Source organism: Triplophysa dalaica, chromosome 2 (genome assembly GCF_015846415.1).
Source record: "Triplophysa dalaica isolate WHDGS20190420 chromosome 2, ASM1584641v1, whole genome shotgun sequence".
Taxonomy (NCBI): domain Eukaryota; kingdom Metazoa; phylum Chordata; class Actinopteri; order Cypriniformes; family Nemacheilidae; genus Triplophysa; species Triplophysa dalaica.
The window spans coordinates 11505828-11559030 of record NC_079543.1 but is presented as its reverse complement, the minus strand read 5'-3'; the positions used below and the strand labels follow the sequence as shown (position 1 = coordinate 11559030).

Genomic DNA, 53203 nt, shown 5'->3' with positions numbered 1-53203 from the left:
GATAGAATTTAAGAAATGTGTTGAATTTGCATAAACCAATCAAAATGACTGCACCGCATACGAAGGGAAAACACAGTAACATCAACTTTGAAACTGTACAAAAAGTTGTTTTCAAATGGTTTCCAAGAGAATAGTTTTTATTGTGGTCTGCGAAGTTACTGCCTGTTTAAATACTGATTTGTTTACAAATTGTCTTGTACTATGCTAGTTTTTCCCTTGCATGACAATATAGTGGTATGCAAAATATGAATTGTTGTTAACTGTGAACTACTCTAGATTATCAACATGTCTTTGGTTCCCACAGTCTCGACTTTGTAAATCCTTTTTTCTCTCTCTCTCTCACTTTCTCTATTCCTAGACGCCTTAGAGCCAAACAATGCTGAGACAAAGTCCTCAGTGGAGCCAGACTGATAAAGCTATCCGCAACTGTCAATCAAATCACTAACAGAGTGATAATGAACACTCTGACTCTACCACACCAACTCCAGAAAACCTCCATCATTCTCCACCAACACTCTCCTACCTCATATTTCTTGTCATCCATCCCATTAATTGCATCATGATATGTCACAGGTAATAAGCAATACCATTCTTAGAATGCAAAATGGATATGGAGGACCTGAATAAAAGTAAAAAAAAATAACTCCTAACACGCTTGATGTAAATTATTGAAATCACAATCATCTTTTGGTTCTGTGTGCCTGGAAAATTTACAGTAGGCTATGCAAATGTTCACAGAAATAATACTCCTACCAGAACAGCCGCCCAAGCCGCCCAAGCCGCCAGTGAGTCAGGTCATGGCCTAAATTGGCTAACAAAAATCCAGGTCTAATCCAGGGCTGAAAAACACTAGCCTAATAGCTGAAAGCTGCTGTTACTTTGACTTCAGACAAACACACACTCTGAAGAACACACATTCTTCAGAATGGGTCCGGAAGTTACCATTAGGGATAATTGCACCCACACAATCACTCGAACTGCCATCTTCTTTACATATCACCAACCGACAACCTGCTCAATCTTCACAGACAAGAGCATATTTTGAAAGCAATTAAAGATAGGGAAAATACCAGGGGGTTTGTCTTTGCGAACTTGCTGATTCAACCTTTTTTTGCGAGGCCCACACGTTGGTCAAACTCAATTCAGTTCTCTTGGAGTACAAAACTTACTTATAAAAGTAACAATGCAGCTAAAAGGCATTATTCACCCAAAAATAAGCTTTCATTTCTTTGTGAAATACAAGCAGATTGTCCAAACTGCTTTTTCATAGTAATACATTATAAGGAACTGTTTGAAAGCTTTAGGTCCATTTGTGGTTCGTTAGATAGACATCTTTGCAGATAGCAGAAGAATGTTTCTCTGGTCCTCCTTTCTCGCCAGCACACTCATTTACAGCTGCTGTGTCGATAAGATTCTCTTATAAAAATCTAACAAATTATATCTAATACCCATGAGTCTCTAATGAGTTCATGTAAAAAGAATGACCCGTGGAGGCAAATGCCTTTACGTTGGTTGAAAGCCCACTGATAATGTTTGGAGGAGGCTGTTGAAAGGATTAGCAAACTTTTCAACTTTGAGACCAATTAGTGAAGAACAAAAAACAGAACAAACAAGCTCAACATGTTCTGCAAAACTAATTAAGAAACCTTCACACCAGAATAATGAGAGCGTGCGTTCCTACATCTCAGTTCACTTATCATATCTCACTCCTCCGGGGGAAGAACCTTGGTGATTTCTCATGACGTTGTCATAGACAATGAATCTGAATGTTTACTTCTTTCAATTTTAAAATATATATGTCAAATATGAAAGAGCATAGAATTTTGTAGCATGCCGTGAGTAGTAACACCATCATTTTAACCAATTAAAAATGAGCTACAGTGTAATATATCATTCTATAAATCCTTGAGTGATTTACAAATTCAATAATCAAAATAGGAAAAATTCCAAACCATGTCATGGCTGCAAGCCTTGAAACACTTCTTGTCAAAGTAGATGACACAGAAATAATCTAATTTGCTAACAATTTTCAAAATATATTTCTTTGTGTTCAACAGAACAAAGCAAAACGTTTAAAACTGACGGTGAGTAATGATTATGACGGAATTTTAATATTAGGACGTCCCAAAAAAACGAAATCTGTCATTGGTGCAATAACCCTACCTAAAATATTTTGTAAGATTATATCAAAACATTATATTTAGTGTGGCCTTGAGTTTGTGCGACTAAAACGGTGATGGGCGTAGATGAGAGAGATGGCTGTTTTACCGAGTAATAGACTAAGTGGCAGTCATTTTAGGGCTACATTACACCATTTCCTGTCCTTTCTGTCTCTTTTTCCGTGGAAATGAAATTTCAGAAGGTGACTGATCAGAGTTCAGTGAGAGCCTTAAAGAAAACCCATAAAACTGTTTTTATGGAGACTTCCCGACCTCATTCCTTCATCTCTCTATTAGAGGAGACAGTGCTCTGATTCAAGGCCGCAGTTTTCATTTTACTCCGCAGTTTAATGGACCCAACAGCAGCAATAACTGTGCTGTAAAAACAAGACCGTGTAGCTTTAGGACACATCACACTTGTTGTGGAAATGCACACTTAGATATAACTACATAACATTGTATTATGTTTACAAAAGTATTATATCCAAATGACTCTAATGGGTAATATGAACCATCACAATAATAATTTAAGCATTATGGCATACTTTTGAAATGAACTAATGAATTAAAAAACAGGTCTTATCTGTACATGTTTCTCTGCCAGTCTTACTGGAACCGTGTGAAGCATGAAATCATGTGTTTGTTTGGGCATGTGAGGTCAATGACGAAAGTTCTAAACCTGTGATGTGGGGTAGTAAATTGGATTTCTTATATTATTAAACATTATTCCAGACTGCGCATCATTTTTTTAAGTGCATTATCAAAAACTAGAATTAGCATCTGATAGTGAAGTGAAACATTACCCCAATGGTTGCGTTATATTATCTGTTCTAAATAAAGAGAGATTAAAGATATTCATTTGATTATTTAATTTACTCATTAATTCACCTCTCTCCCCCCCTCGCACACCCCGACACTCCCACAAAAAATGCCCTATTCATTGTTTCCAGTCTTTGGGAAACAAGGGTGATCTTTAGAGCAAATTATATGGATGCATTCCACCTCATATATTTGTCAGGCGTTTCAGCAGCGGAGCACTCATTAGGAGAGGCAATAAGGAGCTCTGACAGTCCACCTCAAAGCACAGTCCATTTACGGCGGCCCTCAGGAGCGCACATATACACTGCCTCTTTAGAAAACACACTCGTTACACTCTCCTCGCTGTGCAGTGTGTGTATTGTGACACATTTGACACAGATGTGTGATTTAGATGAGGTGAGTTTAGGGAAGTGATTGGTATAGTTTGACAAAGGTCAGCAAAGTTGTCTCCGGTGTGTGTTGGTGATTTATTTCGGGAGTACTGCGGTTTGGGCGAGTCGGTCGGAGCTGTGTGAGAGACACATATTTTTGTGGATAGGAAACTGGTTTTATTGGTTGACGAAACCTCAGAGTTCCAGCTGTTTCCGAGCTTTAACTAAAGGCGGACAATCTAACTTTGACTCAAGAGAGATTTAGGAGACAGAGAAAAGTTAAGGAATGGAAAATTATTTGGCAAATCTACCTCAAGATAAACACTTTCAGCACATCTTCCTACAAATTACAGATTTATCTTATCACGTGATTTATTTACAGCTGCCATAATATTTTCATCGTACTGTCAGGTTTTTTTTTTACTTTGACGTAAACATTTTAGATTGTGTAACAGAAAATGTCCCTTATTGCATTGCGCTCTCTCAAAGTCAATGAGCTACATTGCCATTCAAAGGTTTTGTCAGTATCATTGAATAAATAAGTCTGAAACAACAGATAGCATTGATAAACCAGGATCTCTCAGTATTTCCACTGGTAAACATGTTCACATCACCAGGCTTTGCTCAACACACGGATATGTCATGGGAAAAACTGAGTCAGGCTTTGTTTGAGCGTGTTCTGCTATCTCTATCCGGTTGGTATACAGCGGTCATGTCTATATTCAGTTTGGCTCCACACTGCCGTCATACAGAAATTGTTAAAGTATGTTATCAGGATGAATTCTGGAAAAATTGTCCCATTTTTATGTTTGACATTATTATAAATTATACGTGACCCAGTCTGTGAAAACCAGGGTAACGTCTTAAAATCTAATTGGATAATGTGCATCAAACTAGATTTCAACCATTAATTTCAATATATTTTCTATCTTTGACATGATGTCATTAAGTCAGTGTTAAAGATATTAAAACATTTTTATGTTAAATTGTTCATTGCATAATGTATGACAATTTCATATAGAAAACTGTTAATCAGAAAAAAGACCTTACCTGTGTTTTCACAGATTGGGTCACATATAATCTGCTCATTTGTGAATAGATGATATTACCCAATGTTTGCAAGGGTCATTACTGGATATAAATGAAGTCCTGGCTTAGCCTATTAAAACAAAGTTTAACTTTGAAGACTATATTTTACTACACAAAGCAGCGCAACATTGCAATCATTATTAAAATGACATTGGTACAGCTTTTGTTACAGAGAAATGAAGCTTCTTATCATTGGGGTGGTTAAGGATTTATTTCATCTTGTGATTTTTGTATTGTGTTAAATATGGAAAAGGAGATTCTCTAGAAAAGTTACCCGCTAAGTAATAATTAATTGCAATGAGATCAGCTAGCACAGCAGATTATTGAAGATTGTTGTATTTCAGCATTTGTATGACGGAAAAATAATATTTAGCCTCTTTACCTTTATATATGTTTTTAGACATGCCTGATAGTATAATGACAATTTTACATCTGTAGAGGCCAGTCTTTGATTTTCCCTCAACTTGGTAGTCAGAGGCCCCGGAATTCTGGCCTCAGCGGTCTGACCTATAATACATACTCGCAACAGCCTCTGTGTTAAATGATGTCTCTCATGTTTACAAAACATTTTCTGTCATTTATGCATGTAAATAAAATAAGTAACACCTGTCCGGTTGTTCAATTATTTGAAGCCAACCTGCTCACCAGGTGTCTGTGAGTGTTTGTGTGGGCACACATACAGGTTTGTTGTGTTTCTGAGATCCCTTCCGTCCCCAGGCAGTGTGTCAGGGTGAAAGTGCTGCTGGTCATCGAGGCTAATGCTGACATCTGCCCCCAGCCAGCTGACTGCCCTCTGGGACAGAGATCTTAACATGCACAAGCCACACACAGTCTCTCTATCTTAATTTGTAGCTTTTGGTCTGTGGTTTAGAGCAACAGGTGCTCCTGCAAATCTAATTGAATATAATGAGACTATCTACGAACCTGTCCTCAATCTTTGTCAGTCTATCTGCTGTCAAGAGACCTGCTCTCTTATCTTTGTATCTTAGACCAGAAACAAATAATTTACAGTAATTTAAAAGTTGTTTGGATCATTTTCTCGATCATTACGGTAACAAAGTTTCAAGGAGGACCGTCTGTGCGGTAGACGCGTGCCGAATCAGAGGGCAGAGAGTCCTGGAGCCGACCGTTCTTTGAGCATCCCACGGCCCCTGGGGCCTTTCTAGGAGTGGTGGCCTCTAAGCCAAATTAACTTATCTTGTCCATTTGTTTCTCCTAAAACAGATTACAGCGAGGGAGTCCATGCTGGATGCACTTGGGCCCCTCACTCGCTCTCTAACCCAAGCCCAGTGGGCGCTTGAGGAGCTTTTGTTCATGGTGCATTAACTCTGTCACACATTAGCTCTGACCACAGCTAATTGACTACACTTGAGTCAATTGCTGTATAGAGTCCATATTATTAGCTTTAAATGGTCTTTATGTGCACTCCCTGTCAGATTGCCGTTGTCCGACAGAGTTGCTTTAGTAAATCTCTGTGGAAGTTGAACTGAATATTCTTTTTTTGGTGCATTAAGACATTATGTTAAATTGATTTTAGCCACAGACAAATCAGCACGGAAATGCAAAATGTCGACGATTTCAGGGTGCTCAGTTTTCTTGGATGCAGCTTTCCAGGAAGCAATAGTTTGGAACATTGCTGGCAGAGAATCAGAAGAGGCCCAGGCAAAATTAATGAGTGTCAGGGAGCCGAGCTTCGGCACACAGACTAAATGGCCATATTTATTAGAGCTTACAACAACAACTGGATTGCTTATTGCTCTAATGGCCCTGTGTGAAGAGCAGATGCACAGTGCCATTAATAGTCATCTGACCTTAGCTTTACATACACTCAAAACAGGCGCACGTGCACATAGACTAATGCACACAAACGGTTAAATGTGAATCACTCACAGAAAAACTTGTGCTTGTTTAATGAAAATGTAGAATTACATAAAACACACATTTCTTTGAAATGGCCAGTTTTGGTCCTTTGGCTACTGTATAGACAAGGCAAATCAGTGGTGCATGTAGCTAGAAATAGCTCATTCTGAGGTAATAAAAACATAACGCTTCCTTCATCTTTGTACACCTCTGAAGACACAGTTATGTATATTATATTGCATTTATGTCAATAAATCCTCCAAAAAATTACACACAGCACCGATAAGTTTCAGTGTGACCTTCATAGACTAAATAATAACAGCTGGTAATAATAATAATAATAAGAAAAAGAGCTGATATAAAAAGTAGCATAAAAGTGGGGGTAGTTAAAGAAACACACAACATCGCTGCCCTTCTTAAACCTTGGATCTCCAAATTCGCTGAGAATGGAAAAAACTGTTTTTTTTAAATATTATATACTGTGTTGTCAAAGTTGAAAGGTACTAATACTTTTTATTCACTAGATATTTGCAAAACCTAGTGATAAACATAAAGGGTTACTCATAATTATGATTCAGGGCAAAAAATAACGAAACATGGAGATACAAGGTTTCAGAAAGACAGCAGCGATATATCACGGTTATTTGTGCATATCAATACCTCACACACACAATATAAGGTTATTTTGAAATAGATGTGTGTGTGTAAGTGTGCAGGTATGTGTTTGCAGATAATGCATATTAGCCTCTTGTGAGTCTCTCAGTGTTCTATAAACAGCTCTATGCTATTTAAATCTGGGTGTGACGGCAAAAGCCTTGCAGCACGTTAAAATAGAGGCCTCTCAGTGCAGTAATTACTCCCCACAGGAGGGATTGTTTGACAAGGCACAAGGCAGGGGTCAAAGGTCACGCCCTGTCTGCCTCCCTTGTTTGCCAACATGGACACGAGATCACAGTCTGCCGAGATGCTGCACGTTCTGTCGCATTTTGCCTCCTTGCACACAACAAGCAAACAACAGCAACCAGGAAAAATACACTTGTCATTTGGAAACAAGCATACAGAAATATACGTTTTTGTTTGATTATGTGACACGATTATGCATATAAAGTGACTTCAATGTTTCTCATCCTTCTTTCTCTGTCTCACTGAACGTGGCTGATTAGTAATTATGATAAAGCGCTTCTTGCCGCAAGCAAATTGAGTCCTAGGAGTCGGCCGTCCAGTCCGTGATTGATCATTAGTCTGAAACTTGCTGTGTCTCAGACCAGGGGAGTATTTTTAAAGTCGAACACTGGTAAAGAGAAATGTGGCGTGAGGCACGGCGCCTGAGGCATCAGTTGAAGAGGAGACTACCTCCATCTGAAGGTATGCTGACTAATGAAATATTAAAGTACATTCATGGTCAAACAGATAGCAAATGACTAAATGAATGCTAATGGCATTTAGCGCATTAATTGAAGTAGTTTAAAAGTGTAGGATCATTTAAACTTACAAACTGAAATGTTTCTTGTCTTCTGAAAAAAATATTACAATCTGAAGATCTATATTACATACTGCATTTGAAGGTACTCTTGTTGACAAAAATGTAATAGTACTAAACTCAGCCAATAAGAATCCAGAAGAGACAGGAATTCCTTCCATACTCCACCAGGGTAATACCCAAAGAAAATACTAAATAATATATAAATAGTCAATGTGTATGTATAGTATAATGTATACTATAAATAATATAATATCATATCATATATGAATAATGTATTACTATGAACTGAATTTAGAATGCCTTTTCAATTCAAAATTATTTCCTGAATATATGTTAAATTTAAATTGAGCAGCAAGTTAGTATTTTAATTCAAATGCAATACATATTAAATACAGTAATGATACTAAAAATAATAATACAAATAACAATATGGATAATAGTCATATTAATAATCATAATCATAAACTTTTAAAATTGACCTGACAAAACCAATCGTTTTAAATGTTTAAAAAGTCTTAAAAATTACAGGTTTTCTAGACAGATATTTAAAGTGCCGCCTATAAAGATTTGTATTAGGACATTTTTTATCAACCAGCGGATAGAATATTAACATTGCAAAATGTAATACATTTTTAATCTTAATAAAGTGAATTTCCTCTCCTGTCGTCTTATTTCAAATTTCCATTTCAATAAATAAGTAAGAAATATTTTTGAGAATATACCAAACTCATTAAAACTATAGAATAGCACAGATATAACTATATAAAGAAAGTTGTGACTACAGAAGATCTTAAATAAATAAAAACGTTTGATACTTTAGTACATCCAGTCTAGTCACCTTGGTCTAGAATTTGTGAAAATATACCAGTTAAGCAGCCAACTTCTTTAGGCCACACCCTGAATGTTTTTTAACAATATTGAAAGCCTTCACATTTCTACTGGCCTCTATTGGCTGCTTTTGCTTCATTATTTAGTGAAAGATAAATAAAAAAAACTTTATTTCGTTTTAAACTCTTTTTTTCATTTACTGTTTTAAGTTTTAAAAGAATTTTTACTCACAATTTTTTTGTCTGCAAAGAAAATTTCAGACTTTTAAGGACATGTATTCAGATTAAAAGGTCAAGTGGCACATTTCACTCAAATGTCCTCAAAGTTTTGTATTATACATGTTATCTCATATATACAGTAGGATCTAAGACCACTTACATTACAATCTTTCCTGGTCTTCTTTGACCCTAATGTAATGCAATATGTCACAGATCTTTGCGTGAAAACAAACTGTCCAATCTACAGCCAAAGTTTTGAGGTGCTTTTGCCTTTAAATCAAGGATAAATTCACTCATTAGAAACAAATAATGACTTTGATTTTGGGGAAAAGCAGGAAGCAAAAAATATTAATCAATATACTGTAATAAGTTGCCCGACCTGTACTGACCTCTCTTTTTTATACCACACCATCCATTACCCAAAATGCTGTAAAGGTTCTGCTGACCTCTGCCTTCGGATCAGTTTGTGTGTGCAGAAAGGGTCAGTGCAGCATTGCACTACAGGTGAGAAAGCTCTTGCCTGTCAGTGGTGCTAGATTCTTCTCTGCTCTCTTCAGGGCGCCAGAGCACATGTGAGTTTGAACTGAGGAATGTTAACAGTCGTCATTAGTATCTGGGCTTCTGAGGGGGAGAGGGGCCCAGCGGTCCTGCTGCGAGTATGTCACAGGCTCACGCCGCTATCTCTGTTTGGATTTTCCCACGTTATGTCATGCATAGACACGCATGTATGCACGCACGCTAAGTCATGAAAAGCAGGTAGAGGTTTTTTTATGTTTAGGTTCCGTGACTCCAGCGGAGATTTATGATAGCTGGAATGTGTAGATTTCACAGGGGTTATATAGTTGATGTTTTGTGTATCTTCCATAGATATTCACCTTTTCTTTTGAATTGTGTTTTTTCTTTCTTTTCTCTCCAATATTTTTAGTGTGTCAGGCACTAGTATAATGTAGTCCGTGCTATTCTTATATATACACTTCTGTCAGCAAGCCTAACAAAGTGTAATAGTTACATTGCATTTAGGGTTACGTTCTACATTATAATTAATTTAAGCATTTGGCAGACACTTTTATCCAAAGCCACTTACATTGCTTTATCCTATTCATTTTACATAGGTATTTGCTTTCCCCTAGGATAGAACCCACAACCTTGCGTTGTTAATGCAATGCTCTTACCACTGAGCTACAGTAAAACTGGTTACAGGTTACAGCACATAGAAATCACAAAGCTCTCAGTTTTCTTGACTTGTGAAGAGCAAATTAAAATAGCAAAAATAAGAAATTGGCACAAATATTCTGAACATTTTTCAGAAAATGTCTGATAGTCTGTAGTTTACAGTATATAATGATTCAGACTATGATGTAGAGCTATATAATGATTATGACCAACATACTAGGGCTTTTAAAAAATTAATCTTGATTAATCGCATCCAGAATTAGTTTGTGTTTACATAAAATATGTCTGTGTACTGTACATATTAAATTAGTTTTTATAAACACATACTGTACACATACATGTATATTTAAAGAAAAATATAAAAATCAATAAACGTTTACATATAATTTAAATGATATTTATCTATGCATATATTTCCTAAATAGATACAAATATGCAAATATGAAACCTTATAACTGGTATATGTGGTAGAGCAAAGCCAATATCAAGATTCATCTTGATTCAGTTCAGTTAGGATCACACATCCTTAATTAATATGGCATAAATATGCAATAAAATGCTCAGATTGTTGCACCTGCAAAATACATAATTCAGCATTAATACATGAATATTAAAATCATCCTATTTCTTTCCTATTGCACATTTTAAACAGAAACCAATTCCAACTCCATTGTTTGTTTTTAGAGGCGTATAAATGCTTATGTAAACACTAATAGGCATGAAATGTTCTCAATTTCTGCCTCTTTATAGGGATCATATCACCCAATTACCCTGTGCTACCACCTTTATAAACAGCAACATCTTGATTAGCCAAAAACATTTCTTTGGACACTTTATGGACACTGGTTGCCAGAGTCTGAAACCTAGCAACGTTAACGGCGTGCAGAGTGAATTTATGGTGCAGCGCACTGGAGGGTGAGGTGAGCCATCCTGGAGGTCAGGCTGACCAGGGCAGATAACACAAGCTGATCCAGGGCACTCCGGGCCACTGTCCCCCCCCCCTCAACCCATTCCATGGATCTTCAGCACCATCCCTGACTCTTTGAAGTAACTGTGATTTAAGGTTATGAGAGGACTCCTCTGGCAAGTCTTCATTGATCTCGAGGCGTATCGACGGCCGCGACTAGGCCGTGCTTGCGCTGTGAGGAGATTGACCCTATTTTCATCTCTTTGTCAATGTCTGATGACCGGACGGTGGATCCTGCTTCTGCCATCTGGCCTCTCTGAAGTGATGCTACAGAATGAAATACTGAGTGAGTGGGATAAACATGTGCTTTTATGCCTGAGGTGCCGGAATTCGGCAGGCAGGTCTGAGACATCGAGGAAAGCACATGTGCGCTGAGATGATTATGTGTTTATGCGATGAATGCGAACACTTCTACAATCCTTATCAGACCACTTGCCACATGGTGGCAGATCCAGTTAATCCAATCAGATTGTAATTTTGATAAACTCATATTTGGAGTCAAACAGTAAAGTGCTTGCTTGCAAACACCCCTGGCTCATTGTTCGAGCATCATGTGAGGATGAGAGAAAAACGAATGGGGCAGTTGTCCTTGTCTAATCCATATAGCTGAGTTACTTTGAAACTTAACAACCAAAAGAATTACAGCTCCCGCATGTCAGATGGTTTGTTATGTTTAAATGCTACAGAAAGCAGCTGCCACCTACTGTATGTATACGCAGAGGGAAAAATCCACTAAAGTCTGTATTAAATTAAGACTCGGTTACAATGTAGCAAAGCAAGGAGACATGATGCGCTGTCTGAACTGTGGTCACAGTAAATCATTTTTCCAAGAAATAGCATCATTGTATGTTATGTTTTAATGTAATGGTGATTTTGCTTAATGGGCCTTTATGGCATAAACATTGTAGGAGGGTTTGTTGATTGTTAGCACTTAATGCATCAAGCAAGATGTTTCGCAAGCACTTGAATTTCGGAGGGTTGTTTAAAAAGAAACAAAGCGCACTGAAGCATTTGCTAACAACTCGGTTAGCAACACCAGGAAGCAATCTCTAGTTACATTTGTGACTGGATGCATTAGACTTTCAAGCGTCACAACAATATTCACAGGTAATAGCTTCTTCATAAAATAATTCAATTATGGAGTCACTTACCACACAGTTCTCAGATAATTCCCCTTGAACTCGGAAACAGTTTACCGCACAGCGGCCTGTCACTGCCGTTGAGAAGCTCCTATTAATAAAATTAGTTATAATTGTGGGAAAACATAAACTCTTCATGACCAGATGATCACAGATTGGGTGTCCATAGCAATATCTCCAAGGAGATGGAAAATTGTTTTTGTATTCTTTCCTCGGGCAGGAAACGGCAATTTGAAGGGATTTTCACACCGGTGTCCTTGATGTCATATTGCTGTAGAACTCCCACTTCTCTATTGTGAAAATAATAGCTGCCCTAAAATGATTGCTTCCAATTGTAATATGACTTTCCAGGACAAACATTTTGTTTATACATCCTTCAAGGCCACTGTTACAAAGCTTATAACACTTATTATTAATTAAATATGTCTGTGGTTAAATTCTGTCACTGTCCAGCAGAGCCCTGATCACTCTAATGCCTGATTTAACTGTCACTAGCACTTTGCAAATCTTGGCCCAGGTTCACTAGATCCTTCCTAGCAAATGTTCTGTTCAGTAACATCCCTTCTTAAATCACAGCTGTTTAGTAGAGAGAAGAAACGGGAAAGAACTCATGACCAACCCCCTGTGTAGCTCTCAGTCTGAGATCAAGGCCTGTGATGTTGTTTGAGCTTCTCAAAATTAAGTGTGATTTATAAGTCATGGGGAAAAACTGTCGGTTTTTGCAATTTTGACAATGATGATCTTATGAGTGGGGAATGATGGGCTCCGAAGGGCCTTTTGGGAGACAAGCTGCTGCTTCAGCCCAAACAATGGAGCACTGTAGTCCATTTCCTTTCATTGGCTCGGATCGTTTTTAAACGTATTAGATCACTGTGATGCGATCGTTACATATTGCTGCTCTATAGATGACCCTGGTAGGATTCAAGCGAGCGAGACCATAGGATAATCGGCTTTTCAGATTGAGTTCTCATACAAACAGCGATGTATAAAATATTATCAAATATGTAAAGATTTAAAATCAGTGGAGTTGAATGAGTTCTGATCCTGTTCCTCTTCTGTCTTCAGCTTTGGATGTTTCGGTATTATTTTTCTTCTGCTTCTGCGTATCTCAGACGTATCTCTCTTCCAACCGTTACCAATCACAGGTCTGAAATAGAATGAATTTGGAACAGATTGCAGATTAAACGTGAGGAGGTAATTAGAGCTAAAGAGGAGATAATTTTGCTCCAGCCAGGCTCCTGTTGTTTTAAGTCCTTCTGGAAAATGTGGATTTTCCAATGATGGCCATTTAAAGGTGTCACTGTGGAGCCACAGCGAATTAAAGGGAGTCACTACATAGTCTAAACAAGCAATCTTCTCCATTATCAACAGTCTGACAGGATAATAGAGTACAACTGGTCATGTGACGCAGGCTGCGGTGACAAAAGACCGACATCTTTCATTTCGGCGACTGAGAAGGTTCCCCGATATTTATCAGCACAGTTTTATTTAAATGAGGAACAAGAAGAGCAAAGGAGTGTGAGGAGGATCAAACATCTAGATTAAAAAAGGAAATGGTTTAAATTGAATATAAAAATCTGAATTTGAACATTTGCAAAGGCAAAAAAACATATATTTATTAGATTTATTTATAGTGTGATCACATAAATAATTATTTATTTATAAGATCTGCTCAAAGTATTCTTACTATTTATTTATAAGTCTTTATTACTTATTATTATTGTTATATTATGTTCTTTAATAGTCGCAACCTAATTCTAGCCGAACATAAATGTAGCATCAAAGGTACCGTAACAAACAAAGCAAAAACTACCGTAAAAGTTCAAGAGGTTATAAAGGTAAATGATTTCATCTGCCTGGCCCAAGCTACGGCAATGAGCTCGGGCCAATAGCAATGCAATGAGCCGGTCCATTCTCCTCCGAGGTGGAAACTGCTAGTTAGATTCCGTAATCTCCAGAGACGCCTCCAGTTCGCTCAAACCCCAAACCCCCTCACAAGGGTCTTTTAAGTGGAACCTTCTGAACATCGAGCCAGACTTTGCTGGCAGCTGGACTTTGTCATGCATGACCAGGGACATTCTTGTTAGTGTAGTGTAACCTTTTCTGCACTAACACAGATAACACTGGCACCTAGCTGGGTCCTAATCTGTGTGCAGTGCCCAAGCAAGGGGAGGGAGTCCAGGGCAGTAGGGAGGTGGGGGAGTTGAAATTATTCAAAAACAGCAGGCCAGCGGTGGCTAGGGACCCTGGCAGGAATAAGTCAGAATCCCCCCCAGCATTGGCGGTGACCTTATCATATTCAGAAAACAGAATCCCTGCAAGGGATATTTATTGGGTATCTAAGATACTAACATCATGATTCCAAACTTCTACTGTCGATTTTTATTTGCATCTGCAGTGTACTGTCACAAAACATCTTAAATGCTGATTGCATTTGGTTTTCAAAAGCTGCCTGGCAGCATGATATGAAAAAGTTTCATAATACGTTGCCGTAGTGTGCCTGCTTCTGCCAGGATCACATTGCAAATATGTTCAATCTAATCTCAATAGTGCTCCTAGGGATTCACTGTTGGTGTGGAGAGCTTAGCTGCTTCATGGAGTGGAGCTTTCAGACAGAGAAAGCCAACATGTGTACTCCAGATGCCCAAAAGTGGAGGTGGGTGTGAGCCACGCTAGTGCTGACAATAATTCGGGGACAGCGGGTGTCAGGCCGAGAGAGGCCTACACCTCATCACCCCGCCGGCTAATTGATTTCCAAATGAGCCGCGGTATTTCTGCACAGTAATCTTGAAAGGGGGCCATAAAAATGTCCAGGGATACAGGGTGTGCCGCGCTTTTATCTGAAAACCTAAAATCTCTCCCTCTTTCCTCTTCTCTCTTACTTTTGTAACCACTAACCTTTCTCTCTTTCTTTTCCACATTTTTTTCTTCTGTTTTTCTCCTGTTTTTCTATTTCTGGCTCAAAGGTTGCACACCTGAATGTTTGAGAACAGAACAATCTAACTAGTAACTTTCCACAAATCAAGCCCTTTTTCTTTGAGAGGAAAACTCTAAGAACATCCAAATCAGAACCATACTGGTGTTCTTAAAACACTTTCTTAAAAAACTTAGAGCATGTGCGTGAGAGAGCGTGATGTATGTAAGAATCACAAACAATGGTGTTTAAAACAATGATAAACTGTATGGCCCATATAGATCCTGATAGGGTGAAAAATCTATATGATATTTGTTGAAGGTTTATTGTAGATCAACAGTTGCCTCTTTAGTGTGTCTCACTATTATTATGATGATGATTATTGTTATTATTAACAATTAAAAAAATGGTGACATTAGTAATAAGGTAACACTTTAGAACACCTATCCATTATTAATAAATAACTACACAGGAACAAATAAGTAATAAAAAATCAAGAATCTAGTACTTACTGTTTATTAACAAGAAACTCTGATTAACAAACTAGTAAGTAAGAGCAAACAGCTTAATGTTTAACGGTAGTTCACTTATAACTATTCAATAACTACTATTTTTTCATACATCCCAGAGAACTAAGGAGACCATTTCATAATTTATGCAAAACTAAGCAATAACTAATGTTGGACAAATCACTGGCACTACAAGAAAATTTGAACTGCTACTGTAAACTAATACACAAATATGCAGACTTGATCTCCCAGTACTGCGTATCTAGTCAAGTTTGTTTCAAATTGTCCTGCTATGGGCTACATACGCAGAAATTAATATTTAGAAGATAATATTAATAATATATAAATAATATTAGAAGATTTTAGTAACACTTGAATCATTACTAGTGGGTTACCATAATACATATTAGTGGATCATGTAAAGTTGATTATGAAAAGTTAATCTTAAAGTGTGGAGTCTTCTAATCATTCACAAGATATCCACATATACTGTATAAGCTAGGAGACATACAAAAATATTATTTGACAGGTAGGTTAAGTAATAAAATCAATGTATCAGCAGCATTTGGATGGCTTATGACTTTATATGTTCCAGTAGTCTATCTTTGGTGATTCTGAGAAGCGTGGACCTAAACTATCTTCCTTTTATTCACACAAGTAGTAAAAATGTGGATCTTGTGACCCTGTGTGTTTTAAGGTACATATGATGTGCACATGCTTGTCATGCATATAATACACGATTTTGGAGTCCTTGTGATATACAAGTAGCTTTGCCTACATTTAGGAAGTCCCTTTCCACACTACTAATCCTACCCATTTTGTATCCTACACATGAAAATATTAATTTCTGCATATGTAGCCCATAGAACGACAAATTGAAACAAACTTGTGTAGATACGCAGATAGTAATAATAATAATAGTACAACGAATAAGATATTTTATTTACTATGTGCTTTTCTTGAGTGGTTTCAGGGTAAATGAAAACCAGGACCCATGATAAACATGCCTCAGGACATCTTCATATCTGCCTCTCATGATAGTGTGTTATAATAAAAGGACTATTGAATCCTTACTTTAAAAATATGTCCCTGATTTCTGGAGATGCTTTAACGTATGTTTTAGATACCCGCTATACCATATTAGAGGTACTTTTGTGTGCTCATACAGCTGTGGACTATAATGATAAATGCAAGTGTAGTGAAAATGGGGTAACAATTAAGAAATTCAGATTTGGGACCTCTCAAGCAAAAACCTTCTTGTGTGATTTACTGTATCTCTCCTTTCCACTATTTCTTTAAGTGTTTGAAAGGGTTAATGGGATACTTCACCCAAAAATGAAAATTCTGTCATCATTTACTCTTGACTTTTAACATTGTATTTTTTTACTATGGTGGTCAATAGGGGGCAAAATCTGTGTAGTTTTAAGCATTCTTCAAAATATCTTTCTATTTGTTCATCAACAACTTGAAGGTCAGGATTGTTGACAGAAATTTTATTTTTGTGTGAAATATGTTTTGTTTTATGTGTTTGAGTTCTGTAGTTATCAGACATAGTTTTATATAAAAATGTACCCTTGTACACAGTTAAACCTGTTAGTTTTCATAAATTTCAGTTAAACATGGGAGATACTTATATTTTAGCTTTGTCCTATAGATTTGTACAAATTTCAAGTTAATAATAAGGAAGTTGAAGTAGGTATGATTTAGAATAAAAAATATTACAAAAAATCATTGTAAATACAAACCTAAAAATTTTATTCTACTCATCAATTACAAATTTTTATTTCATGTAAATCATAATAACACTTGTTCGCCCAAATACAGCTGAACAAGCTTTGAAATGATCCCTGATGATCTGTCATAGCACATGATTTCAGAGCAGATGTTTCCACAGATTACTCAGAGCTACTGTCCACACCACTTGTCAGACTGGCACATTTCAAACTCTTCGGTCTCTTCGGGTAACACAGAGGCTGGGCAAGGGCATTATAACTGGCAGTTCTGCTGGCATTTTGCCCCTCTCCCTATTAGACCCATCCAAAATGTAAATATTTCCTTAGTTACCCCGCTTGTTGATCTGTGGAGTATTTCCATATTTATATTGCACTCAAAACATTTGTTGAAGACAATGTGAATGGACTGAGGTGCTCTTCCATTAACAATAACACAATTATTTGCACGCAACTTTTTATAATTTCGTTTCAACAGGGAGCTAGATTCCCATTTAGAAAAGTGCATTAGTATGGAAACAAAATACTAAAATAAATGTACTATTCATGAGATGAAGATTAAAGTGTCAGCACATACTGCTATTGTGCAGTTGCACCCGTGTGAGCATATGAAGCATTTTTGTATTCAAATATTTTAATTTCTCTGTTTAAACACATTTGTTCTGTTTTACTCTAAATATTTGGTTGGCAAAAAAAATCGATTTCTACATTTTATTTTTGAAAAGGGTATGTTTTACTTTGAAAGATGAAGCAAAAATAAAACCTAAAGCGCTCAGCCTGTATGCAATGGTCCATTTTTGTTGTTTGTGATACTTTGTAACAGATTTCAGACTTGCAGTTTATTGAGCTATCCAAATAAATCTCAAAATATGTCAAAAACAAGTTCAAAATTATAATTAGTTGTATGGATTAAATCAAATAAAAAGAAATGACAAATAAAAGAAAATCATAACTTTTAAATATCATAAATGTGTGTGTATGTTGATTCCGTACCATAAAGAAAGTTGATCTAATGCAATATATAGAAATATTTTTTAATTATGACCCTAAAAGAAAAATAATTGCCTGGTAAGGTAAATCAAAGCATATTTAAAAATCTAATTGCCCAAGTGTAAATTTTCTTTATCTCTGGACTGATGGTTCCAGAATACACAGAGCTTGGTGGCTCCTTCTTATCAGAGCCTTTCTGAGCCTATCATCACTTTTAGGCACTACAAGGCGAACTCTGACCTATGATCTCTCACTTCACTAAGATATGGATAAGAAACCTAGTTCTCCTGAAACGTCTGATAAATGCAAATTTTCAAAAGCTCACCAGAAAAATGGGGTCGGGAAATGAGGACCTATGTCTCCTCCATAAAAGTCCAAATATGCATTAGACTAAATTAGACATATCCATCCGATATTAATATTTAAACATTTAAAAAGCGAATTGAAATGTCTATGAGACTAGCCAAATGAAAAACTTGCAGGGCAAAAAAGAACATTATGAGATTGGTAAAGGCAATATTTTGCTATTAATTCAATAAATTACAGGCAGAGCACATCACATGATGGAGAATGGATAAATAACAAAGTCAGCTTTGACATTGTGTCTGCTTCACATTACGATTAATCGTCATATATACGACATAACCACGTTATCAACTCTTTCCCCTCTCCTGTTCCAAGAACAACCGTATACACTGGCATCAATTACCCATCCCAAAATTCGGTTAAATCTTCTTTTCACAAAGCCGAAACAAAAGCCGATGGCTACACAGAACCACACTGAGGCTGAGGCTAAATGGATTAGCTCCGGGACTTCTGGGTATCTGGTGTGTGTCAGTGGCTGGCTGGCCACAGTTTGAGTATGCAAGCGTGCGTTCGCTGGACCGGCTACGATCTGCCCTCTCTCAGTCCAGACCCTTCGTCTTTTTTTTTTGGAGCTGGTTTTAAAATCGGGTTAGGGTGACAGGGAGAGAATTCAAGCATTTGCTCGCTGATTTGATTTAGCCGGGCAATCAGTCGGGCAGTTGCTCTGATTTATAGCTTCCTGCTTCCCTTATGCTCCTCATGTTGCCCTCTCACATACTGTATCATGCCGCTGGGGGAAGAGGGCACTCTTACTGACCATAACACACACTAATACACACACAGACTACTTATCAGTGGTCACTGGGTCAGTGCTAACTGTATTTATTTAAACATGAAAAAATGCTTCCCTCAAAGTAATTAGGGAAATCCTCAATGGCTTTCTGGCTCAAGTCCTCTACAGACATCTGGGAAGAAAAAAATGCAGTATGAGAGGCTTCTCGGCACAACAATATCATTAATTTCTGGCCAGGCCGTCGGCAGGCCACATAATGGGGCCTTTTGAGCAGTGCCACCCGCAGACTTCGGGACAGTGGAGATGAAAGCTGGCACGCGGCTAACCTTTGTGTTTCAGAGAGATGATTCTCATAATTGCTTGTGACTGCACGAATAGTCATGAAGATGGCTGCAGTCACGACCAATATTGGGATGTGCCCAATGCCTGTGTGCCCACACACAGTCTCACACAAAAGTCCTTCAGAGCAGAAGTAACCAGGGTGGCCATTGTGTAGGCTCAGATTTACACATGGAATCATGGAGCCCCTAAAGAGCTTCCAAGAACGATTTTCAATAATTGCGTTTAATTCCTACAGATACCACGCCATAGCCAAAAAACGGAGCACTGAGTCGGCGCTGTGTTCTAAGTATTTTTGTAGTCCTGAGGTAGGTAGGATTTATACCTTCTACATATTAAAAAGAAATCTTAACGATTGGATTTGCGTTATATTAAATAAATGTTAATAAAAATGACGTGCTCTATGCAGCATGTGTCATGTTAATCATTTTGCATGTTTTGGGCCTATTCGCTTTATGAACAATCCTTATGGGACAGATTCCCGGACAGGGCTAGTATAGACTACTCATAGACTAAAAATCGTTATCAGTGATATTATCTTAAAATACTTCAGTACAATAATTTTATCTCAAAATGCACAAAAGTAATGTTTGTAAGATGTGTTTGTAAAAAATACTTAAATGTACTAATTTAACAGTCATGCCTTAAACTAATCTCTGTCTGGGAAACTGCCCCTAAATGGCAATGCATGCTTTTTTTGGTGCACTTTGTTTACTCTTAACATGATGTGAAGCACTAGATATTAAATACATTATTATAAATGATACTTGTAATATTAAAAGTAACATTTTTAAAGTAAGATATAATTGATAATTAAGTGTAGATTAAAGATGTTTGACAGCTGTTATTTCATACTTGACAAAAGCTGTTAGGTAATTTTATACAGTAAATACAAATGTTTTTTTCACATATTTATTAAGTTGATTACAAATGAATTATATAATAGGAATTTGCTTTTAACTAACATATTGCAAATTATTTATACTGTAAAATGTTGTTACATTGTTATACTGTTAGAACCAAATTCGGCATTCCATTCCATTCCATTTTCTACCGCTTTATCCGAACTACCTCGGGTCACGGGGAGCCTGTGCCTATCTCAGGAGTCATCGGGCATCAAGGCCCAAATTCGGCATTATAAATGTAATGTTATTTATTATAAAATAATTTACTTTATGGTTGTATAAATATTGACCAGTAAAATATTATTTTGCATTCAAATATATGTTATAAAAAAACACAGACACACTGTTTATGGGTAATTGGCTGATCAAAGCACTTTTAGACCATTGTGTTCTGTTGTGTTCTTTTGCATTTACACTTAGCCATTTAGCAAATACTTTGATATAAAGAGACTTACAAAACTGAGAAAATAATGAAACAATATATCATAAGGAGGCATAAATAACACATGTTTTTTATTGACAATAAGAGAAGAGCAGTAACCGTGTTCCTGTCCACAGAAAATAAAGTTGTGAGAGAGTTGTAAAAATTGATTTTAGACCGCTTTCAATTTAACTAAATTATTATTTTTGGTACAAAGCATCACTATTTAATACAAACATTACCTGTTTAATGTTACATATATAAGCAACAGAGCAATGGGTGGTCCAGTTATGGGCCTTTAAGAGCCCTCTTATTTCCACCTACAGCTGTCCTCACCCCAGCCTGCTGTCCATAATCAAGCCACCTATGCACCAGCTGGCCTTCACTGCCACTAAAGTCTCTGGTTTTAGGGTACGTGACATCAAGGCAGTGCCACAAAGGCCTAATCATGTCAATGTCCGCAACCAGACGCTGCACTCATCTGACTAATCAAAGAGAAGAGCTCGTTCAGAGAGCACTGAATGATCTACTTTCTATCTGCTATTCTTATCTGATCATCCTAGTACAGCACCTATGCGACGTGCACTTAATGTGGCCTGGACTTACTCATTTGCTTTTGCATGTTACCTGGGATGCACTGGGAGCTGGGGGAAGGCTTGTTTGGTTTAAGATGATGATGATGGTTTATTCAATTTAAATGTATTTCTATAGTGCTGCTATTGGATTATTGCAAAGCAGCTTCACAGTAAACACATATTAATACAGACAGTAGTAACAGAAGTAAATGGAATATGAAATTACAAAACATACCTTTATCAAATAAAATAGAAATTAATGCTACATACCAGATAGTATGAATACTATCAATAGTAAATATTATAAATATTTGTTAATTCAATTCTGTCACATTTAACGTTTATTTCAATGCTCCAATGAAAGAAAATATAAATTTAATGTTTTGAATAAAAAATAATAGCGATACGTAAAACAGTAAAATATACTGTATAGTATACTATAAGTGCATACTTAATAGCATTTAAAGTTTTTCCCCTAAACTTTGTCCTGCAGACAGCATTCCAACATCAACAGTTATCAGAAACTTTTCACCAGGACCCATTTCTGCACAGAAAGAAGATTGGCCCTCTCCAAGTGCTGAACGATGTCTGTAATGTTAAGCACAACAAATGACAAAACCTTCCAAGCGCGTACATCAGCACAGAGGTCAGGGAAGGTAAGAAAAAAGAGGCCCTCTGTGACATATCTACTGTGGGAAACGGGCCGCGGAGATAACCGAGATTCAGTGTTTCATCTCTGCTTCATCCTATACACATTATCATTGACCTTTCACCCTGCAATAAGAAAGGCTCTGTAACCCAGCGAAACAGACATGCCGTAAATCTATTTACTCTAAACTATAAAAGTGCAGGATATTTAGGTGATGGGAAAAGTGTAGGAAAGAAACCCTTTGCGTTTGACAAAAAAAAATTCACCATTTGTTACTTCTAAAGTCACACAAAATAGTGAAACCAGATGAAACCAGATTTTGAGTTTTGTTTCTTTTCATCCATGTGTGAATATTCTTAATTTTCCCATTTTAATTTATTCCTAGTTGGTGGCATTTATTTGAACTAAAATGCAAATTTAATTCTTACCTCTCTCTTCTGGAAATGCAAATAAGAACTCTAAAAAAAAAACTGCACTGATTTATTTTGTCCTGTAAAATATAGAATGAAAATATCTCCCCGTCTAATAGCTGCTACCGCTGACAACATTACGATGGAATAAACAAAAAAAAAATGCATTTATCTTTTGATTGCTTCGATAGAAGATACACCAAAGAAGGAAAACAGTGCTCTTTATTCCAGTTCGCAGGGACTTAAATGTTGTCTGTCTCTCTTTTCCTCCAGCTGATGGAAAAGAATCTAGAGACAGAGGAACGTGATTAACTTTAATCAGACGGCACAACAACACAGTAAAAACTGAGAAAACACGCAGTTACAGGAAATCACAAACTCAGTCCTTGCACATACGCACATACCCCACACTGATAAAGAAAAAATGTGATAGCTGGATTGTTTTGGACATTGGCCTAATGAGACAGATTTTCATGAGAAATTAGGTCATTGGTTCACAATAGCTGTAGCTAAAATGACCTGCGAATATTTTACTATTTACAGATATTTACACAAATGCCAGTCAATATCATAGGCCTGTAAACTAATATGCATTGGCCATAGGACATATTTTTGGGGCTTGATTCAACTTCTTCATTCAACTTCACTCAAAATTGAAAATTCTGTCATCCATTACTCACCTTTTTGTCATTTCAAACCTTTATGACTTTCTTTCTTATGCAGAACACAAAAGATCTTTTTAACAATTTTTTTTTTTTACCGAACAACGGCACTACCCATTGACTTGCATTGGTTTTGTGTCCAGAAAATAGAAGTGAGTGGGTACCGCCATTGTTCGGTTACCAACATTCTTTAAAATATTTTATTTTTTGTTCTGCAGAGAAAAGAAAGTCATACAGGTTTGAAAATGTAAATGATGACAGAATTTTCATTTTTTGGGTAAACTATTCCTTTAATTTACCTTAATGTGTAAGTATGAATCTTTAAAGTAGTTCCTATAAACATTAATACAGCTTTTTATTTTATCTTTTAAAGCACAAAACAAAACCAGAATAATAAATATCTAATTTCTCTAAAAGTTCTAAAAACAAACTTTAAATTAATTTAATTGAAATGTCAAAGTCGCTTACACAGGTAAAAAGTAGACCATGGCCTCACTCATTGAAATGCTTGGATGGATTTTATTTAAGCTAATTAGGTGTGAAGCGTTACCCTCAGTGTGTGTGTGTGTGGTGCTGCTCATAAACCAAAAGTGAGAAACAGCTTGTTTGGTAAGAACTAGGGGTTTATGTTTCCCTTTTTCCACTCACTGGCTGTCCGTGTCCCCGGCCTCTGTACGAGTCAATGTGACATGCTAATAGTTTTTGCTTAGATAGAAACATTGCAGTTTAGCATATGTTTCAAGCATGCCATCCCACGAGTGTATCAAGTAAGCAAAATACGGCAAATATCTCCAAGTATTTCCTCAAACTTTTATTTACCATGTCTATTTTGAGAGTGTATTAGTCTAAGTGGCTGATTAGTTGCTGGGGCCCCTGGACTCTTATTGTCATCTCATGCCTGTCTGTGTCTTTCAGACATGGGGCCCCTTCGCACTGCAGCCATTAAGGTCATTACAGAGAGAGGATTTGTCATTAAGACCACATGGCTTCTCTACGAGTCATGTTAATAACTTTTTCATTTTACATTTGATTTGTACCTTGATTCTTCATATCCTTTTCACTATCGAGATCTCTTGAGACATTTGTGAGTTTTGAAAAATATGAGTGTCACCTTCAAGTGTCTAGAGAGGTGTCTGGGTTGATGTCATCCACTCAGACAAACATCCTTTTAGCAGCTCTTTGAATAAAGCATGGCTATTGTTCTGCAGTGACAGCACATACTTGGAACTGTCAGTCAAGGTGTCATGAAGCTTTGCGTCGACGCACGCAGAGGCTGCGTTATCGGCGCTCGTAATAAATCCGTTGCAATTCATGCAGTGCATTTAAAGTATTTTTACAGCTATGTAATCGGTGTGACAGAAACTGCCAAAGCTGTTATGACATGGGAAAGTTGCTCTACCACCCAGGTACTAACACCCTTTTGAGCAGCTCTGCTTAGCATTGGCGTCTCCTCCGCAGCTTTCAACAGAGAGGCTCGCAAAGACTTGTGGGAAATGTAGTTTTGCACAACCTTTCAGAAACTAATGAATTTACATTACATGAATGCTAAATTATTACGCAGAGCTCCCCCTTGAAGTTCATTCACTACTCGGTTTCCTGTCATAACATTGACAACCATCAGACGCAAAAAATCCCTTTACCTCATTGTAGCCAACCTGGTAAATGAAAGCAGGCGTCTGTTTTTTTTCATTGTATGCCAAAAGTAACCCAAGGGGATGGACAGAGCCTGTGAATGGGTCGGCACCCTGTTGTTTCAGAGGCCTGGTCTCTGTATCAAACAACGGCATCCTGGAGGACAGACCCATGGCATAGGGGAGATACTATCATGGAAGTTTTGACCTGGATGTGTGTTTTTAGGGAGTGCATTTTATCTCCTCTATTTATCATCTGTTATTTTCCTTTTTCTATCACTCCTCCACCATTTTAGAGAGGTAGTTTGACTTCCCTCCTCACGCTCTTCTTGTTGTCCATCTGTTTTTCCATGAAATCACTCTTCCGTCACCAGCCGGCGTGCAGTTTCGGTTGTCTCAGAGGACACACAATGGAGAGCTTGAGATATGCCCTCACTGAGCTCCTTGTACCCTTTGATGCTTTTGTCCATGCGAGAGGTCAGAAATTACAGCAATAGTGCTTTTAAACATGTCTGAGATTCCGTTTAATCTCTGTCTTTTATTTTAGTGGTAAATGAAAATTGACCCGTGTTATATTCATATTGCTGTACACTATAAAAAGACTCCTGGATTTACTACTCGTGTTGTTCCCCCAGGCCATAAGAGCCCATATTATACCTGTCTGAAGTGATCCCCCTACACCTCCCCTAGCCAAAAAAACGTAGGATTCCAAACCACTAGGCGGTCAAGGCCCATAAAAAGTCTAACAGTCTCTGCTGTGGCTGTTGGTGGTCTGCTGTGTTCATTGGCCTTTAGATGGCAGAAGGGCCTATGTACAAGTGTATGTGTGTGTGCATAAGTACGTTGTCCAGGGACATCTGAGAGAGAAACATCAAAAGGCAACATAATCCAGGTACAGGAGTTCACTTTTAACTTTTCAACAGCTAGTGTATGAAGCTGCAATAAAACTACGGCCAATGGTACGAGAAAAGCAATTGATACTGAGCAAGGCATTTAGCTACATGTTCATAATATGCTGAAAAGTTTTTGTTGAGCATGTTTATGTTGAGCACGTAAAGACAAAAAAGAAGATTGTTTTAAAGGTGAAAATATGTTCTTGCATTAGAGGGCAGAATTTTGTTCTTTAAATTTAGGGCGCCATATTTAAATCGGGAAGTCTGGATTTTGTTCTCATCCATGGCAACTGTACAGTTCAAAGAGGTGAGGTGATGAGAGAATTGGCTGGGCTGATCAAAGAACTTTCATGTGCCACCAGGGTCCTTCTCAAGTCCTGCTTACTTACAAGACAGAGAGCTGGGTGAGTGAGAGGACTCCCTGGAACAGCTGTGCTCTTCCGGCAAAAGTATAGGAAAGGTAAGATTGTGCCATCATGATGCATAGTCTTGGATCATTTAAAATTTAATTCCAGGTGAACCGCTTACAATTGTGAATGACTGAAGGAGGCTGGTAAAAATCCAGATTCATTTTCTCTTTTTATATCATTCTCATGCATGTGGTTTTATAGTGACTTGTTTTTATTTTAATCTAGTCTAGTCTAGAAGGATGTTAAAGACTGAAAGCCCTCCCCCAAACCACACGTTTGAAGGGGTTTTTATCTCCACCTAGTGGTTTGAAGGCCCTAATGATGCCGGTTAACCTTCTTCGTGAACCTTCTCATTTTGAAAATGCATGTGCATGAAATGTTATAATGCCATATTTACATTGCACCAATATATTGAAGATAATAGCTCAGTTATATTATATAAATTATATTTTTAATAAAATGTATATATTAAAAGTAAATAATAATGAAAAAATGAAAGAAAAAAAAATGTTTCTGCTAAATATACAAAGCCCACGTATATTGATAATATATAATACAAAATAAATAACAAATGAAATGGTTAACGTTCCTTCATTATTATCAGACATTCATCTAAATTCCACATTCAAATAATGACTACATTTAAGAAGACACACGTTTTAATCAAGCAAAATCTAAAGTGACAAGAACATACCCAAAAAGGGGTTTAAAATACCACGTTGTAATAAAAACGTAATATAGCGTAATTTACGATTTGGAAACATTTACAGTCATACATACAGTTTCAAAATGTAAAAAGACATGGAATCGACAAATTACCTTTGAATTTTGACCCGAAGTACGGTAAGGGTATATGTTATATAATTTCCAATGATGATTTGCCTCTCATTTTCAGTTTTTATTATTTACAAGACAATTTTGAGTGGGAAAAAACAGTTTAAGAAAACATTAATTAATATATTTTGCATGAAAATTAAAAAAGACCTTGTTTTTTTAAGATAATTTTGAAGATTGTCCTTATCTCTTGCCGAGGTTAAACAACTGTCATTTTGTTTTGATTTTATAAGATTTAGTCATCTGTGTAATGTTACATATGTTAACAATAAACTGTTCGCACGATTGACAACACGGTTTGTATATTCCTTGTATAGCAACACTTTTTAATAGAGAAGTAAAAAAACGGTTTTGTATACGGTTTCACTCCCGGAACGCATTTCTTTTAGTCACTTAAATATAATACTGTGACAGTGTGTGCTATCACTTGCGATTATACAGAAAGATCTTGCAGTCTTCATCCCTGGTGATAAATCTTTTAGACAAGCCACTCCTGACATTCTTACTCAATATCCTCGATGAAGCCATAAAGGAGAGAGCTGCATAAGACCCTGTTCTTTCTCATTGCTGAATGATAACCATCCACCCCAAATGTTTCTTAACACTGTGGCCAAAATATAATTCTGTAAAATTATTTACAAAAAGAAAACTTTTATTGGTTCATGTTCATAGAATGGCAGATTGTAAATTGTATTTGGTATTGCAGGTATATGCAGTTCAATTTACAAATCTGCCTTATGTTAAACAAATTAAATATGTAAGTGTTAAATGTGATTGTACAACAGACTAACTGTAAGTACACAATTAAAACATGTTTATAAGTGTTTTAAATTTTATAGCTATTCTTTTATTTTAAGAGGTAGCCAACTAAATATTGTATTTGTTTATTGTTACATATTTTTATTTTATACATATTTACATTAGATTTTATTACAGATCTTGTTTTGTTTTGTTTTTATTTATTCATTTATATTTCAATAAGGAGTGAGCCGCTAACAGAAAGAAATGGACAGTTATTTTTGAGGTAGTTAAAAATATATTATGTATATTTTGCCTCCATATACACAAACCTCTTTTTTACAAGGTAATTATGTATGAAATTAAGGAGAACTTGAAGTCAATCAAGAAAAATCGACGTTACTGACACAGAAAACACATCTAGAAACATTGAAGAACACGGAAAGCCAGTGAATCGAAAAAATGTGCATTGTTAAACAATGCAGCAGATTTTAGGTAATGAAATCAGTGATCTGATCGTGACAAATGAGATAAGCGTAATTGAAGAATGATAATCAACGTGACGTAAAAGGCTGTTAATCTGCATATTTATTAGAATAACAAAGCGAAAGTCTGAAAGATTGATCAGAAAAATAGCAATCTATCTCGAGAAACTGTCAAATTTGTGCAACCTTCACGTTTAGAAATAGATTTATTGAATGCAATTCAACGAGCATGAGAATCGCTGTTTTCCAAACGGTGAATTTACTGTAGTTGTTTCTTCTGCACGTTTGCATTCAGAGATCAAACTGTTTGACACTGGCTCAATGAGCGCAGCTTATGAAGGGGATCCGAGTGAGGTGCTGGGTGCTGGCTGGGGAAATGTTATGATCTTGTAATTACGGGTCTTGGACAGATGCATTATCCAGGCTCAAGCGTTGGAGCCACTGGATATTATTGTAGCCAGAGAGCCGGAGGGCCAGACACCTAGCATCGGAGAGAGGGGCTGACCCTGCTGGCCCTGCGCTCTCGCACGCCATATTGTGTGCATTCAAGCGCCAGGATTTGCCAAGTTTACCAGCGCTGTTGAAGAACATAACTTTTAGAGCAGAGGATGTCCGCATTCTTTATACGAGTTCCCTACATATCGGCATTCAGTGATATCATGCTGATATAGGACATAGGTGACAAATGCCAAGATGTTTGTGAGACAGACAACACATTCACAAGTCAATTGTAAATAGGTCAATGTATAGGCTACTTAACATTGCAAGTTATTTTCATGGTTGCCAACCATGATCTTCTGGGGTAGAACAGAAAGAGAAAACATCTTTCGGTCATGATCACCACCACCCGAGATGACAGAAGCTATGATTCTCTTTCTAAAATAGGACAAACAATTTTGAGCCAAGAAAGAAGGAGCTTAGGCTATATAGTTTTTTTTACTAATTTATGTTTTTTCATTTGGTATGCTATACGTTCTACAGTAGGCTGTTAATAAAATAAACTAAATATTATAGATGAGAAACAAAGATTGTAATACTAGTCTGTTTTTGAATTGAACTCAATCGCACATATTAAAGAAATGTTAGAAATTGGGGTGAGGTATAGATGGGAGATGCCAGAATTAGGCTATTTAAAACAAGTCGCAAATACCGCATAAACAACGTCGTTGAGCAAAACATGTACCCTAACTTAATTTGTATCGAAATTATGTCATAATTTTTTTATAGCTTATTTTTTCTATGGCTGTAAATCTTTTCTGTTTGATGGAGAAAAAAAGATTAAATATGTGAAGCTATTTATTTAAATCCACTAACTTCATTCAGCTCAACAGTCAGTATTGGTTGGTGCATGATCGTGAATGTCTTCCATCGGATCTCCTGAAATAACTATTTTAATCCCACAAGTGTCAGACACTAGGAAACGTCAAGCGTTCTGTATGGCACGATGTGACAGTGGACAGCCCCTGTCAAAGTGAGACGGTCTCGTGCATAAACAAACCATAAAACATACTCTGCGATCACGGCCTCGGTAATGTTGAAGATTATTTTCAATAACTGCTGATTTAAACAGGGCGTTTGGAGAGTGGTGTCTCACATGAAAAGCTCACCTCAGACAGGTAAAGAATCAGCTGCACTTGGACCGGATTGGGAGGAAGCTCACAGCTGTGACACATCTGTGGAGAGCTGTAAAATGGTCAAGGGCTTTTATAGTGTGAATGACAGAAGACTCTTATCCTCGCATCACAGTCTGGCACCCAGGCATCATGCTTAGCTCATATCCAAACCACTGTAACTTGATCTGATCATGTGATGTGTGCTCGTAAAAATTTGATCAATAGAGGGCATTACTTTAATAACCATCTGAGATAAAAGGCTACGGTTTGATAAAATAAATTGACGAGCTTTGTCTTTAGTTTTGCCAACAACGATATTCATTACTAGGCCAACATCCAGATAAGCAGAAGGTAAATATTACACACTGTTTCATAGCTTTTATAAAACGATCATACTTTTCAAGCGAGAAAACACTTTGCTTTTTTAAATGCAAATTGGAAGTCAGGAGTGCGTATGCAAATATATAATATATATATATAATAAGTTTCAATTCACCACAGATATTACGGACTTTAAGTATTTGCTATTTATGCAATCGGAAATGCTGCAGTTACAAAAGTTTATGTCATCAACAGCGCTTATTTCATGAGACTAAACCGCAATAATTCCAGCATCCAAAGTACCGTATAACTATAAAAACATAACTTGAAGCATAACAAGCAAAAGAAACGCATTGGAATCTTTCTTTGTGCAAATTTCAAGGGCGTCATCTTGAACAGTTAGGGACAGGAAAATTAATTCATCGCATTTTCTCAACGATGATATATGACTAAGGAAGTCAATCAACCTAAATAGTCACTCACTCAGAAATTCTTGATTATTTAGTAGAGAAACCTACATCGCGGTAGAGGCGGTGGTCGCTGGGGGGAGTGCAGGAAACAATTACAGAAACAGGGGCACTCCCGTCCTCAAGCGCAGGGTCTGGGTTATACCCACGTTATAGAGGAGGACACCTGGAGAGAGGACCAGCCTAAACAACCTGCCGTCATCACACTGAGCAGCTATTCCTGACGTTACTGCACCGATTACCCATCAGCTGGCCTTAGTAATCTTAAACCCCTTTTTATATTCACATGCACTACATTCATAGGTCTATACTTAAACTTAGGTGCGCTGGTAAGTTATTGTGAGATTTGATGCAACGCAGTATGTTTAAGGCATAAAAGGCTTTACCAAGCTTCTAAATCAGATTCAGTTACTCGTAACAAATTTAGACGATAACCAGAGAAAAGGCCAAAAAAACAGACAAAACTCATCATGACCTTCCAGATTCGCCCTGTCCAACAAAATACCGAAAACATTGAATGTATTGACTTCAAAGACTGCAGAGCGAGTCAATAGCCTTTTCCATGGCTCCACCATAAACGATAATAAAAAACTAAAACCAAAATTCCAATTACTCAAGGCATTTGCTATAAAAGCGAAGACTTTGGTCGGCAGTCGTGGTTCTATGTTTTGAGCATCATGAAGTTTGGCATCGGCTGGACATTGATGTCGACTGACGAATTGCGTGAGAGAAACACTATTCAAATACCAAAGCAGTTATGGGAAGGAACATTATTGGTGATTCTTTTCTAAAATATTAATATGAGAGCTCTCATTCTCATTCTCGTTATTCGTGATGTCTTGTAGAGGTCAGCTTTAAAGTCAGCTTCTGATTTTAAGAAATATAGTAATTTCACAACTCACGACGCTCCTAGAACTTTATACTCTCATACCGTTATTTTACTTCCAAATGAATGATAATAGAATATAGAGTAGGCTACATAATTGAAGTTCTTACATTTTCAGAATGGGACGATTTTAACCCAAGAATTATAAACGTTGTTATCCATTTATATTTTTAAAGCAGTTTACAAGCTAAAATATCTTTAACATCGTAATATTTTCAAAATCCCAAGGTCTTCTCATTTTATGTCGGGTGTCAGGTAGACCAGACGCAATTTTAGGCGTCAGAGAGGCTCGCTATGTCGTTCAGCCAGTTGTATTGATGAAATGCAGTCATAGCGAACGCAAGGACTTCATCAATCATGCCAAATTATAGCCAAAACTCTGCCATTAGACCTGAGAAACATAACGTCACCTCAGATAAACAAGCTTTAAGTGACAAGCCTTTGATAAATTCATGCGCAAAGAGAAAATATAGAGTTGCATTTTATTTATCCAGCATAACTGAATTCCTTGTCACATAAAAATGTCCTGTTATAATTAACTTGCTATTTTAATAAACAACCTCCGCTTTGTTTGTACTCGATTAAAATTACATATTTTATTTTCATAATTTAACCTAATCCATTAATTTGTTCATGACATTAGACAACGTAATTAAATTAACTAAACTCTATTACAAGAAACAAATCTTCTGCTTTATAAGCCATCTGATATTGGTTAGACTACTTTACAGACACATCTATAACTCTCGTATAAATTAATTATTTATACATAAAGACAACTAAAATCGCCTTTCCGAATATTTTTCAAAGCAAATAAAAAACGGTCCCAAATTAAATGTACTACAGAAAAGTCACGCGATGTTTACGGTCACATTTTTCTGAGTGCGGTTTGCATTTTGAGATAATAAATTGTGTCGTATGAAATCGATTGATTTATGTTCAAATTATTGTCCTTTCAAGAATTTAGGTAGATGATAACATGTAAAGATGTTTTCCTTAAATTGTAATTGGGGCATAATTTAATTTCAGTCTCATGATATTAATATAATAAACATTTTCCAGCAATGATCAACTGTTTAGATATATGCATTTCTCCTTTTTTATTAAAAAGAATAGCCTACCCAGTAAACAAAAACACTTGGCTATGCAAATATTAATGCCAGATTAATTGTTTAAGTTTTATTTATAAATATTATTTTTGATACAATCTAGAAGTGTTATCGTTATGAAATCTATATTAAAAAAATACAGATTTGTTGAAATAGAGTTGCATTAGCGAGGTAAATATGTAATGTATGCTTAATATTGTAAAATGAAAAACAAGAATCAGGGTGATATCAGTTGTAATGTGTTGTTACAATCACAGTAAATTGAGCCCGACAATATCCATTGTTATATAGGCTAACTTTAGTTAGCATAGCATCATAAATAAATATCATACAGCTTGTTAAGTGCTCAGTTTGTTAATGTTCTAACATGGTAAATATGCCAAAAAGTGCAAAAAGTAATTCACTCTATTGAGAAAAACACAACGCTTAGTTAAAATATTTGAAAATAAAATTTACTGTTTATAAATCTCTTTACTTAAATATTTACATAGTGCAAATAAAATGTTCAACATTAAATTAAACTATGCAGAGCAGAGAATAATTCTCCTTATTATTGTTTATATGTTAGTTTAGTATTTAATCCGGACTATTGGCACCCGATTCTGGTAAATCTTAATAAAAGGAACAAAAAAATATCAGAGCAAACAGGTAACTAAAATTGACTTTCAGAAGATTATTTGAAAAAGTAAAACAATTCATGATGTTCATTAAAATTGACACACTTGGTCTAAATCCTAAATGAGTTTTCAAAACATGAAATGTGAGAATCTGTGTTACCCAAGCTCTTTAAGCCTGATGGTATACTAGGTGATTGCTATACAAAAACACTTGAATATTGGGAAGGTGAGTGAATGAACAAAAACAAAAAAGAGTGATAAACAGAAATATACCAAATTTACAACAGATGTTAAATAATAAAAATTCAGTGCTTGTATTTTACTCTTCCCACGGAAGGAATATGCACAAATCCTCCTGAAACTAGAAACCACACAAAATTAAAACAAAAAAAACTTTGTTCATTATCAAAATTATAATTGTGTCTTTGTAATCTGTAAATGCTTTGATATTACAGTGGCTGTAGACTTTCCTGAATAACTCTTAAAAGTGTTAAAAGATGGGTGGAAAGAAAATGTAGTGCATTGGAATAAAATAAAGTTTTTTTCGCTATCATTCATTTCGGAACAATTAAGATCCAAGCCAAGAGCAAAATGGTTTTCTGGTTATTGTGGGAAAAATCAATAAAAATGATTGACAGGATGAGAGATTAGTGGGCTTGTGAACTAGAGAAGAATTTCCTTGAAATAAGATGGTAAAAAGCTGACATTCATAAGAGAGGTTTCCATATAAGAATGAGGAAGAAATGGATGTCATGTTAATATAATGCAAGCCCTGTAAATTCCACATTCAACTGACTTCTTAGCTTGTTTTATATATCTTCAGTTAGCTACATGGTTTTGCATGGTTGAGTGTTTTGTGGTAGGTAACATTTGTCACTACCACTGCTAGAATGTTAGCCTGCTAACAGCTGACGTATTTTGTTGAAGCTTCACATCGCTGCAGTTCCTTTCCTAAGCTCCTTTTACAATGTATTTCAGCGCGTCATATCAAGGGTTTAAAATGACCTTCACTGTTCTGACATTGTTGTTGTTCCAAGCATCATACAAAATTCTTCCTAGTGCAGTTGCTAAGGTTTTACATGGCAGCTGTGTCATGCGCGGCCGAGGCTAAGCTGCCACGTGGCCGATCAGATAGATGTTGTCATAGAGGTGGCCTACAAAGTCTTCGCTGATGTTCTGAGCTGCCCGTCGTGTGTTTCGGATAAATTCTCTTTTGGACATCTTGTTCTTTACGTGAGGGCTGGTGAGGTCGATGGAGAGAAGGATGAGGGAGTAGCACAGAACGTACACTGCGTCTGCAAAACAAGAAAAGAAAGGTGTGTTCTTTATCTGGTTAGACCTTACATTGTAACTACTTACTACTAACGTTTTACAGGCTTTCATAGCTGTATCAAAAAACTAACTAAAGGTTAAAGGGATGCTCCACACAAAAATGAAACTTCTGTCACCATTAACTCATCCTCAAGTTGTTCCATACCTGTATAAATTTCTTCGTTCTGATGAACACAAAAAAGATACTTGGAAAAATGTTAGCAACTGAGATTTCTCGAACATCATTGACAACCATAGTAGGAATAAGCATGTGTCTTTTTGTTGTTGTTGATGACAAAATCTGATATTTTAAAGAACTTAGGTAAGCGAACAGTTCTAGGGCACCTTCGACTAGCATTTTGCATTTTCCTGCTATGGTATTTAATGATGTCCCAGAACTGTCAGTTGCTAACAATGTTTCCAAACATCTTTCTTTGTATTCTAAAGTACAAATAAATGAATACAGGTTTGGAACAGCTTGGGCGGGGCAAATTACAATTTTTGGGTGGAGTATCCCTTGAATATGCCTTCTTACACCATGATGAGAATCTGAAGAATTAGAAAAATCAATCATGTGAATAAACACTTATGTTAGTGGACAATAATGTGAGATTTTGGCCTAAGAGGTGAGCTTTATCAGTAATTTACAACACTAACAGTTTAAGCCAGAGGGCTTAGCTTGGCTTTAGAGGCAAATAACAGTCTTCAAGTACAAGTACTACAGGAGGAAAATTCTCACATCTTTCTCCATACAAGGACAACATCATAAAGACCCTTTACCAGAGGATTGAGACCAACACATTACAGCTCTTATCCTAGTACAGTTTGTGATTTGCTTCTACCAATCAAGGAACCAGTATTTCAGCTTCAATTTTTGCTTGTGGCAAAAATCTGACATTACATATGAGCAGCTGTAAACTTTGAAAACTAGTCAAAACAGTCAGTGAACTAGGTGTAACAAGAACTGAGTAGATCATATTATTCTATATAAGTGCTGATCTGGGATATTTTAGGACTGGTCTGAACTCACCAGGACTTAGGCCCACATCCTGCACAAGAGTGGGGTTGCAGGCGCAGAAGCGATGAGAGAACTTGGTGATTAGGGTTTCCAGGTACTCGCCCCTCTCCTCCGGAGCATGGATGTGCCTGAAGAAGTCCCTCAGTGCATTAGGGAGGAACTGGTTTCTAAAATTATGAAGTGTGACTAGCTCATCCAAGACATCCCGTCTGCAAAAACACATCAACCCAGCGCATAGACATTATTAATTAAAGCAACACAAATTTGAATGCAACAAATTTAAATGAATCACAGCTAATACACTTAATGTAGCAAAAATCCAAAGAAAAATAACGAACCGTTCATCAAGATAAACCTGCAGCATCTTCCAGTTTAGCATTCTGGTACAGAATATAAACTTGGCAATTTCTTTCGGGTGGTCCACCAGAATGCCTCTGAACATGAAGTAACTGATACCCTGAATGAAAGAGCCCACATAAAACAGGGTGTGGGGATTAGGAAAAAGAGAAGGAAGGGGCACACTTTTTGCCAGACACCACGGTTTAGTCCAGAGCAAGGATATCGCATGTCTTTTAAGTGGACAACTAAAGCTTTGCTAATCTAACCTAAGACATGGATGATAGGGAGTCAAAGACATTCAGATGCACCTTTGGACAGAAAGTGCAACTTGCATGAGAGAAAACCCATCAATTTCATTTTAATCTAGCGGCGTGTCATGTACCCTAATTCATTCAAGGTAAACCTGTACAAATAATATACTGTATTTAATCTTTAGTATGAGAAGTGCCGGGTTATATGAATGTTAAGAGGGTAGAGCAGGTAATAGTCAATTATAATAATTTATTCCCGAAGCATATTGTGAATATGATTCCACGTAATAGAGACATTAGTGTGGCGTGGCAAGACAAAACAAAAGCAAGTACCTCTTGCAGGTTGGCGTTGAAGGTTAGACTTCCTTCATCTAACTCCATGTAAAGCTTTCTATAGGAAAATCCAGGTGGGAGCCTTCGGTTGTATATGGAACAGTGACCCCAAGTGGACTTGCACAAGCTAGAAACAAACAAGCAACTCCAGGTGAAAAATTGAAACATAAGAAGCATTCCCTACTTAATGATAAATGCATAAATCTATCATAAACATTCATCTGTTTATTTTCTTTTATAAAATGTACTTTTGTGCAGTGTAACAGCATGTTACTTACCCCTGCCACAGGTACTCATCATTGCCCAAGTCCTGCCATACACAGGAGGCCAGGCACAGGTCGGTAGCATTCAAATAGGAGAGGATAGTGATGCTGAGTTCGGGGGGCAGCATCTCAAGGTCGATGAAGCCATGTTCATCTTTGCCCTTGCGGACACGCAGTAGGTGACTGATGTCAGTGCCAGGTACCTGGCACTGGGGTGTGTGGCGCTGCTCCAGTGGATCAGCCAGTGAGGGCCCTGCCCTTCGGATCCGTTCTCTTTCCCGCTGGAGATAATACTGTTCACTGTACTGCTGCTGCAGCTGCTGGTTCCTAACCACCCTCCACAGAGCCTGACCCATCTGCAGATCTGCAGAAATTCAGATTTGAGTCAGAATTGTTATCTTGTAGGAGTTTGGTGTAAAAACTGTATTTAGAATTTGTGTAGTTAGTATTCTGTCTGAAGATCTCTGGTAAGGCCTCTTGTTCTTATCAATGGATGTATGGATAAGTAAAATCTTGCTCCATCTTGGCTATAAACCAGCAACAGGAAATGACCCGCTTGGCAATAATACCTATGATAAGTGTGACTATTAAAACAGTCAAATATGTTACACATACCTAACTCTTCTATTCCTAAGAATTAAGTCTTAAGTCAGTTCCTGCCTTTGATTTCTCATGTAACAAATCCATTTGAAGCAGTTAACGCTGACGAAATCTCAGCAGTCTGAAACATCGCTCTACCCAGTCCTGCGTTTACTGGATCAGTCATACAGGGAGCATTTTCTAGATTGTATAATATCTTGTATTTTATGTGTTATTAAAGGATAGTATCACGTATCACTTTATGAACCATTTATCCTTTGGCCTTCTGTTTCTATAAACTCAACCAGAGTAATCCTAAAGCTTTAGGCTCTCAGTCGGCACTTTATTTTTGAATTAGATAACTAGAACTTCTATTAAGTTATCTAAATTATTAACAAATCGCAGTGTTTTAGTGCTTGTGTGCAGTAGACGGCTGGGAAATAAAAGCCCTGATGGTAGCTTTATCTCCACTGCAGTAGCACTAATCCTGTCTCAGAGATATGCATTAAGCCTTTTTATGTGGCCCTGTCTGACTCCCTCCAAGGGCCTCACTCTCTAAAACCTGCCTCAATCTGGGAGCCAGGCTTGTCATTTACATCTTTAATGTACTCTTGAATGCTCTGTGGCTGCTCTCCTTGTCACAGAGTCTCTTAACTGACAGCATTTCACATTCAAACTAGTTTTTCACATGATAGGACCTAACTGACGTAATGCTGTGGCACCTGTTCTTTGGTTATATTTAAGAGGAGCTTGGGAATTTTAAGACCTCCCTCAAACACAGAATGAGGTCAATGAACTCTTAAAAATAATTTCTTTCTGCTCTGCCTATGGGCAGATGCAGTTCATTTTTAACATGCCTTACATTACCATGTGGACAATGTAAATATAACATGTTCTAATTTATCTTTCAACGGGTGCATTTTATGCAAATATTCACTTTCAAAAGTGAAAGTGAACAGGTCTGGCATCTATATACATGTGTGAATCCTGACAAAAACTGTTTGTTTTTATTTGACAAGATGGTAAGAACAATAAAGATGTCAGCACAATATACTGTTTAAAAAGCGTTAAGAGTATATTTTAGGTCACTGGATAACACAAAAACTACTTTTAGCATTCTTTAACCCTGACCTTATTGTTCGGTCTACTTTTTCGAATATTTGCATGTTACAATTCTGCTATAACAAAGGAAAACTTTTCCGACGATTCACATAAAATATGTATTATCAGCTATGACGTATTAGACATATAATTATAGTATTTATCAGTTAACTCTACCAAATAGTTTCATTGAATAATACATCCTCGTTTTCTACAGCTAATATTTTCTAATAATAAGATACGCCATCATGTTTGGCTGAGGCACAAAGTACCGCCTCGCTCTAAAACGATTGGTTAGCATGACGAATTAGCGCACATACTCAAACTGTGATTGGCTGCTGACCCACATGACGCATCAACCAGTTTTGTTTTTATTTTTCCCAACATCGACTCTAAAAGCACCACCACCCACCTCTGTGTATATGAAATACTTCTCCCGCCGCCGCGACGAAATGACTTCCTAATCTTCCACAGCCTTGAGGATGAAATTATCTCGGTTATTTAAAAGGAGCACAGGACAACCATCTTAACAACTTCAAAGCTGAAACCTGCAGCTGATCGAGGTGAAACAGCTCTGTGACAGTATCATTCATCTGCCCCTTCGCTCCTCCTGTCTCTCTCTCCGCCTCCTGTTACACTTTGGCCAGGCTGACGTTTCTTGTTTTCAGTGGAAGTGACGCAACGCTCTCAGAGTAAAAGAAACACAGCGAAGAATAGCTGCACTTTCGATGAAAAAGCCTTCATCATGTTTGTTAAATAAAAATTGTATTCACAACAAAAGTAATTATATATCATTGTCAGTTTATTAAACCCGGGTGTTATGTTTGCGCGAACACTATAATTGGTTAAATCTTGGTAAAAAGCGTGAATGTGCAGTTGTAAAATACTCGATTCCCTCCTGCATAGAAACCAATCATAACAAATACGCAACATCCAGCGCCAAAAACAAAAGCGATGCATGCATAACATTTTGTTTAGCTATAAGCATAAGAACCACTTTCAGGTAAGATATACCTTTATAGTATTGATTCACGTTCATCATATAAGAAACAGAACAATTGTACTAAAGCATGTAAATAGAATGTAATAAAACTAACCTGTACATTTGTAACTTTACTATGCTATGCGTGCCGTTGTCTCTAAAGGTCTCTAAAGGATCTAAAGTCAATAAACATAGTTATTAATAATGTAATTAATAATTTACTTCTGATGAAATAACAGATATGGCCACGGGTGATCTGAAAGGATGTCTAAGAAAACTAGAAGCGTGTCTACGTTCTCTGAAGTATCCAAAGGAAGTGGACTATCAAAGGTATTAAACCATGATGAAAATCACGCTGTGAATTTCGCAATTGTTTAACAACACTTATATATTCATACGTATTGTAACTGTTTAATGCTTAGTTTACATACATATATATGATATTATAATAGTGGCACATATTCCCTATAAATGGGCACACGAGAATAAAATAAGTTAACGTTACTATTTTATGAAGAGCCATCCCTTCTCCATTTGTTAGGTATTATTGCTTCTGGCCTGTGCCGGAAATCCTAGAGAGTATGTGAACTCCGTTTTGATAGGCCTTTATTTGGTGATCGTTGGAATTTGGTGAGTGTTCACCATTAGATACATTAAAATGAGGACTTAACAAATCCAGGGCCTGCAATATTTTCCAACCCACCACAATGCAGACCCCATTTCTTTTTAGCGAGACCTTGGCTTAACTGCTTATCCCAACCACCCCTGGGGACTATGCTATGGAGTTTGTCAACTTATCTTTACTATTGTAAATAAAAGTATATAATAATATAGTACAATACTACAGTATTTATATCGGCTACCACATTTGCTAATCATAGGTGATGAAGATTATAATAAATATGTTACATTTGAATCTGCAACACTGCATACTTTTTTCAAATGGCATCAAAATGTGTAACAGAAGCTGCATTGTAAGTTCAAGATATTATTTATTCGAAAAAAATAAATATTTGAAAAAATAATTAGTCTAAGCCACGTCCCCTGCAGCACAGTTATGGCCCACCTGGGGTCACGGCCCACAGTTTGGGTAGCACTGTTCTAGAATTTTACATTGTTTAGATAATGTATATAATATTAGTTAATGGTAAAAATCTTACATGTGATTCTGTTGCATAGAACTGAATAAAAAATTATGTATTAATTACTGTTTTAAAATTTTCCTCAATCTAATTATCTTGCTTTGTTATTGTGTTTAAGCAGTGGTATTACAATTGTAGTACAATTGTACCAAAAACTGTTTTAAAATAAATGTTCAGTGTAATTTATCCAAATTATTTATATGTGACCCTGGACAACAAAAACAGTCTCATGGGTCAATTTTTTGAAATTGAGATGTTTACATCTGAGAGTGCAAAAAAATCTAAATATTGAGAAAATTGCCATGGAGGTTGTGAATCAGGGGCACTGTAGTTGATCATTTGGGTGATTCTCACAAAATCTTGGTTTCAAGATGTCAAATGTGATAAAAACACTTGTATCAACAAATTCCCTTAAAATTCATGTATGACAAGGTATGACATGTTTAAAGGCATAAATTAAAAAACTTTTACTGACAGATTACAGTTTTTTTACAACTGCTATGAAAATTATTCCAATACTAGTTTAACATTTTTCCTAAAGTCTTAACATAGTTATCACATCACCTAGCTGAGTTGGCAATACAAAACACATTTCTTGTTGCTTTGACACAAAATGCATAAATTTAACACAAATTTAAAATGCTTTAACTTCTTCAAAACACAAGCTCAACCAAGACCAAATGCTTTCACACTTTTTGTCAGAACAGATAACATCATGTTCTAAGCCTAGGCTAAAGTCAATGTGAACAGCTGAACACAAATATATCACCTGTATTTAATTCCATTGCTAATGAGAAAAATCAAATTGAAGTTATGCAAATATATAGAACAGCCATAGACTATATTTACACCTTGTATAGTGAGGGACAGAACATCACCGTAAAATGAACCTTTTGTGAGGGATCTCCTTCCTAAATTACATATATTGAAAAGAAAAAAATAAATTTTATTTGATAAATAGTGAATGTGATATCACCGTATAAAGTCAACATCAAACTTACAAATGTTGTTGGAGGTATATATAACCCGGAAGAGTCACTTCAAAATGTATTTGTACTGTCATAAATTTCACTTTGAGTGTGGAAAAAAGGAAATATTTACTACAAATACACAAATATAAACAATTGAAGAATTGAAAAAATTCTCGTAGCAATTGTAAAAAACTGTAACAATTTTTTTTTTTTAAAGAAAAGGCCTTAACAATTCTCATTACCGTAAGCATTTAAGACTGTCAATCTCATAGCATGTTTTGCTAAAAATAAGCGAGGCCATGATGCCGAAGCCAGTTTTTATCAATCATACATAAAAGGACATTATTTAAAAGAATATTATACAAAAAACTACCTGCATTGGTAATGAGAAAAAAATTCATTCAGAAAAAGTCATGCAGACAATAGTTTTAGTTTTTAATTAAAAATCTAAAGTAATTTATTAACATCTGAAAGGTACTAGTAGATGTGTTTCTTTACATAAAATCAAACTTAATGTAAATATATTTGTTGTTTAAAAACAGTCTTTAAAAAATGTAACGAAGGATGAGAATATCAGTCCTGGACATCTCTTTCTTCCACTATTTCTTAATTTTTATTATACGTGAACATACTTTCAATAATTCTTTTTTAATTTGTGAATGACTAGTAGAACATCCAATTTTTTTTCAGAATATTTAAATTTGTATATTTTTTAATTACAACACATAATGCATTCAGACAAATCGGGACGCGTTACAGTTTTGAGAATTTTATCAGTAAAAGCAATAAAATACTTATATAATTAATTCCTAAGTAAAATGTATGTTTCTTCCAAGGTAGGGAACACAATTATCTTTATTATGCTAATGTTTTGTGTTACCGAATTGTATGTTTTAATAATTCGAATCTTTACTGCCATGATGTTTCAGTGGTTTCGTGAGAATCACCCATTTAATTTCTTGAAGTCCAGTTAAAAAAAATAAAAAAAACGTTATTTCTGTTTTGAAATAGCTTGAATGTATCTCTGCACCCTTGCTTAATTTACTGTGGCTGATGGATATGCAAATGAATCCTGGTTTTCAGTGAGTCACAACCGTTTGGACTGCCTGCTCCACGTGGTCAACTGCGTGAAGTGTCCGGTTACAACTTGCATGTGAAGTAGACAACAGGGGACATTTTTAGGACTCTCTTGAGTAAATTGCAGAGATTAATACTCAGCAAGAGGGTTGATTGATGAAGTTTCAAATTATTTCCATATTAAAGCACAACTTAAACATTACACAACATAAAAACAGATTTTCACCAAGCTGGTGTTTAAGAAATTTTTAATTTTTCTTAGATTTTTATCTATAATTCAATCAACATCTTCACAAAAATCTAAATATATTGAAGACAGTGTTATTGGCAAAACATCTATACTGTAAAAGCAGTTCATTCCCATCACTAATTTTTTAGTTCTTCTTTGTACTCGGCCCAGACTTTCTAAATTTATAGCTCTTCTGAATACATTTTCACATGCAGTCAGGCTCAGCACAGCAGAGAGGATATATGCTGTAATTCATGTATGGATGTAATTCATTAGAAGCCAACCCCCTTCTGGCTGAGGGTTCAAAAATGTTAACTCATATAAACATCCACAAAGCGGCTCTTCCAGTGTTTCATGTCCCATATTTTGTTTTGAAGTTTGAGAATTAAAGATTTGTCCCTCCAGTACGGAGCCATTTTGTAAACAGGCTTTACATAAACCAGCTCTATTTCTCCACGAGGAATCACAAGCTGCATATCAGATGCTCAGTGATGAGGTTTTGATGTGTGATGTATCAAACAGAGCATTCCCCTTGGAAAGACAGACCCATTTGGCTTGTATATGCTGGGGATGATCCAGAAAGATGACTTAATTTGTCCCCAGCACGACACACTTGGTGATGGCTTGCAGACAATCTAAGACACTTTTTGTTGCTGCCATGTTCTAAATAAAACCTTTTGACTGTATTTGTCAATTATTGTGATATTGGATAAATGTGCTAAAAATCAACAGCAGTGTTTCATAGTTTAATATTGTGTTTGAATATTTCAGATTGGCCGTGGGGGATCCTTCAGCATGTCTTCCTCTAGTAAGCTATGCTTTATCTTCCTATTCTGCCTCTGTCGCAGAGCACCTGGTTGATTATGGGGTGGAACTAACCGGAATGAATGATCTACGATTTATAGAGAATGTCTACAAGGTGAGCTGCGATCTTTGTATTTTCTATGATGATGTACATTTTAAATGTAAGCCTTTTGCATTTTACAGTAGTGAGGTAAACAATGGAGCAATGAAGAACTTCAGGAATTTTTACTGACTCTAAAATATTCATCCACTTTTGGATTTTTGAGCTCTCTTTTTTAAAATGCCTTAAAGGACAGCCCTTTTTTAAAATTGATTTCAATATGGTTCACAGTTTTAATTCAAGTCTTAGTGGTTTTAAGGAGGTGCTTGCTTTTAATGGACAAAAGACCTAGTTGCCCTGTAGTCAACCTTTCAGTTATGAGGACAGTTATGAAAATGTGTCCACAACAATTAAAATTTGAGGTTAATCGCCGTAGCTGAACATACGCCATGCTGCCACTCTTTTGAAAAGTAATTTTACTTGTATTGAAATCTACAACACTAGCCTTTGTGTTCATAAGCATTGTCAATAATCTGGGAGATTTATCTCCCACATCAGAAAAGCAGGTCTCGCCAGAGCTCCGCGATTTGAAGCATCTGTAACTCCGCTCTCCAGCATAGCACTCAGCCGCTCAACTATAGGCAGCCCAGCGGTGAATAATTACGTTTTTTGCTCACATCTCCTGCAGTGAGAGAATAGAAAAAGAGAGGCTGGCCTTCATGTTGGTCCAAATCGTATGATCTCAGATTAACCCAAAGCCGATTCAGGATGTTTGGCCGCGGGACTGAAGCGCAGCTCTGTCTTTCTGCACTTCCTCCTGTTCATTGACCTTTCATGCTGTTCTAAAAGAGTTCTGGCCCTCGTCCCAGGATTATCTGAAGCTCACGTGACATGTTCTGGAGAGAGACTGTGGTCCCGTCATGTAACTTAAAAGACAGCAGGGGGCCTTGGTGGCATTTGCTAAAAATTAGAGATGTTGTAACAGGAAGGCAGCGTTTAGCAGTTCTATCTTATTTTTTGCCATTTGTCTTTTTTACAGCTTTTGTTACTGTTAGTCTTGATCCTGTGATTATTCTTGGAGGTTTTATTCCCCCCATTCTAGAAATTCCTAAATTTTCTGGCTTAAATCCACCTAAAGGGAAAACTACTGTGTACTACAGTATATATACATTATATATATACAATAGGTGCCCAGAATAGATAGGAACTCCTTCAATACTGTGTAAATAGCACCTCAGTGTGAGACCTTAAATGGACAATTTACCCGAAAATGAAAAATTCAATCTTCATCTACTAACCCTCTCGTCATTTCAAACCTGTTCAGATCTGAATCAAAGCAATCTCCTTGGGAACTGATTTTTAGACAATTTTTCTCTCCAACGTGTCTGTGCTGGAAAGTATCTCCTTGGATGACTACGTGTATCTCCGCTAAAAGCCTTAAATTCAGTTTATACTTGAGCGTCGGGACTACGCCGTAGCCAAAAATGGAACAACGCATTGACCCTGCGCGAACTGTAAGCTCTGGGATTGGTCTGTTTAAACCCCTCCCTTGGGTCAAAAAACTGATAGAGACATGTTTAATTATTTATGTAAAATATTTGTGCTTCTGTATGAAACATCTCAAATCGGCAACAAAAGTGACTATTTACTTGCCGCTATCACTGCTAATGCTTCTCAACTGAGTAATAACGTAGAAAAAGCAATGACGTAGAAGGACAATGACGTAGAACAGGGTTCCTCAAATCTTACCCTGGAAGGCCGGAGCACTGTAGAGTTTAGCTCCAACCCTGATCAAACTTGCATACCTGTGATTTTCTAGTGATTACTGAACAACTTGATCAGCTTGCTCGGGTGTGTTTGATCAGGGCTGGAGCTAAAATCTGCAGTGCTCCGGCCCTCCTGGGTAAGATTTGAGGAACCCTGATGTAGAAGTATAAATGAAAAACAACACCTAGGCTACGGTGTAGGTCTGACGCTCGAGTATAAACATACCTTTAGTACCGCGGGTCCTAATGCATCCCTGCGGGAAAGTCTTTATAATATTAATTAGATCCAGACTTTTATTCTTCTTTTTATACTTAAAATCAACAGACCCTTTATTTCATCTAATAAATAAGACATCGCTCTTTCTACAGTCTTTCTAATGCCCACATGACCACTTACCTGCATCAACTAGAGAAGACATGCTGTCGCAGCCGACGAGATCTTTTTGTACTGCGGTGGCCACCGTCATGTTTTATAAGGGAGGAGTGAGGAGATGACTGAGAGATTGGTTGCAATTCTCAAACTCACCGCTACTGGCCACTATAAATCCCACTCTAGACCTTTAAGAAGCCGTCTGGTCAAAAACCAAAGAGAACATCTTTAATTTCAAGGCAAACACTGACTGCTTTTCTGTATTTTCATTTGATTTGAATTTTCTTGTAGGTCTTGCGAGATATTTTCAGCTATAAACCCCTCCTGAACAAGCAACAGTTCCTTCAGTCTGGCTTTGCTGAGAGGAAAGTCTCCATTCTCTGCGATGTCATTGGCCTTGTGATAAACAAACACAAAGAACTCACTAAAGAAAGCAGGGTACTATATCTCAAAGCTGTTTTTGCTTTTTTGTTTATTAGTCGATTTGCAGACACAACATGTATTTGTTTTCTCTTGCAGCTTGTCAATAAACCAAAGAAAAGGTCTCAGTTGAAGAGCTGTGTTAAAAATGATAATAACCCTCCTGTCGAGATTGACTCGCTGGATTTAATAGGCTTGAAGGTAAGTGTTTAATTATCTGTAAAATACACACAACAGTTGAACAGTTGCGCATTTCCTTGAACAAAAAACATTCCTTTTTTTATGCTTTTTTCGGCAGGAGTATCTTATAGCTCAGTCCCAAAGATCATATGTCCATGATTTTTTTTTTTAGAAATACCCAAAATACAAAACATAATATTAAGTCTGTATTTTCAAATTGAAAATAAGTACGACTTCAGTATTCTGTTTTATTTATGACATATCCTAAATCTTTATTTATTTGATTATTTTTACAATTGATAATGTTACTGAAATATATATTTATAGAATGCAACTACACCCACCTAAAGGATTATTAGGAACACCTGTTCAATTTCTCATTAATGCAATTATGGTGGTGGTGTAATGGTGTGGGGGATGTTTTCTTGGCACACTTTAGGCCCGTTAGTGCCAATTGGGCATTGTTTAAATGCCACGGCCTACCTGAGCATTGTTTCTGACCATGCCCATCCCTTTATGACCACCATGTACCCATCCTCTGATAGCTACTTCCAGCAGGATAATGCACCATGTCACAAAGCTTGAATCATTTCAAATTAGTTTCTTGAACATGACAATGAGTTCACTGTACTAAAATGGCCCCCACAGTCACCAGATCTCAACCCAATAGAGCATCTTTGGGATGTGGTGGAACGGGAGCTTCGTGCATCCCACAAATCTCCATCAACTGTAAGATGCTATCCTATCAATATGGGCCAACATTTCTAAAGAATGCTTTCAGCACCTTGTTGAATCAATGCTACGTAGAATTAAGGCAGTTCTGAAGGCGAAAGGGGGTCAAACACAGTATTAGTATGGTGTTCCTAATAACCCTTTAGGTGAGTGTATAGTACATTTTTAAGCACTTTGAATTCAGCTTGTAAACCTGTCATGCTAATGCATTCCTCTAGCCATTAAATGAATATTAAACATCATGTATTATTATTACTTCTTTCCCTCTCAGGTTCTTCAGAAACAGCCACTTGTGGAAAGGCACCTTGGCACCAGCTCAATACCAACACGGATCATATTCTCCTCAGATGAGCTGCCTCAACAGGAACAGGAAACAGAAAAGAGCCCAACAGACAACGAGCCTTTTCAGGATTTGCCTGAACCTAGTGATTCTGATGTGAGAATATACACACACACATTCTTGTGCAAACCTTTCTGACCTCGTTCAATGCACTCTCACACACGTCGTCTCTTCAGAAATGTGTTTTAGAAAGCATGCTGGCTGGGGTGGAGGCTAGGCTTCTGGATACTGTCAGCAGACTTGAGCAGCGACTGGCCTTCATGGAACACAGGATACATGCCCTGGAGAAAAGCATGGCTGGCAAGATTGTCATCGAGAGCAGCCGATGGGAGAACTTGGAGAGTCGAGTGTTGCTGCTGGAGACCAGGCTAGCGCTGACCTCGGCACAGGTTCGAGAGTTTAACATCTGTTTGGAACTGTTTATATTGAAATAGAGGCCTAGTGTTGCATTGTCCCGAAAAACACTTTGATGGTTATTCTTGAATTACGTGATGAAAACCTGTTAAGAGAACAGGGTTTTTGTAGTAATCAAACACCATAATGGTTCAGTTTCTACATGAGTAACTTATTTTGTGTTTTAATGGAAAGCTGACATTGCATCTTTTGAGAAGTAGTCTTTTTTAAATAAGACGTGACATTTCATCAACAGTGTATGTGGTATTTGATGCTGACAACATTTTCTCCATTCCATAGAGTTCAGGAAATCGAGATTTTAATCTCAATATAGACAGGGGTGAAATCAAAGAGGACACAGGTATGTCTAGCTTCAAATGTTTTAATATTATTTAAAAAAAATGTATTACTTAAATCTAAAATTGTTTGACTTTGCATCTATCTCAATAGGGCCTTCAAGCTGCTTTTCCACTAAGATCCAACCACCATCTGATCTGAGTGGTACTGGACCCACTCCAGGCGGTCCTCCTCAAACAGGTCAAGAGGTGAGCATCCATCCATCTTTCATCATTTGAAATGTGAGGGTATTCTTCATGCAAATCGTTTAATTTCTACTATTTATTTTTTCTTCTCATTTTAAGAATATTAAAGAACGTCTGGAGAGAATAGTTAACATGTAAGTGTTGACATCTATTTTATTTCCTTTCTCAATAAATTGTAAAAAAAATAACGAAAATTTACCCGAATGTATAAAAAATAGAAGCATGTTGCATGTCTCTATATAACAGTACATAAAATTTGCAAAACATACAATGGACGAACATATTTTTCTTCATGTTTTAGGATGAAGGATACATCTGACATTCTGCAAAATATAGAGCCGACAATGTGAATTGTTCACTGTCTAAACTTGTCTTTATATGCCTTCAGACTGTTTCTTCTGTTACAATATATTATTGAGTAGTATGTGCCTTATCCTCTAGATGTCAGTGGAACTCAAGTCAAATTTGAAAGTAAATGAGTCTGTGGCGCCCTCTAAGGTCTGTTCCTGTATATTACAGTCTGACAAGAATCTAAATCTGTTTAGCCGTTTCCAACAGCTGTGAACTTACATTAGATAAAAAAAGTGTTTAATTGCTTGGTGCTGTCTCTGTGTGTTAATATGGAAGTCATGTGTTTGTTATGGTTTATAGTGTAAAATTGTTGTGGAATTCAAAGAAACCTAATACTCAATTTTCCCATAAACTGCTTTGTCAGGCACACTCTAGGGTAAAACAGGGTTAAGGGTGTGTAACTTTTTCAATGCAAAATAATACTTAATCTTTCCTCCTAAACTACTACGCAAACAGATTTTTCTGACAGTCTTCAGGAAAACTACTTAAAGAAAGTTATTTAATATTGCTGATATTACACACCTCACCCCTAAGTGTTCAGCACAAAAGCACATTGTATTGATCCAGACTGGGGAGCATTTTGCCATATTCTAACTCATTGTTCATTTTTTGTATACAAATACTTTTTACACATTATTTCTCTTGTGAAGAGCTTCAGAAATGCACATTCCTAGGCTTATTTATTAACATTTTCTGAGCATGTTTGGTAGTACTCCGAGTACATTTCTAAGGTCAGGTTAACCTTTTTGGGGACCGCATGGTTCTGGGCTTCATTGCACATGATCAGATTGTGTAAGAGACATGAAAGATCTGTCTGCGACCTAACAACGGCTCACAACAAGACATCAAGAGTCTGACTTGTTGGTCTCACAGGACACATTTAGAGTCTCGTATTTCTTTTCTGTACAAGGCGATGCTGAAAATGCTGTTTTTCATCAGTGGATTTTTCTTATGTGGTTGACAATCACAGAGTGTTCCATTGACCTCTGTTCCTATGGCTCTTTTTCAGTGACTCCCTTAAGATAGGTTGGACACAAAAAGCCCAAAAAAGAAAGGTCTGATATAAATTTTGGTTGTCAGCCAGTGAGTTTCTCTTACATGCAGACTTTGCACATTGATGTGTCTCTATGGTGCATCTGAGGCTCAATAAAATTGCAAACACTATAATGTAAGTAAACGAAAAGCAAGCAATCTGGCGCTTTAATTTTATTTAATTTTTTTGGGTTTATGTTGTGTGGAACTGCTGTTACTACTGCTTTGCTTACAGGAAGGCCAGAACTGTTTATTACTACCTTACAACTTCATGAATGATCGCATTATCTCCTTGTCTCATTTGCTTTCTCAAACGTCTGTGGAAGCATCAATATATCGGGCTTTGCAGTCAGTTTGTGTGGTCGAAACTTGGGAGCACAGACAGCGTGATCTCTGGCATAACCTGATTTGCATTAAATGAACCTCACCAAATCAATGTTCACTCAGAAAGCTGATTCTCTGTAACCAATGTGAAATGAAGATTGAGTGGTTCTGTGCGTTAAGAGACAACACAGAGAATGTTTTTAGTTTTGGTGTTTCTCAAAGGAACATTTGATCATTTATGCTTTTCCTGGGAATCAAACCTACGACTTTGCTAGTTTTACTCAACCTGATCTACAGCAATACATAGAGTTTGTTGCTGTTAGAGTTTGACTGTTACCGAAAACCTGTCATCTCACTCCGATCCTAAATTCTGGGGCTGTCCCATGATGTAATGTGTTGTAGTCATAGCTGCTGGATGAATGAGAAGCAGGCAGACTAGTCCAGTGATTGCAATAATAATCCTGCTCAGGTATTTAAAATAAGGAAACAGTAAATGAAAGATGAAGAAAGAGATCCATTCATAATGAACGTGTCATTAGTTTTTGCTGATTGGTCATTGAACACATGGCTCTGTTGCTCTCCAGCGCTGCCGTAATCCGCGCCTCCATCCCCTGCACTCATTAATCACTGTCCCACCAGAAGAAAAAAATGGACTGAGCGTAGGGAGAGGGGGATGAGAGAAATGACTTGGTAAATTGGTTGAAAGGCAGCACTTTTTGCATTCCTTGTCTTTTTATAAGGTGTGTTTATGTAAACTCTCCTCGTTTCATTCCGTCATCCACACCATTCCAGATCCCACTCCACATTAGGTTCATTTTCACCCCTAATTAACAAGACTTCATGCATGTCTATGAACTCTTTACCTTCCTGATTGGCTGTCGCCGGGCATGCAGGCATCTGCAGCACAAGGCTAATTGAGCTAATCATTCAAGTTAATGAGAGCATTTTCAAAGGCTGGGGAGCAAGAGCTAAAAGAGATGAACAGAAGTAAATGAAAGATATAATTAGTATGACAGAGGACTTTTTTCAATATTGACTTGAACAGATTTTGTTTGTTTATTAAGACAAAATTACAAACGTGAAATGGCTAACATTTAAAATAGTAATAAACCTAACGTTTCATTTTTAAGTTGCCTTATGGGCAAACATTTTTCGAATATAACTGACCCCTTAAATTAAGGTTCATTTTATGTTATTGTTTTGTTCCGAAAAGAATTTCCTCCCGTCTCTTGATTACAAATTTACGCCACTCTCTGCGCTTATTTTCTTTGCCAAATAGGAGCTGAGTTATTATCTTTGGCCGGCCGCCAGGACCTCATTGCCTGCCAGTCAAAACAATTTTCACATGCTCATGGAAAGCCCTACAATAACATCTTATCATTAGAAATGAGCACATTGGCAAGTATTTGGGCCACTTGGTTTCCCCTGATGTAAAATAAACATGAGGCGCTTAGTAAACTTGAGTCCCATGCGACGCTGGTGGGACTATGCACACAGCCTTCTCTTTTAATTTGTACTATGTATGTGTACGTGTGTTTGCAATTTCACATTCAGACGGCATTTAGCTATGTTATAAATAGTCATCTTCAGTCTTCATGTTGGTAATTTTAGAAGGTGTAAAGATATTCTGCTCTTCAGAATGTCATGTTGAAATATCAGGTTTGCAGCGTTTGGTGATATCTGCACAAAAAGTTCATTGCAAAGCCACAATCTCAAGAGACAGTCCTTGGTGTGTTTACATATAAGATATCTCGGGTATGCGCAACTGGAACTGACAGAAAAAATAATATTGTGTGAGATGTTCCCACCATGGTCCGCAAAGAACATATGAACTAAACACCACTTGCTTATCTTGGATGGCATTTTTGTATGTTTCCTATTCCCACTGTGCAGAGAGTACACATCTAGATTTTTTTGTTAACGTTACTGACATTTAACGATCAACTATATTTATTCACTGCATTCCGTGATCACAGTTCGTCTTAGTTTTGACATTTACCAAATATAAGTTGTATCTTGACATTAGTCAGTGCACAATGAACTAACATGTACAAGCAATCAGAAATTGTATTTGTGCTAACCAACATGCTGTAAAAGATGTGTTGATCACTTTATTTTTAACTCTGTTTTTTAAACATGCTTTTTACCCAGAGCATGATGTCTTCAGAAGAGCGAGCATCATGCTTTTGTTGAAAGTTACGGCTCTCGGTTGCATATGATAAAGAACTTGTTGCCACGCTACGTAATCACATGTAAAAAGTTTTAAAGAGCACGTTCCCCGCGATCCCATTTTTCAACCTTTAGTTAGTGTGTAATGTTGCTCTTAGAGCATAAATTAAACCTGCAAAAAGATAAAGCTCAAAGTTCAGTGCCAAGCGAGATATTGTCTTTAACAGAATTCGCTTTACAAGGACTACAGAGAATGGCTGGTACGGACTACAGCCCTATACTTCCTGGGTACATGATGTCACTATTCCGAGTGTTTTAAATAACCTCCGCCCAAAGGAATACGCAAAAAAATGGGCGAGGCCTTCCTTAAAGAGCCTCTGGAGTGTGCTTACCTCTTAAACACTTCTATGAAACATCCTTTCAGGTGCTTGCAATTGCTCCTGGTCAATCTGCTTGTTTTCTTATCCAACTCGTGTGCAATATAAAAGGCAAAACGATTGCTTCTGTTATTAGTGTTAATTAATATAACCGGTCTGACGCCATTTGGTCCGGTGTCATTTCCCTCGCAATAGTAGGAAAAAAATGTGATCTTTTACAAAGATTGAGGTTTGCACATGCACTAGCAGACCTCCCTTACACTTCAATCCATCCGCATTTTTTTAACTGATAGTGAAGTTGACGCCATTGTTACGGTGTATGAATTCACGTGCACTGAGAGGCTGATATGGTATGGGTGGGGACATCTTCACACACTATGAGCGGGGAACCAATCACGACAGACCGGGTCAGCTTTACCAATCAGAGAGTTTCGGAAGGAGGGACTTTATATAG

At 36.9% G+C, this 53203-nt stretch overlaps 2 protein-coding genes across 2 annotated transcripts; one reads left to right on the top strand and one right to left on the bottom strand.

The window, feature by feature from the left end:
• Positions 1-32740: 32740 nt before the first annotated feature.
• On the bottom strand, positions 32741-39160 carry fbxo8 (F-box protein 8). The gene is made up of 6 exons (XM_056740094.1): positions 38921-39160; positions 36844-37192; positions 36566-36692; positions 35981-36099; positions 35655-35851; positions 32741-34608 (listed from the first exon to the last, which is right to left on the bottom strand). Exons 2-6 carry the CDS (start codon positions 37182-37184, stop codon positions 34421-34423), a joined length of 972 nt encoding a protein of 323 aa, XP_056596072.1. The 5' UTR covers positions 37185-37192; positions 38921-39160; the 3' UTR covers positions 32741-34420.
• A 245-nt stretch (positions 39161-39405) lies between these two features.
• cep44 (centrosomal protein 44) lies at positions 39406-49092 on the top strand. The gene is made up of 11 exons (XM_056735412.1): positions 39406-39511; positions 39730-39820; positions 43681-43828; positions 46181-46327; positions 46409-46510; positions 47493-47657; positions 47738-47950; positions 48255-48315; positions 48405-48499; positions 48596-48630; positions 48798-49092. The coding sequence occupies exons 2-11, from the start codon at positions 39732-39734 to the stop codon at positions 48844-48846; spliced, it is 1104 nt and encodes a 367-aa protein (XP_056591390.1). The 5' UTR covers positions 39406-39511; positions 39730-39731; the 3' UTR covers positions 48847-49092.
• The last annotated feature ends 4111 nt before the right edge of the window (positions 49093-53203 follow it).

Excerpts from the sequence above, each read along its gene's own strand:
- fbxo8 (XM_056740094.1), bottom strand. The coding sequence starts at position 37,184 with ATGGGTCAGGCTCTGTGGAGGGTGGTTAGGAACCAGCAGCTGCAGCAG. Across the intron at positions 36,693-36,843 it reads GATGAGTACCTGTGGCAGGG|CTTGTGCAAGTCCACTTGGG; the intron begins GTAAGTAACATG and ends GTTTGTTTCTAG. Across the intron at positions 36,100-36,565 it reads TCAACGCCAACCTGCAAGAG|GGTATCAGTTACTTCATGTT; the intron begins GTACTTGCTTTT and ends TCTTTCATTCAG.
- cep44 (XM_056735412.1), top strand. The coding sequence starts at position 39,732 with ATGGCCACGGGTGATCTGAAAGGATGTCTAAGAAAACTAGAAGCGTGT. Across the intron at positions 39,821-43,680 it reads AAGGAAGTGGACTATCAAAG|ATTGGCCGTGGGGGATCCTT; the intron begins GTATTAAACCAT and ends TGAATATTTCAG. Across the intron at positions 48,316-48,404 it reads TGAAATCAAAGAGGACACAG|GGCCTTCAAGCTGCTTTTCC; the intron begins GTATGTCTAGCT and ends CTATCTCAATAG.